This window comes from Gadus chalcogrammus, chromosome 18 (assembly GCF_026213295.1).
Source record: "Gadus chalcogrammus isolate NIFS_2021 chromosome 18, NIFS_Gcha_1.0, whole genome shotgun sequence".
Taxonomy (NCBI): domain Eukaryota; kingdom Metazoa; phylum Chordata; class Actinopteri; order Gadiformes; family Gadidae; genus Gadus; species Gadus chalcogrammus.
Window position 1 is genome coordinate 9,171,939 of NC_079429.1, and position 66,092 is coordinate 9,238,030.

Genomic DNA, 66,092 nt, shown 5'->3' on the forward strand with positions numbered 1-66,092 from the left:
AAAGGAACAAATAAATTGAGTGACAAAACGTTGTTCGTCACTCAACAGTGTATTTTCTGAGGCAAAGTCCTTCGGTAAATATCTCAATATAGCACGTTTAAGTCTCCTGTACAAGCAAAATATTAGATTTCAACCGTCAATGATTTATTTTGCCATGTCAATTTTATGAGCTGGGTAATGAAAGTGTGGAGCACATAATTTAACCGTAGAATAATGGTGAGGAGAGAGCGAGAGATTAACTATTACCATAAACGTTACAATTTTTTATGAGCCCTATTGGTTTTTGTTTTTAATCTGTTTTACAGCATTTCGCTATTCTTTGCATGATAATTTCACTTGTAAAGAAATCTCCGGATTAGTCTGCCTTCGACAGTAGGAAACAGGATGGGCGTCTGGGAATTCACTAATCAAACTTAGTGAATTCTGAAAGATTCAAACGGGCAAACCAAAACATTGGCGAGTGATGCTCTTGGCAGGTGCAACCACTCCCCTGCCAAACTGTCACCATTTAGGCTCCCGATAACGCAGGTAATTGCATTTCCAGAAGAGCAGGACCAGATGAAACATGCTGTGGACAGATACCGCTGGCACATTGGCCCCTTCTGTCGGAAAATTTCATTTTTCCACAAGGAAGCCATGAATGCTAAGGCTGAATCCAAATCCGTTTTTCCGCACTTTATCAGTGTGTGGCCCACCAAGTGGGGAGATGGAGGTAATTCATTCAACTGAGACCCACCACCCTAATCCAATTTCCAGCCTCCCCCAGCAAGAGATAATTACAAGTATTAAAGCTGTTAGGACAGGGGGGGGGGGTGCGGGAAGGCCCTCACTGTAGACCTCTGCTGCAGGCCCTGGAAGTATGGACTGAGCAGCTGAGGGGGTCGGGCGGGTAGGGGTGAGGCAGGGGGTGTGGGGGGGGGGGGGGGACCCGTCTGCAGGGAGAACTCAAGCTAAAATATTGTTCAAAACTAAGAAAGTGTGTTAACTAATGAGGCAAAGGGAATCACGAGGTATAAAAGGACCTCCACCGCCAAATGTCATCACAGGCCCCAGGACTTTTTTTTTTCTCTCTCTCTCTCTCTCTCTCTCCGTCACTTAAGAGCACATGAACAGTTGACCGTTTCATCTGTAAAGACAAGTATGGCTTCCTGCACAATCAGTATGCATATAATCCCGCTTGGAATCTCCTATGGTTTGTAACACAAACTAAAGGACGAAGGCGGCCCTCCAGACCCTCATCCCAGCAGCTCTTCTCCATGACATTGCCAGGTGTGATTTGCTAGACTCAAGTGGGATACCTATCTAATTTGCAACGCGTCATCAACTCCTAATTCCCCGTACCGCAACGGATATGGAAGAAATATAAATATATGCATTTTAAAGACGTACAATGCATCGCTTTCAGTTGTTGATTTTTCTTTTAGTGCGCAGAAAAATCAGGTTGACTACTATTAATTTGCAAACTTTCCCAACTCCTACCGTCAAATGATCAAATACGCCACCGAAACCAGGAAACAATCTACCGTTTGATGTCTTTGATGTGGAAGAGGGACAAACGAGATTGCAGAAGGAGGGTGAGGGGTGAGGGGGGGTTACCATAAGGCTTTTTGTTGTTGTCCCTTGTCAGTGTTAACTGTGACTTCCCAAGAAGCGGAAGCATGAAAGAGGGGCTTCTAATTAACGGAAGCAGAGATGCTCCTATACAGGTCCCCTTTTCAGGGCCTCACAATGGGCTGGGCCCTATGAAGCAGAACCAGGATCGGAATATGGAGGGGTTGAATGAGAACACACCCAAACAAGACACCCGACATCAACCCCTCCCCCCCCCCCCCGGTCCACTATTTAGCCCTCTCTCTTTATTGTCTATGTCCATCGAAGAGCAACCGTGGAGAAAAACAGAAGGTCCCCGGTTTGTTTTATCAATTACAGAGGATGGAAAAGCGACGCAGATTGACAAGTTTGGCCCCTGGACCAGATGAGAAGTTAAAGTGACATAAAGACACACATTCTATGGTGGAAAAAAAGAGGGTTGCTGGTGAACTCAAGTACACTCTGCCGTTTCATTGTATTTTTGTTTGATTGGTTTTGGTCCCCGTTATTTTTTTATGGGTCAACGGATGAGGAGATTTCATCGTGGGAAATCCTGAGTATAGTCGTTACAACTAAAGATATATGTTACTTTTGAGCCCCAACGGAAAATTAAATGTTTTATTTTCACAAACCCTTTTTTTTTTAAATGCCTTTCTGATATATAGGTGTGTGACTGTGTTTTCTTTATTTGTTGGTACTTTGTTCTTTTGTGCCTTGGGTTTAAAAGGAACAGGGTGTCTAACTCTTTAGAGGCCGCCTGCTGGGGCATGCATATTCATACTAGCCATTTTAGGAAAGAACTAATCCAATTTATGAGCTTCAAACTGATCCGTTTCCATTATTGTTTAGGAGCATTTAGACTCCTAGATGAGACACTTATCCCTGTTTAAATGCTGTTGTTCTTTTGGTCCTGTGGTAATTGAGGAGATAAGTTGGGATAATTTGTGCAACGGGATCCATCACAAAAGACATATGTTTTTATTTGTTTGTCTGCCTTGTTACATTGTGGGGAATGCCTGAAATGCTCAATGTTTTGCCAATAGTAAATAACATTGTTCCAAATCAAATCTAATAAATGAATTGAGGTCAGGGTTCAGTCAAAAGAAAACAGCCGATTAGGTCTTCAGATAAAACATTGAAATATCCAGTGTGATACATCGCTGTAGCTGAAGGCTTGTTACAATGATGTCAAACATTGTTTTTTTGTGATATATACGTATATATTGACATTTCGATTCTTTCGCCGGAAATGTTTTTCTATGGTTCACAGGCTTTTATATTTCCATGAAATGTGGTATACCAGTGGCACTAAAGTACCCCACAAGGAGTGGTGTGAGAAGTTTTTAATATGTCACAGGCCTAGTGCTGTTTGGGATTTCAGTGTGTTTTACTCAGCTTGCCCACCCATCCCCCCAATAATCTATTCTGTTCAGCCAGGCAGATACATTGACAAATGTTTCCAGCATTAGGTATTTACCTAGTGGATGTAATGGATGTAAAGAGTTTGAAAATGCCGACTGCACTAACAGCATGGGCAGTAGCAAGAATATCTAGACTGTGGAGAAAACACACCATTCAAGAGCAGAAATCAATGTTTGGAGGGGATTGCTGTGTGTGTGCGTGAACGTGCATTCATGCATTTGTGTTAGAGTGTACAGGATGGTGTGTGTGTGTGTGAGTATGTGTGTGTGTGTGTGTGTGTGTGTGTGTGTGTGTGTGTGTGTGTGTGTGTGTGTGTGTGTGTGTGTGTGTGTGTGTGTGTGTGTGTGTGTGTGTGTGTGTGTGTGTGTGTGCGTGTGTGGGTGTGTGTTATGTATTTTTTATGTTTGCACTGACATTTTGCAACCCGGCAGGGTCTGCTCTCAGTGTTTATCCGCGCACGTTTAATCCATCCATCCAGAATCCATAAAACAGATGAAACAGTAGGACGATAAGATGATGCGTTCTACATGTGGGTAATTCTGAAATAATGATATAGTTTTGCCACCATCTGTTACAACACATGGGGAACTAAAACAAGGGACCGAAAAAAGAAAAGCTTTGATGAAAAAAACTAAAAAAACGGAATAGAAAAAAAAAGGGTCTGGTGGGACAGTTTCAAGAGGCTGGACTCAGGGTTCGGCATGGATTCCCTTTCTTGTCCTTCTGTTCACTGTTCTCTCTCTTTTAGTAAAAGTACTTTCCAGCCTGTGAAGGCCCTACGCAGCCACGCTCTTTCATTACACGCACCATGCCTCCCAGCACACAGATGGGTCGGACACTGGCTCTCGGGTAAGCTCGTATATTTTACAAACTTCTTCTTTTTAGATGTACTGAAGATATATTATTTTATTTTCTTCAGGGTCCGCACTGTTCTAAGAAAGACCCACAACACGGTAACACTGCATAGTATTCGATTTGCAGGATGCTGGATGACTGCAACATCCATTAGTGTGATATTGATGTCAAACACATTCATTAAGTTTACTTTGAAAGAGTTTATAGAGGACCGTCATGATTAGAAATAAGCGGGGGGAAAAAACAACAAAAAACAACAACATATGGCCATAGTGTAGGCCTGCAAGCACAATGCAGATGTACCACACCGTAGGCCTATATCAATTCAAAAAATTGCACTTTTAATCCAAGCCAGCCCATAGACAGGAGGTGCGTCTACGATGCAGTCAATATATGGGTGGCACACAACCATAAAAAGCACAGCATTCTTTGCGGCGTTTGATTTACTGTCACGGGGGCACGGTCGGAGGGCATCATGAAACCCTTGTCAGATCACTAATGAGGCTGTGCACGTCTTTCAAGCACTCTTTATATCCTCCCTTTCGCCTCTTCCCCTTTCCCTCGTAGCGTCCTTCCTTGTCCCTCGTTCCAGGATATTTTTAGGAATTATATCCCCGGGCTGATGGGCGATGTTCTAGGCGCTAAAGTGGGATTGCTTTTATCTGCCGGTGTCTTTGTTTGTATTCTTTATTTTTCAATTGGATACTTGTTATGTGGAAAAGAAAAGATAATCTCTGTTAAGTTCTCTCCTTGTATAACTGAAATGAATTTTGTGTCTCTTTACAAGCTATAACTCACCAGAGAGTTGTCTATACGTTTTAAATGTTGGGCTTTATATTGACATCATAGTGAGGGCTATATTGAACATCTCAGGGATCGACTCCAGGCCAAAGTTTCCTCTCTTATTTTCTGTTTCCAGTTACAGTCTCTGTAGGCTACTAAGTCAGTGGCCCTGATTTATCATAGCTTCCATTGTGGACTGTTTGCCTCTCCACAATGATTGCATAAGACTACCTCACCTTAGGTATTTTAACTCTATGCATAGTCATCTTGTAAGCTATAATTTATGTTTTAAATGGATGAAATACGACGTTGGAAGGGCCGCTGTTCTTTCCCCCCTCACAGTGCCGTTTCATCCGTCTAAAGAGACTCACTTTATTTGACTAGCCACCATTGGCCCTCTTAAAATAATATAAGGGCAACACAGTTCTCCAAGGAAATTAAGTGCAAGTTGATAATTAAGCTATGAATCACCGGGACACTTGCTATGGGAAAGTTTTAAGGAGGACCGGGTCCGGCCAGGGTTAGCAATCATTTGCAGTGGTCACATTAAAATGTGCTGACAGCAGCGACGGGAACAAGTTCCCACTTTGATCCGATGACAGACCTCCACCTAATCTACATGTCACGTCCACTCCCTGTGCCCACCCTTATTAACTCATGAAGCTTGTAAAAACAAAAAGAGCTAAAAAGAAGGAATAAATACAAGAATGAGATTCTTTTGGAACCAAAACCCTGGCAAATATTACCTGTACATCACACGTGCAGTTGAACAATTGCACGTCTTGTCACACGTTTTAATCTCTATTTAAAATCTTAAAATTGGCGATTTTCTAATTTTGTTATCTTTTCTTTTGGTTTGTAGTTATTTGTGTAATTTATTTTCATTCATTGAAACCCATATACTGAATGTTGTTTTGAAAGCACAATATCGTGTATTTTTCTTCTGTTAGCATATTAGCATTGTTTCAGCAAATATAATTGTTTTGGACAACCGAATAAGGAAACAAAATAAATATTGAGAATAATACCAAAAACACGTTGGCTCCGCCTGTATAGCCTACTGTAATATTACGTTACCGGTCTCTGTAGGACGAATTGACCAGATTCATAACTCAAGCTGGTTGTAGACGGTGAACCGCAGGCAGATAGTCCAAGCGGTTGGTGGGTCATCGAGAGGCAACGTCCTAAGAACATCAGGCAAGGTGTTCTGCTGCCCCCCAGGGGCCTGAAAGAGAGCTCGCAGACAGGCCGTTGTGTTGGGTTCCCGCCGCCTGCCACTGGATGCATGGGACTCAAATTTACCATGGATGTGTTAGGAGTTGACACATGTAGGCCTAGGTATAATAGAAGATGATTCTTGGATTCTATTTTTTCTTTGGAAAAAATAAATAAATAATAATAATAATAATTGTAGTATCACTTCAACTGCAATTATATTTACTTTCTTTCATCTATTTAATGGATATATGGGTTGTGTACTTTTCAAAAATAGGCCTAGACTAAGGCCTATTTGTTAACAACAGTGTGAAAGCAATCCAAAAAGGAATTGTTACTCATTATTTTTGTGTCAAAGTTCTTAAGATCCAATAAATGTGTCGCGTAAAAATATGCAACTGCTACCTATTTTGGGAAAATATTAATAATTTATGGTTATGACGCATTTACAAAGTTACCAAATTATCAATTCATAAATGTAACAGTTATTGTATGAAAAACTGTCGCTAGAGCAACAGAGCATGTTGAGAATAAATCATCAAATCTCAATCATCAAATTTAGAAGCGTGAAACCCTTATCGATGTTACACAAAACAAAACTGAAGATGAATCACTGGAGTAGATTATGATGCACAAGTGAAGCACTCTCAAACATCTGTTTCCTGTGTGTGTTACAGAAAGATATTGCTTTGTAGCAAAGCGAGATGTGCCATCAGTGACTGGTGGAACAATACTTTGTGTTTCCTCCAAAACAGACACAATGTCACAGAGGCACGTGTCTACATTTTGTAGTTGCTCGGGGAAAATAATTGCCTTATCTGCAACTGTCAAAATGATGAATGCCCCAGAGAGCTCCGAGAATTGACTGATGGAATTGTGGGGTGGGTGTGTGTGTGTGTGGTGGTGGTGGTGGTGGTGGGGATGTAATCCCTGATCGGAACACTTTGTATAATACATTAACCCTCCTGGTACAATAGGCTGCACAGAAACAGATTTGTATAGACTTGTAGAAATAAATTCGACAGAGGTTGAAGGATCGATAAACAGCAGGATTTATGGGCTTGTCTGAGTAAGTCAATGCCATACAAGGAGTATTTTATAAAAATGAAAAAAAAAGCAATGCTAGATGTATTTATGATGGATCAGTAATTCTATTAAAATAAATAGACCAGTAGTATGTGACATGTATTTGGAGCTTTGTTGTAATGTGTGTATAGAATACAGGCCTACTAGTAGTATTATTAGTGCACCTTGTCTTTTATGAATTTTCAGAATCTCAAATTGGGATCTCACATTAGTTTGGATGTCTATGATATGGCTAGGATGTGCTAGTAAAACTTCATTATTTGATTATATAAATCATTTTCGTACAGAAGATAACTTGGGGGTGTGGTGCGAGGGGGGAGGGGGGTGCTGCTATGTCCCCCTTACTCCTTAAGGACCAGGGGTGCGAACCCCCTTTAAAAAGCAAAACCGTGCCAAATATGAAGGGATATCTTTCTTAATTATAGAAGACATTCATATTTGATCACGCCGTCTGAAAAACGGTACCTACCCATCTCCCTCCCGTTGGTCACACCTGGCTGGATCACGTTTTTATCCCCAATATGAGCCGGGAACACACCTGTAGCAGGTTAATGACCCCACACTTTCCACATCATTTCATTTACCAGCCCACTGCCGGGGAAGCTAAACGCTTCACTCCCAATTCACTAAATTATGAATTAGCTAAAAGGTGAGGTGATTAAAGATTCTCTTTTTTTTTGGGGGGGGGGGGGGGGTCCAACCAATAGGGCTCTTCCGGCAAGGCTAAAAGGAATGTATTCCGCCGTTAGTTAGAAAACGGCTCCCATATCAATTTCGGGGAAACATAAATATTAGAGGAGGAAGGCAAATTATGTGAAAATTACCAATCATAGGGTGCAACTAGAGAGGAGTTGCTCCTAATGGCGGAGCTGATGGCACAATGAGCATTGTGCATAGCCAAGTGTGTTATTCCGTTATCTGGGAGTGATGCCATTTTGACGCGTAGGCATACATCAAGATATCTCAGCTGAACCGGTTTATAAATGCACACTCACTCAAATCAATGATACCTTATGAAACCACAGGAGTGTGTTGTTCCATATATGAAATCAAATTGTAACACGTAGAAATACTGTTGATGTTGTTACCTGAGTTGTTATTTTTGGGATAATCATAAAATCTCGTGATGTTATAAGACACTCCCTAGATTGTACATTATGCTCCATATTCCCAATGATTCAGTAAGACATTTATTTAGCCTTAATGACAGCTTGTCCAACACACACAAAACTTCCAGCTCTGATAGTATGTACTGTTTCTGACACGTCACATGGTACAAACTGTGATATCTGAATAATGCTGCTAAATCATTATAAGTAGCATAGAGATCAGTGTCTTGCTCTTCCCCAAGGCTTAGTAGCATCTGGCTCTACATGTGTGCAGCAGCTACATGCATGTTTCGTCGTTATTAATCCCAATTAATTGTCCCTGCATTTTCCCGTTTCAATATTTGACTTTGACGTGTTGAAAGACCTTAATTAAAATTGACTTTGCACACAAGCATGTGCTCTTGTGTCTCAGCTTCAAATTGCAAATAGGTGTTACTTAACATGAACATCTTGACGTTCACATTTGGGCACAGACGGTGGCCTAATGTCGCTGGTTTCTTCCAGTCACGCACACTCATAGATAGAAGGCGTTTGTCCTCAGTAATAGGCATTAATAGGCAGACTGATGTCTCTACTCAATTCTGTAAATTGGAAAGCGTGTGAGACTAATGACTACTGTGTGTGTGTGTGTGTGTGTGTGTGTGTGTGTGTGTGTGTGTGTGTGTGTGTGTGTGTGTGTGTGTGTGTGTGTGTGTGTGTGTGTGTGTGTGTGTGTGTGTGCTTGGTGTTTGTGTGTGTTTGCGTGCGCGTGTGTGAGCGTGCGGGGTATGTCCGTTTGTTTGTGTGTGTGTGTGTGTGTGTGCATATATGTGTGTGCATGTGTGTGTATGTTTGTGTGTGAGTGTGTGTCTGTGTGTGTGCATTTGTGTGTGTGTGTGTGTGTGTGTGTGTGTGTGTGTGTGTGTGTGTGTGTGTGCATGCATGTGCGTGCTCTGTCTGCCTAGAGCCACCAGGGAGAGCTGTGTCTATTCCTTAAAATCACTACAACTCACTACACCAACTGTACCAAGGAGAGTGTAGAGACTGGCTTCATAGCAGGCTTGTTTGTTTAAGGGGCAACAAACATGACTGTACACACAAGTGAGTTTTTTCTTGTTGTTGTTGTCGTTGTTGAGGACCCTCCTCTTCGTTTGGACATAGGATGAAGGAGAACTCAATTAGTGATCCAACTATTGGTGTATTTTACCGAACCCCACATTTCATCTGTTGGGTCGGTATTTGATCTTTAACTGTAAAATATTTCATTCAAGATTCAGCTCCTTAATGGGCCCTGATGTACTTTCGCAAATTGGGCCACCGTGCGCTCTGAATTGAGAAGCCAACTCTTTGAAGAAAGTGTGTCCATAAAATGTCCAGCGCAGGATGTGAGGTTGTCGGGGTCTATTGCTTCTGCTGCCCATTAACTAGGGATTAGTCCTGGTCAGCCAGACAGGCCCTTTGAAGGGGTAATTCCACACACTCCCCCACAATAGAGAATCAGGAAGCAATCATAACACAAACCCAAGAGATGGGTTCAACTAAGGAAGTCAACTTTTCTTCTGTTGATGATTAATGCAAAGATTGTACGCTGCTGTTGTACAAAGCCGGAACATAGATAGGGACATCTGATTCTCATTGTCAGACACACTCATCCACCCCTCGTTCTTGAGAGTGTAAAGTCTGATTTTTTTTTTTTTAAACTCAAGCAGTTGTGGTGAGGAGCGGTGTGCAGCCACAGTAGGGAATCACAGAGCAGGCCCACCACGCCGAGTCCCATATATCTGTCAACACGCCGCGCACGGGTCTGCGGTGGTACCATGGTAAATAAAGTTGTTTGTGAAAGAAGAAAAGAGTTACCATTTTACACACATACACATCTTTTTCAAGAGAGGTTTGAAAAGGTATGTGTCAGACAAAAGAGTCAAACGTAGTATAATAGACTTAATTCAATTGCTGTATCTTCTAGACTGAAAGGGAGACAGGATACATTCAAAACCTCTCTTTCTACTGGACAGCTGTCTACTGAGGTGTAGTAGACTCACAGAAATCATGATTACAGTTTACTAGGTAAAACTGGTAAGGTCCCATTACAGCATGCTTACTGGTCTGCCATCATAGTGATGAGTGATAGCTGTAAGATCTCATGGACATTCGTCTGATGAAACTAGTTTTATTTATGTGTTTACTATGTGATGGCCTATTTTTATCAGCAGTTCACAGTTCGTTTATTGTACTAGTTTGACATTTTAATGACTGAGATGAGTGAGGTTTGTTTGTGGAAAAGATTTATTTTTTAACTCGGAGAAGGAACTCAATGGACCTTTAATTTTAAGGACCTGAAAAAAGACAAATTCCTGCCGTGTTGTGCTAATACAAAACATTAGCACATAAACCGAAATAGAAATTCAACCCGCTACACGCAATACTTTTTTCCCACACAAAGGACTAGTTGTTCGGCTAACTTCCAGCCCGGTCCTGAGTGCTGCCCTTGACTAGCCCAAAAAGAGTTCCGTCTGCCCAGGCAGGGGCCTTCATTCGGACTTTAATGCAAATGTCCATGGTTGCTAAAAGGGACACGAAAAGGGGGAGGGCGAGTTGAGTTGGCACGAGAAGGAGAAGGCTCGCCATGTTTCCCATGCCCACTGCCAGAAGAGAGATAAGCCTTTAGTTGGATGGATACGGTCCGAGGAACAACCGTTTATGATGCTTCCTGGTGAATTCAGTAGAAAACAGACTAATAATAATAATATAAGTTCATGAAGCAAAGATGAATTCAAGTATAGAACTGAAGTAGCCTTTGAGTACCACAGAGCTTTACCTGAATCTTAAAGAGATTTAAAAAGAATCTTTTGACGTCAATCAGCTGTCATCTACTGTTAATGATAGGTCTGGGCCTGCCACCTGTTTGGCAAATTCTTGCTCTAGTAGATGATTGCATATCTGCAAAGGCGAATAGGAAGTGTGTGCGTGTGTGTGTGTGTGTGTGTGTGTGTGTGTGTGTGTGTGTGTGTGTGTGTGTGTGTGTGTGTGTGTGTGTGTGTGTGTGTGTGTGTGTGTGTGTGTGTGTGTGTGTGTGTTTAGGTGTGTGTGTATGTGTGTATGTGTGTGTGTGTGTGTGTGTGTGTGTGTGTGTGTGTGTGTGTGTGTGTGTGTGTGTGTGTGAGTGTGTGTGTGTGTGTGTTTATGTGTCTGTGTGTGTGTTTGTATGTGTGTGTGTGTGTGTGTGTGTGTGTGTGTGTGTGTGTGTGTGTGTGTGTGTGTGTGTGTGTGTGTGTGTGTGTGTGTGTGTGTGTGTGTGCTTGAGTGGGTAGTTTCAAGGCCAGTACTGATGGTACTGTGTAGTATGTAAAGCACCACTATAGTGTGCTCTGCCTGCAAATAATCAGTGTCCTCTGTTCTTTGTTGAAAAGCACACCTGTACTCATTTGGGGTGCAAGCTCTCAGTTGGCTGCTATGCCGCCATGTACACACAGGTGCACCAGCATACGACATAAATGAGAGATTCTCCAAAAATATATTTTCAAAAGTTAGACCAATAGAACTGGTGTGTGAATTTAGTACCGTCTTACGATGTGTGCACTCAGAGGTTTCAGTTTGTGGTGCTGTTGAACTGGAGTGGGACTCATTGTCTCATTACTGTGTTCTTGTGGTGCGCTTCTGTAAGCATTGCAGCGGTAAGACAATGCTATACTTGCAAACATCACACAGACAACAAAGCACTCCATAACAACTGGGGGTGGTACTGTTCAGCAGTGGGGGATTTCTGGTACATGCTTATAAAGATCCTCAAGGTTTTTATTTTCTTCAAGGGAGCATTTTGCTATTATACCTTATCGAATGAGACGAGAAGTTACAAAATGACAGCCTTGTGAGGCAGGAATAGAGAGTCTTTGTTCACCAGAAGGAGCTGGTGTATGAAAATTGACCTTTGCTAATGCCTCCCATTTAGCTCTCAATCGCTCTCCTTTTCTCTCTCTCTATCCCTCATGTTCTCTCATTCTGTTCTCGCGCTCCCTTGCTTTTTCTCTGTCTCTGTCTTTGGCGCTCCATTTCTCTCTCTACCTTCATCTCACTCTCTCTCTTACTCCCTCGCTCATTCAACCTCTCCTGTTTCCCCCCTCCTCCTTTCTCTCTCTCTATCCCTTATGCTCTCTCATCCTGGTCTCTCGCTCTCTTACTCTCTGTCGCGCTCCATTTCTCACTCTTTCTCCCTCCTTCTCACTCTCTCACTTGCTCTCTCACTCTCCTTCTCCCGTTCCCCCTCTCTCCCTGTCTATCTCTCTCCCTATCTCTCTCTCTCTCTCTCTCTCTCTCTCTCTCTCTCTCTCTCTCTCTCTCTCTCTCTCTCTCTCTCTCTCTCTCTCTCTTACTCTACAGAGGAAACTTTCTGAGAACCTCCATTGCATATGATGATGTGTTTTGGACCATTGGCAATATTTAGGTTGTGTAAATAATAAATGATAAATGGACTGCATTTATATAGTTATTTTCTAACCAGTGGCAACTCAAAGCTCTTTACAACACTGTCTAACATTCACCCATTCATACGCATAACGACTGCAGAGTCAACCATGCAAAGCAACAGCCAGCTCGTCGGGAGCAGCCATGGTGAGGGGTCTTGCTCAGGGACACGTGGACACTCCGAGCAGCCGGGGATCAAACTAGCAACTTTACAGTTCTCAGTCAACCCACTCTACCTCCGGAGCCACATGCCTCCTCGCCCCGGCATACTGGGAGAACCCCTGCACCCTGTCCCCTCCACATTATTAACCATTTAGTTCCTCCCCCTTCCACTTTTATTCCAGGGTAGATACATAACCAGTAATTTTCAATATCATCCCACTGCAGACACAAATGGGCGTTCTCGTGTGGGGGGGTTCCCGTATACGCAGACTGGAACGCCCCCTTCTTATTCTTCGTCGCTTTTCTCGCTGAACTGTATTAAAATGTCAAAGTATACTACTTCAAAACTATTTAAATAGTGTTGTAAATGAACTTCCAAAGCTTTTCAAATCTTCTTAGGAAAATAACTTCACAAGGTGTGTCTTTTTACAATTTATTCGTTACCAGCATTCGTAGTGTTGATCAGCAGTGAAATAGTCTGCTATAAGACGTTGACGTCGCTTAGCAACCGAAGACGCTGGGGTTGACAAGTTACCGGACTACTACACATGCAAGTGAACGGAGCGTTCGATGGCATTGAGAAGACCCGTGTAATAAAGGCCTATAAAATGTCTGTTTTTATGGCATAGATTTCTCCTCAGATTAGGCCAATAAAGCAATGATAACAAAAACAAAAAAAACACAAACGCTCGAACAAAGGCCCGGCCCAGCCCGGCAGGCCGGGTCGAGTCAATCAAAACCCTCATTGTTTAACATGAATAGGCTAAACAAATGACCACTGTAGCATATTTAAACACAATTCAAATTGTGCAGAGAATTATTTCCATTGGTCATTCTCAGTGGCGGCTGGCGATCAAACATGTTGGTGGGGCACAGTAACAGACAGGGGGTCTGAGGTTCCCCCCCACCCCCATATTTTTGGTGCATTTTGGGGATGGCCACTACCTATTTACCTACTTTTCATTCAGATTCATAGCCTACATCCTGACTTGCAGGGCCTGGACAAGCTTACACTGCATATACAGACCTACTTCATGGCCATTCCACCAGCCATTGCTATTTGACCCATTGTTGTTATTCTGATATTGAGACAAATCATGATCACTGTCCTATAGCGTCCATTTTTTGTGAGTCTCATTGTCTACTTCAAATGCAGTTAGAAATATGGGACAGTTGCTTCATTTTGTTTATATGCTACAGGCCGAAAGACCAAATTAATATGCAACTTACTTGCTCCTTTTCAGTATAACTTTGCATGGGGAGTCCAATTCCTCCACTGAAAAGGGTGGAAAGTGCTTACAACTCTCTGCTAGTTAGCGATCACTGTTGTTTTTTATCGGTCGTCATGAAAAAAAACATGAGGGGTAACACTGTTGTTTTTTGTCGGTCGTCAAGAAAAAAAACATAAGGGGTAACACTGTCTTTTTTTATCGGTCGTCATGAAAAAAAACATAAGGGGTAACACTGTTGTTTTTTATCGGTCGTCATGAAAAAAAACATAAGGGGTAACACTGTTGTTTTTTATTGGTCGTCATGAAAAAAAACATAAGGGGTAACACTGTCGTTTTTTATTGGTCGTCATGAAAAAAAACATAAGGGGTAACACTGTTGTTTTTTATCGGTCGTCATGAAAAAAAACATAAGGGGTAACACTGTCGTTTTTTATCGGTCGTCATGAAAAAAAAAAAAACATAAGGGGTAACACTGTTGTTTTTTATTGGTCGTCATGAAAAAAACCATAAGGGGTAACACTGTCGTTTTTTATTGGTCGTCATGAAAAAAACCATAAGGGGTAACACTGTCATTTTTTTATTGGTCGTCGTGAAAAAAAACATAAGGGAAATAATAGAAATACACACGTAATAATAATTCTTTATTTCAGACCCAGGAGGATCCATATCAACACAGACAAAATAAACAAACATACATTTTAATGTCATGTATATCCTCTTTTTTGATGATTGATTAATATGTTTTGTCTTCGCCTCCGTGGTGCAGTGGAGTGCACTCTGCCTAACCCCCTGGAGACCGGGGTTCAAGTCCGGTTGATGTCTACTGTTGAAATCTCGAAATTCATCAAATAAAACATAGGGGCTATCACTGTTGTTATTTTATCTGTCGTCATGAAAAAAAACATAAGGGGTAACACTGTCGTTTTTTATCGGTCCTCATGAAAAAAAACATAAGGGGTAACCCTGTCCTTTTTTATTGGTCCTCATGAAAAAAAACATAAGGGGTAACACTGTTGTTTTTTATTGGTCCTCATGAAAAAAAACATAAGGGGTAACACTGTCGTTTTTTATTGGTCGTCAGGAAAAAAAACATAAGGGGTAACACTGTTGTTTTTTATCGGTCGTCATGAAAAAAAACATAAGGGGTAACACTGTCGTTTTTTATCGGTTGTCCTGAAAAAAAAAATAAGGGGTAACATTGTCGTTTTTTATCGGTCCTCATGAAAAAAAACATAAGGGGTAACACTGTCCTTTTTTATTGGTCCTCATGAAAAAAAACATAAGGGGTAACACTGTCATTTTTTAATGGTCGTCATGAAAAAAACATGAGGGGTAACACTGTCATTTTTTATTGGTCGTCATGAAAAAAAACAAAAAGGGGTAACAATGTCCTTTTTTATTGGTCGTCATGAGAAAAAACATAAGGGGTAACACTGACGTTTTTTATCGGCCGTCATAAAAAAAAACACAAGGGGTAACACTGTCGTTTTTAATCGGTCGTCATGAAAAAAAACATAAGGGGTAACACCGTTGTTTTTTATATGTCGTCATGAAAAAAAACATAAGGGGTAACACTGTTGTTTTTTATCGGTCGTCATGAGAAAAAACATAAGGGGTAACGCTGACGTTTTTTATCGGTCATCATGAAAAAATACATAAGGGGTAACACTGTCGTTTTTTATCGGTCGTCATGAAAAAAAACATGAGGGGTAACACTGTTGTTTTTTATCGGTCGTCATGAAAATAAACATAAGGGGTAGCACTGTCGTTTTTTATCGGTCCTCATGAAATAAAACATAAGGGGTAACACTGTCCTTTTGTATTGTTCCTCATGAAAAAAAACATAAGGGGTAACACTGTCATTTTTTATAGGTCCTCATGAAAAAAAAAAAAACATAAGGGGTAACACTGTTGTTTTTTATTGGTTGTCATGAAAAAAACCATAAGGGGTAACACTGTCGTTTTTTATTGGTCGTCATGAAAAAAACCATAAGGGGTAACACTGTCATTTTTAATCGGTCGTCATGAAAAAAAACATAAGGGGTAACACTGTTGTTTTTTATCGGTCGTCATGAAAAAAAAAAAAAGGGGGACCACTGTTGTTTTTTATTGGTCGTCATGAAAAAAAACATAAGGGGTAACACTGTCGTTTTTTATTGGTCGTCATGGAAAAAAACATAAGGGGTAACACCGTCCTTTTTTATTGGTCGCCATGAGAAAAAACATAAGGGGTAACACTGACGTTTTTTATCGGTCGTCAAAAAAAAAACATAAGGGGTAACACTGTCGTTTTTAATCGGTCGTCATGAAAAAAAACATAAGGGGTGACACTGTTGTTTTTTATCGGTCGTCATGAAAAAAAACATAAGGGGTAACACTGTCGTTTTTTATCGGTCCTCATGAAAAAAAACATAAGGGGTAACACTGTCCTTTTTTATTGGTCCTCATGAAAAAAAACATGAGGGGTAACACTGTCGTTTTTTATTGGTCCTCATGAAAAAAAACATAAGGGGTAACACTGTCGTTTTTTATCGGTCGTCATGAAAATAAACATAAGGGGTAACACTGTCGTTTTTTATCGGTCCTCATGAAAAAAAACATAAGGGGTAACACTGTCGTTTTTTATCGGTCCTCATGAAAAAAAACATAAGGGGTAACACTGTCCTTTTTTATCGGTCCTCATGAAAAAAAACATAAGGGGTAACACTGTCGTTTTTTATTGGTCCTCATGAAAAAAAACATAAGGGGTAACACTGTCGTTTTTTATTGGTCGTCATGGAAAAAAACATAAGGGGTAACACTGACGTTTTTTATCGGTCGTCGTGAAAAAAAACATAAGGGGTAACACTGTTGTTTTTTATCGGTCGTCATGAAAAAAAACATGAGGGGTAACACTGTTGTTTTTTGTCGGTCGTCCAGAAAAAAAACATAAGGGGTAACACTGTCATTTTTTAATGGTCGTCATGAAAAAAACATGAGGGGTAACACTGTCATTTTTTATTGGTCGTCATGAAAAAAAACATAAGGGGTAACACTGTCCTTTTTTATTGGTCGTCATGAGAAAAAACATAAGGGGTAACACTGACGTTTTTTATCGGTCGTCAAAAAAAAACACAAGGGGTAACACTGTCGTTTTTAATCGGTCGTCATGAAAAAAAACATAAGGGGTAACACCGTTGTTTTTTATCTGTCGTCATGAAAAAAAACATAAGGGGTAACGCTGACGTTTTTTATCGGTCGTCATGAAAAAATACATAAGGGGTAACACTGTCGTTTTTTATCGGTCGTCATGAAAAAAAACATGAGGGGTAACACTGTTGTTTTTTATCGGTCGTCATGAAAATAAACATAAGGGGTAGCACTGTCGTTTTTTATCGGTCCTCATGAAAAAAAACATAAGGGGTAACACTGTCCTTTTTTATTGGTCCTCATGAAAAAAAACATAAGGGGTAACACTGTTGTTTTTTATCGGTCGTCATGAAAAAAAACATGAGGGGTAACACTGTTGTTTTTTGTCGGTCGTCCAGAAAAAAAACATAAGGGGTAACACTGTCATTTTTTAATGGTCGTCATAAAAAAAACATAAGGGGTAACACTGTCCTTTTTTATTGGTCCTCATGAAAAAAAACATGAGGGGTAACACTGTCGTTTTTTATTGGTCCTCATGAAAAAAAACATAAGGGGTAACACTGTCGTTTTTTATCGGTCGTCATGAAAATAAACATAAGGGGTAACACTGTCGTTTTTTATCGGTCCTCATGAAAAAAAACATAAGGGGTAACACTGTCGTTTTTTATCGGTCCTCATGAAAAAAAACATAAGGGGTAACACTGTCCTTTTTTATCGGTCCTCATGAAAAAAAACATAAGGGGTAACACTGTCGTTTTTTATTGGTCCTCATGAAAAAAAACATAAGGGGTAACACTGTCTTTTTTTATTGGTCGTCATGGAAAAAAACATAAGGGGTAACACTGACGTTTTTTATCGGTCGTCGTGAAAAAAAACATAAGGGGTAACACTGTTGTTTTTTATCGGTCGTCATGAAAAAAAACATGAGGGGTAACACTGTTGTTTTTTGTCGGTCGTCCAGAAAAAAAACATAAGGGGTAACACTGTCATTTTTTAATGGTCGTCATGAAAAAAACATGAGGGGTAACACTGTCATTTTTTATTGGTCGTCATGAAAAAAAACATAAGGGGTAACACTGTCCTTTTTTATTGGTCGTCATGAGAAAAAACATAAGGGGTAACACTGACGTTTTTTATCGGTCGTCAAAAAAAAAACACAAGGGGTAACACTGTCGTTTTTAATCGGTCGTCATGAAAAAAAACATAAGGGGTAACACCGTTGTTTTTTATTGGTCGTCATGAAAAAAAACATAAGGGGTAACACTGTCGTTTTTTATCGGTCGTCATGAGAAAAAACATAAGGGGTAACACTGACGTTTTTTATCGGTCGTCATGAAAAAAAAAATGAGGGGTAACACTGTTGTTTTTTATCGGTCGTCATGAAAAAAAACATAAGGGGTAACACTGTCGTTTTTTATTGGTCCTCATGGAAAAAAAAAACATAAGGGGTAACACTGTTGTTTTTTATTGGTCGTCATGAAAAAAACCATAAGGGGTAACACTGTCGTTTTTTATTGGTCGTCATGAAAAAAACCATAAGGGGTAACACTGTCGTTTTTTTATTGGTCGTCATGAAAAAAAACATAAGGGAAATAATAGAAATACACACATAATAATAATTCTTTATTTCAGACCCAGGAGGATACATATCAACACAGACAAAATAAACAAACATACATTTTAATGTCATGTATATCCTCTTTAATGATGATTGATTAATATGTTTTGTCTTCGCCTCCGTGGTGCAGTGGAGTGCACTCTGCCTAACCCCCTGGAGACCGGGGTTCAAGTCCGGTTGATGGCTACTGTTGAAATGTCGAAATTCATCAAATAAAACAGAGGGGCTAACACATGTTATATTATATGTCGTCATGATAAAAAACATAAGGGGTAACACTGTCGTTTTTAATCGGTCCTCATGAAAAAAAACATAAGGGGTAACACTGTCCTTTTTTATTGGTCCTCATGAAAAAAAACATAAGGGGTAACACTGTCGTTTTTTATTGGTCCTCATGAAAAAAAACATAAGAGGTAACACTGTCGTTTTTTATCGGTCGTCATGAAAATAAACATAAGGGGTAACACTGTCGTTTTTTATCGGTCCTCATGAAAAAAAACATAAGGGGTAACACTGTCGTTTTTTATCGGTCCTCATGAAAAAAAACATAAGGGGTAACACTGTCCTTTTTTATTGGTCCTCATGAAAAAAAACATAAGGGGTAACACTGTCGTTTTTTATTGGTCCTCATGAAAAAAAACATAAGGGGTAACACTGTTGTTTTTTATTGGTCGTCATGGAAAAAAACATAAGGGGTAACACTGACGTTTTTTATCGGTCGTCGTGAAAAAAAACATAAGGGGTAACACTGTTGTTTTTTATCGGTCGTCATGAAAAAAAACATGAGGGGTAACACTGTTGTTTTTTGTTGGTCGTCAAGAAAAAAAACATAAGGGGTAACACTGTCTTTTTTTATCGGTTGTCATGAAAAAAAACATAAGGGGTAACACTGTTGTTTTTTATCGGTCGTCATGAAAAAAAACATAAGGGGTAACACTGTTTTTTTTATTGGTCGTCATGAAAAAAAACATAAGGGGTAACACTGTCGTTTTTTATCGGTCGTCATGAAAAAAAACATAAGGGGTAACACTGTCGTTTTTTATCGGTCGTCATGAAAAAAAACATAAGGGGTAACGCTGTCGTTTTTTATCGGTCGTCATGAAAAAAAACATGAGGGGTAACACTGTTGTTTTTTATCGGTCGTCATGAAAAAAAACATAAGGGGTATCACTGTCGTTTTTTATCGGTCGTCATGAAAAAAAAAAAAACATAAGGGGTAACACTGTTGTTTTTTATTGGTCGTCATGAAAAAAACCATAAGGGGTAACACTGTCGTTTTTTATTGGTCGTCGTGAAAAAAAACATAAGGGAAATAATAGAAATACACACATAATAATAATTCTTTATTTTAGACCCAGGAGGATCCATATCAACACAGACAAAATAAACAAACATACGTTTTAATGTCATGTATATCCTCTTTTTTGATGATTGATTAATATGTTTTGTCTTCGCCTCCGTGGTGCAGTGGAGTGCACTCTGCCTAACCCCCTGGAGACCGGGGTTCAAGCCCGGTTGATGTCTACTGTTGAAATCTCGAAATTCATCAAATAAAACATAGGGGCTAACACTGTTGTTATTTTATCTGTCGTCATGAAAAAAAACATAAGGGGTAACACTGTCGTTTTTTATCGGTCGTCATGAAAAAAAACATAAGGGGGAACACTGACGTTTTTTATTGGTCGTCATGGAAAAAAACATAAGGGGTAACACTGTCCTTTTTTATTGGTCGTCATGAGAAAAAACATAAGGGGTAACATTGACGTTTTTTATCGGTCGTCAAAAAAAAACCATAAGGGGTAACACTGTCGTTTTTAATCGGTCGTCATGAAAAAAAACATGAGGGGTAACACTGTTGTTTTTTATCGGTCGTCATGAAAAAAAACATAAGGGGTAACACTGTTGTTTTTTATTGGTCGTCATAAAAAAAAACATAAGGGGTAACACTGTCATTTTTTATTGGTCGTCATGAAAAAAAACATAAGGGGTAACACTGTCGTTTTTTATCGGTCGTCATGAGAAAAAACATAAGGGGTAACACTGACGTTTTTTATCGGTCGTCATGAAAAAAAAAATGAGGGGTAACACTGTTGTTTTTTATCGGTCGTCATGAAAAAAAACATAAGGGGTAACACTGTCGTTTTTTATCGGTCGTCATGAAAAAAAAAATGAGGGGTAACACTATTGTTTTTTATCGGTCGTCGTGAAAAAAAACATAAGGGGTAACACTGTCGTTTTTTATCGGTCGTCATGAAAAAAAACATAAGGGGTAACACTGTCGTTTTTTATTGGTCCTCATGAAAAAAAAAAAAACATAAGGGGTAACACTGTTGTTTTTTATTGGTCGTCATGAAAAAAAACATGAGGGGTAACACTGTTGTTTTTTATTGGTCGTCATAAAAAAAAACATAAGGGGTAACACTGTCGTTTTTTATTGGTCGTCATGAAAAAAAACATAAGGGGTAACACTGTCGTTTTTTATCGGTCGTCATGAAAAAAAACATAAGGGGTAACACTGTCCTTTTTTATTGGTCCTCATGAAAAAAAACATAAGGGGTAACACTGTCGTTTTTTATCGGTCCTCATGAAAAAAAACATAAGGGGTAACACTGTCCTTTTTTATTGGTCCTCATGAAAAAAAACATAAGGGGTAACACTGTCGTTTTTTATTGGTCCTCATGAAAAAAAACATAAGAGGTAACACTGTCGTTTTTTATCGGTCGTCATGAAAATAAACATAAGGGGTAACACTGTCGTTTTTTATCGGTCCTCATGAAAAAAAACATAAGGGGTAACACTGTCGTTTTTTATCGGTCCTCATGAAAAAAAACATAAGGGGTAACACTGTCCTTTTTATTGGTCCTCATGAAAAAAAACATAAGGGGTAACACTGTCGTTTTTTATTGGTCCTCATGAAAAAAAACATAAGGGGTAACACTGTCCTTTTTTATTGGTCCTCATGAAAAAAAACATAAGGGGTAACACTGTCGTTTTTTATTGGTCCTCATGAAAAAAAACATAAGGGGTAACACTGTTGTTTTTATTGGTCGTCATGGAAAAAAACATAAGGGGTAACACTGACGTTTTTTATCGGTCGTCGTGAAAAAAAACATAAGGGGTAACACTGTTGTTTTTTATCGGTCGTCATGAAAAAAAACATGAGGGGTAACACTGTTGTTTTTTGTTGGTCGTCAAGAAAAAAAACATAAGGGGTAACACTGTCTTTTTTTATCGGTTGTCATGAAAAAAAACATAAGGGGTAACACTGTTGTTTTTTATCGGTCGTCATGAAAAAAAACATAAGGGGTAACACTGTTTTTTTTATTGGTCGTCATGAAAAAAACATAAGGGGTAACACTGTCGTTTTTTATCGGTCGTCATGAAAAAAAACATAAGGGGTAACACTGTCGTTTTTTATCGGTCGTCATGAAAAAAAACATAAGGGGTAACGCTGTCGTTTTTTATCGGTCGTCATGAAAAAAAACATGAGGGGTAACACTGTTGTTTTTTATCGGTCGTCATGAAAAAAAACATAAGGGGTATCACTGTCGTTTTTTATCGGTCGTCATGAAAAAAAAAAAACATAAGGGGTAACACTGTTGTTTTTATTGGTCGTCATGAAAAAAACCATAAGGGGTAACACTGTCGTTTTTTATTGGTCGTCGTGAAAAAAAACATAAGGGAAATAATAGAAATACACACATAATAATAATTCTTTATTTTAGACCCAGGAGGATCCATATCAACACAGACAAAATAAACAAACATACATTTTAATGTCATGTATATCCTCTTTTTTGATGATTGATTAATATGTTTTGTCTTCGCCTCCGTGGTGCAGTGGAGTGCACTCTGCCTAACCCCCTGGAGACCGGGGTTCAAGCCCGGTTGATGTCTACTGTTGAAATCTCGAAATTCATCAAATAAAACATAGGGGCTAACACTGTTGTTATTTATCTGTCGTCATGAAAAAAACATAAGGGGTAACACTGTCGTTTTTTATCGGTCGTCATGAAAAAAAACATAAGGGGGAACACTGTTGTTTTTTATTGGTCGTCATGAAAAAAAACATAAGGGGTAACACTGTCGTTTTTTATTGGTCGTCATGGAAAAAAACATAAGGGGTAACACTGTCCTTTTTTATTGGTCGTCATGAGAAAAAACATAAGGGGTAACATTGACGTTTTTTATCGGTCGTCAAAAAAAAACCATAAGGGGTAACACTGTCGTTTTAATCGGTCGTCATGAAAAAAACATGAGGGTAACACTGTTGTTTTTTATCGGTCGTCATGAAAAAAAACATAAGGGGTAACACTGTTGTTTTATATCGGTCGTCATAAAAAAAACATAAGGGGTAACACTGTCATTTTTTATTGGTCGTCATGAAAAAAAACATAAGGGGTAACACTGTCGTTTTTTATCGGTCGTCATGAGAAAAAACATAAGGGGTAACACTGACGTTTTTTATCGGTCGTCATGAAAAAAAAAATGAGGGGTAACACTGTTGTTTTTTATCGGTCGTCATGAAAAAAAACATAAGGGGTAACACTGTCGTTTTTTATCGGTCGTCATTAAAAAAAACATAAGGGGTAACACTGTCGTTTTTTATCGGTCGTCATGAAAAAAAAAATGAGGGGTAACACTATTGTTTTTTATCGGTCGTCGTGAAAAAAAACATAAGGGGTAACACTGTCGTTTTTTATCGGTCGTCATGAAAAAAAAACATAAGGGGTAACACTGTCGTTTTTTATTGGTCCTCATGAAAAAAAAAAAACATAAGGGGTAACACTGTTGTTTTTTATTGGTCGTCATGAAAAAAAACATGAGGCGTAACACTGTTGTTTTTTATTGGTCGTCATAAAAAAAAACATAAGGGGTAACACTGTCGTTTTTTATTGGTCGTCATGAAAAAAAACATAAGGGGTAACACTGTCGTTTTTTATCGGTCGTCATGAGAAAAAACATAAGGGGTAACACTGACGTTTTTTATCGGTCGTCATGAAAAAAAAAATGAGGGGTAACACTGTCGTTTTTTATCGGTCGTCATGAAAAAAAACATAAGGGGTAACACTGTCGTTTTTTATCGGTCGTCATGGAAAAAAACATAAGGGGTAACACTGTCCTTTTTCATTGGTCGTCATGAGAAAAAACATAAGGGGTAACACTGTCGTTTTTTATCGGTCGTCATGAAAAAAAACATAAGGGGTAACACTGTCGTTTTTTATCGGTCGTCATGGAAAAAAACATAAGGGGTAACACTGTCCTTTTTCATTGGTCGTCATGAGAAAAAACATAAGGGGTAACACTGACGTTTTTTATCGGTCGTCATAAAAAAAAACACAAGGGGTAACACTGTCGTTTTTAATCGGTCGTCATGAAAAAAAACATAAGGGGTAACACTGTTGTTTTTTATCGGTCGTCATGAAAAAAAACATAAGGGGTAACACTGTTGTTTTTCATCGGTCGTCATGAGAAAAAACATAAGGGGTAACGCTGACGTTTTTTATCGGTCGTCATGAAAAAATACATAAGGGGTAACACTGTCGTTTTTTTTATCGGTCGTCATGAAAAAAAACATGAGGGGTAACACTGTTGTTTTTTATCGGTCGTCATGAAAATAAACATAACTGTCGTTTTTTATATGTCGTCATGAAAAAAAACATAAGGGGTAACACTGTTGTTTTTTATTGGTCTTCATGAAAAAAAACATAAGGGGTAACACTGTTGTTTTTTATTGGTCGTCATGAATAAAACATAAGGGGTAACACTGTTGTTTTTTATTGGTCGTCATGAAAAAAAACACAAGGGGTAACACTGTTGTATTTTATCAGTCGTCATGAAAAAAACACAAGGGGTAACACTGTTGTTTTTTATTGGTCCTCATGAAAAACCCATAAGGGGTAACACTGTCGTTTTTTAGCGGTCGTCATGAAAAAAACATAAGGGGTAACACTTTTGTTTTTTATTGGTCGTCATGAAAAAAACCATATTTGAAAAATATATTAATAATTGTCATTGTCAAATAAAATAGAAGGGGTAACACTGTTGTTTTTCATCAGTCAGCATGGGAAAAACACATAAGGGGTAACACTGTTGTTTTTCTTTGGTCGTCATGAAAAAAAACACAAGGGGTAACACTGTCGTTTTAATCAAATGAAACATGAGGGGTAACACCACTCATCGGTCATCATGAAAAAAAACATAAGGGGTAACACTGTTGTTTTTTATTGGTCGTCATGAAAAAAAACACAGGGGGTAACACCGTTGTTTTTTATCGGTCATCATGAAAAAAACATAAGGGGTAACACTGTGGTTTTTTATTGGTCATCATGGGAAAAAAACACAAGGGGTAACACTGTTTTTTTTTATCGGTCGTCATGAAAAAAACATAAGGGGTAACACTGTTGTTTTTTATTGGTCGTCATGAAAAAAAACACAAGGGGTAACACTGTTGTTTTTTATCGGTCGTCATGAAAAAAACATAAGGGGTAACACTGTTGTTTTTAATTGGTCATCATGGGAAAAAAACATAAGGGGTAACACTTTCGTTTTTATCAAATGAAACGTAAAGGATAACACTGTCCTTTTTTATCGGTCGTCATGAAAAACCCATAAGGGGTAACACTGTTGTTTTATATTGGTCGTCATGAAAAAAAACATATTTGAAAAATATAAATAATTGTCCTTGTCAAATAAAATATAAGGGGTAACACTGTTGTTTTTCATCAGTCAGCATGGGAAAAACACATAAGGGGTAACACTGTTGTTTTTCTTTGGTTGTCATGAAAAAAAACACAAGGGGTAACACTGTCGTTTTAATCAAATGAAACATGAGGGGTAACACCACTCATCGGTCATCATGAAAAAAAACATAATGGGTAACACTGTTGTTTTTTATTGGTCGTCATGAAAAAACACACAAGGGGTAACACTTCACACAACAGCTCAACAGCTGGGACGCTGCAGTGCTAAAATATAGTAGGTGTCCGGGAGTCGAGGTGGGCGGGACTTCTGTGCCCTGGCTCTTATTCGAAGGGATGCTGGCGTTTGATCTGCATGTCAAAAAGCAGACTGGCTACACTGGAAAAAGCCTTCTGTTGAACCAATTAAAAAAAACAAGGGTAATGGTTCACATCTATATTACATAACTTGAGCCAATGACAAATATATAGCTTGCCTCAAACAATATTTCCTATGTTCATAAAAACAAAATCATACAACTTGGCACCAAGTATAATTCTATTCTTTGAATGAAGTTAATACATTTAAATCGTATGTTAAATCCTAAACAAAAAAATATTGATTCACTCCAACAATTGTTTCTCATTTAAGAAATATCTATCAGAAATAATTTGTTTTATCCAATCAAAAAGATTACAATTTATTGTAATTGTTTCTCATTTAAGCATAACATATTTTTTTATACATCATCATCATCATTTTTTCCCGCTCGGCTCTCGCCGCTTCATGGCCTTGGGGCGCTTCTGCTGGAGATGTGATTCGACATCACATCACATGTGATTCGAAATCACATCGCGACATCAGTCAGGGTTAGGTGCTTTGTCAAAGACACCTCGATACTCTGCTTGGTGAAGCCGGGGATCGAACCAACAACCTTCAGGTTACCAGCCAACCCGCTCTACCACCTGAGCTACTGCCGCCACAGCACCAATAGCAGCTGAAAAAGAAGGTAGATTTGTCGCTTGTCGCTGTTTTGAAAAAAAGTCGCCAAAGGGGTCTGAAAAGTAGCTAAATATAGCGACAAAATCGCTAAGTTGGCAACACTGCGGTTTGGTCCAGTAGTCGTAAGCGTCTTTGTATTTAATGCGCATGCGCAGACTTGTACGTAACCTTGAAATTGTACATTTGTCTGAACAAATATTTCTAAATTGAGCTCCTAATCAAATATAACAGTGTTTTAGGAAGAAAACAAAAAAAAAATATTTGGATTGAATGACAAAATTATTAATCAGTTGAATACACAACCTTAAAATTTTACATTTGTCAAAATGGATATTTCTTAATTGAGCTCCTAATTAAAAATATCTATATTTCACAGTATTTTGAAATAAAAAAAAGTTATTTTAAAAATAAAACAACAAATGTTTATTTGAATTGAATTACAAAATAATAATCAGATGAAGTACGCCTTAAAACCCTTTTTCCAGTGTACCTCCAGTGGAGGATTGTACCCGGGATTATCCTACAGTATACTACAAACAGTCACCGGGCACACCTGGGTTCAAGACCAAGGGAGGGTTGTTGTTTTCGTTCTTAAGTGGAAACAGCAGCACTGTTTGTCTGTATCTATAGCTTAAGTTTGGTGAGGGTTTTAAAGGAGTTGTATTTGTGATTTAAGGGGCTTGGTGAGTGTTTTTCAATAGAACTGCTTGTGTACAGTTCAAAGTATTGTGCCTGGAAAAAGAAGGTGCAAACATTATACTTACCTCATAATTCTGAGATAATTCCCTTGTTAATTCAGAAAAAAGCATCTGTGCGACTTACTAAAGTGTGCATGCCAATTTCAGGAGAGTGTGTTTTTTAGAACATGCATCTGTTATTAATACGCTGTAATATTTAAAGGTTTGACATTTCTAAATATGTGTCAAATTAAGTATGAATTTATTCTGCTAAAGCAACTCAAAGCTAGAATTTTGATTCACAGAAAAGGATTGACCGTTCTGTAATTATACTTTAAGGCGGTGCCTTAACTAAATTATCTTCAGTTTCTGGTCAGACACACACACACACACACACACACACACACACACACACACACACACACACACACACACACACACACACACACACACACACACACACACACACACACACACACACACACACACACACACACACACACACACACACAAACACACTAGCAATCTCATACACATACACACACACACACACACACACACACACACACACACACACACACACACACACACACACACACACACACACACAATGTGTGTGTGTCTAGCACAAACAGTTCCTATGGTGGCTTCATCATTCTTCTTTAGTCACAGGGAAAGAGACAGCGGTGAAAAGAAACCAAGAGCAGTGTTTTAAACGCCTTCAGCATCTATTTTGTCCTCTGCTGGCATCCTTGGAGAAACATCTAAACATGGAATCCCACCAAGGCCTCTTATAATGGTCACTCTTTAGCGTACACGCCACTGCCCTGCTCTTAAGGATTCTCTTCTTCCCCTTCATCTGCCAGTCCTGTGGCGGGAGAGCAGACAGCGTTGCGTGGCTGTCTAAAACACACGGTTACCACCATAACATCTGTTGTGCTAACAGACCTGTCATTAGGCGGTGGAGAATAAATATTAATCTATTAGTGGTCATTGCCTCATAGCCGGTGTCCTACCGTGGGCTCCTTCCACACTGTCCCCGAATTACACCCTTAGCTCTATCTATTGGGCTACTCCATCTCAAAAGGCTTCCAAACTGTATAGCAGAGGTATTTATGGTGAGTTTTTGTTGAATGCTCGGTTTTTGGAGTGTTGCCAAAATACGGTTTATTGTGGGACCAACGGTGACCAATGGTCGCTAGTTTTACATTTTTTACCCCTTCTCTTCTCCCTGTGCTTTTTGCCCACACAAAATAAACTATTGAGATGCTCTTAGGTTAATGAAATACCGGAGCTCTGTGTTCCCAGTCAGAGCACGCTGAGGAAACACATTCATCTGTTAAAGACCCTTCCCCAACCTGAATTATCCCCCAAAGTAGTACTACTGCAAATTTAAATTTTGGTTATTCTCCAATTTCTATTCATGTTTGTATCACATCTAAATACAGGATATACTTCAGAAAATATGAAAGATGTGAGGGTATCGCTCTCCAAACTCTTAGGATATTTTAGACTTGATCACAAGTCACACCATCACATGACATATTACATTTGGGTATGTGCTTGATTAAACTCAGCCCTGTCCACTTAGTCTTCAACTGGTGCTCTTCTGTACCCTCAGGAATGTTGCTCCAAGCTTTGAATATACATCAAGTGTTTATCTTCCCTCTGAGAATCAAGAAAGGGACAGTAAATCTCACAATGGGCTTTATTCAACCAGCAAATACCTCGTTCCAGCGTTCAGCTCGGTAGGGGGGACTGAATTCCACATTCAGTTCACCTCACCGAGCTATTGTTTGACACAAAGATGGCAAGGTGAATAAGACCTATGGGATCGGTTCACTGTGAGGCACCGCCATGCTTTTTCTCCTTGTTGCATTCTGCCACCTGCTAGAGAGAGTAAGAGAGAGAGACTCTCTCTCTCCCTCTCTCTCTCTCTCTCTCTCTCTCTCTCTCTTGCTATTTTTGCTGTTATTAAAGTAGGTTCTAACATGACGGAACCTGACAATTTCAGAGCGTTGTAGATTATTACACGGCAGCACAAAAACAACCTGTTTTCATTCACACAACTTGACGTACCAGTTGAGTAGACTCAAAAACACACACTGTGTACTGTATAGGCCTATCCCGTTACCGTAACTGCTTAATTTCCCATGAGATTATCCACACATATTTGGAAGGTCTCATGTTTCAGCTATGATAGTTTGAGATAAAAAAAAAGAAAATAGGTGGGTAGATTAGGAAGCCAATGAACGCATCGGCATATGAGAAGCACTAAGGTGGAATCAGAAATATGCAACCTTTTACCCGGGGGGGAAGGAGAGCATTGGGCAGAGGAGGAGGTTGGTGTCCCAAGTGTACGTCACATCACGTGTCATCTTAGGACCAGTTTTGTGCTCTTACTCTACCAACCTTGATCCCTCTGTAGACCCACTCCATCCAAAAACAGATGGCCTGTACCACACAGCAGTGTTTAAAGTAATGGTTTACCACATGGTTGCAGGTGTGTATTTTCAATATAATTAACACAATTTTCCACAGTGACACTTTATTTCTGGTGTTGTGGGTTCTGGGTGTTGAACTGTTTTCATAAAAAACATAGTTCTCATGCAAAGGATGTCATTCAGCACCAGAAATATATATATAAACATACATATATATCTATATAACTTCCATGACCACTGCCATCATACTGATTGTTTTTTTGTGTCTTTTGCACATTCCTTGGTGGCTGTAATGGTCAGACAGCTTGCCACTATATACCCTCATCTAGAAGCCACATCCCATGTGGAGTTTTCCCTCCTTTGGCTGAATCTAAATGCAGAGCTACTGCGAGCAGTCATCGTGGTCACATGTCCTTCTGTTGGTGTGTTCATGGGCGTCATGGCTTCCCTTAATATGCCCTTTATCGTTTCAATGGCCTGATGTGCTTGATGTGATGCATTCACAAGTTTTGCAATATCACTTGGCCTAAAAAAACAACCTGGAGTAATTTTCATATTGAGCAATACGAAGTCTTGACAGGGAGATCCCTAATCTTAAGGCCTTGTTTCTGTTGTTTTAGCTTTTTTCGCTCACTTTCCTCGTTAACATATACATGCTGTAGTTTCAATTCAGTGCAACAAAACATTTTAACTAACTGACTTAAGTTTGATTTGTGTAACCGTGTCTATGTTGGCAGTTTAAAACAAAGAAGGAATAGATTGGAATTCGTAGTAACTCTGGGGTACAATTTCTGCCTGCAACAGCGTACAATTAACTTTTTTTAACAGCCAGACAGACGATGGCGTGATACTTAATCCTATGTCATAAAAAAGGCTGCTATAAAACAGGTTTTCATGCAAACATTAAAAAGATAGCCATTTAGGCTGCTAGAGGCTAAAGGGTGCTGAACACAACAGCCTAAGAAAGATTTAAGCCGAAACAGATGGATACAATACAGAAAGACAACCAGTTTGGTTTGGGCTTTGTGTGGTCGTGTTGGATCTGACAACCTTTGTCAAGGCCATGGGCATGTGGGTGCCTGTTTGTCTCTCAACTGTCACGCTTGATGTCTAGGTGTACGTGTTGGAATCAAGTTAACCTTTGATGGAGACTGTTTCTCTTTTCTGATTTCTGATTCCTAAAAAGTTAACCAATTGATGTATTAAAGTGATAGTTCTGGGTCCTTCTGTTTATAGAATAGTGATAGTTCTGGGTTGGAGGCCCGGTCAAATCCCAGATTATCAGCTCTTACTAGAAGTAACCAAATTGTGCTGAATGGTTTGCAGAGCAAGAATGTACAGAGTGATGAATGTAGCACTAACGGTGCTCAGAAAAATGTTGATAGATATTTTTTCGATTCACTGATCAAATAGAGAAGAGGGTAATCGCTAACTTTGGAGATGCTTGAATGGTGTTATTTACCCACTCTAATCAGTGGCAACCGCTTCCAATGATTTCAACTAACCCAGTAGGATGCTAATTGAACTTCAGAGAGCCCTGCCCCCATAAAGACATATGCAGAGAAGAGGTAGGGGAGACTAGTAATTAAGTAATAAAATATTACACAACGAGGAACACGTTTCTTTTTGTAGGTGAGCTTGTTCTAGCAGAGCCCGGCAATTCTCAACAGTTTTTCCACACACAGCCTTTTATGCAGTGCGATCACGACCTGTGGTGTCAATTGATTTAAGACTCTGAGACGTTCAACTGTTATAAGGGCAAAAGAGGACCCTGTGTTTTAAGTCTAGCTCTGACACGAGTGTTATGCGTATGAAGCGGTCCTACGTGCATTTACAGATTAAGGCAACCTTCTGATCTCCTGCTCAAGGCTGCCTATTTTCAACCCCCTCGCGTTTGATGTGGCTGTGCACCAAATAACTAAGGGCAGGAGGGTGGGGTTACCTAAATACCCTTATTTTATTTCAAATTGCAATGAAGGAGGAGGGGGGTTAATTCTGCATAAAGTGGTTATGCTATTCTATATTTGCCCCTTACCATATGGTGGCGGTAACTCCACCCTCCACACATGTCCCACATGAAGCGACTCCAATATAAGAGTTTATGAATGGCCCGCTTCTCTTCATTAGATTTTTCCTTGGTCACCGTGCGACGTATCTAAGACACTGCTGGCGACATGGAGATAAATAAACAGCCCTGCCTTGACCTCACCCTGCATTTAGAAATGGGCCAGTGACGAAGGAGAAATGGGGTGGCGGGGCGGGGGGAAGTCGGTGTCACTGAGGTGGAACAGGAATGTGACTTTGTTAGTAAGCTAACAAACAAACAAAGCCTAAAACCGAGCGGAGAATGGGACATAGAGTAGGTACCGTACAATGATGTGTAGATAACAAGGGGAAAGGTAGGAGAGACAAGGATAAGGGAAATGAAAAAACAGGTGCATAGAGAGAAATAAAAAGATGGACAGGGAGTTGAAAGGGAGAGAGTGGGAAACAGACAGGGAGAACGAGGTCAAAGGATACAAAGAGAGGAGAGAGAGTTGCAGAGAGAAAGGAGAGAGAGAGAGAGAGGTAGAGAGAGATGAGAGAGAGAGGAGAGAGAGAGAGAGAGAGAGAGAGAGAGAGAGAGAGAGAGAGAGAGAATATCCTCCTGGGGTTGAGGCAGGCGGGCGGGGTCAGGTGGAGGAAAATGGCTTTGACCACATTATGTGTGGTGCTGGGGTAATTGCTGGGTACAGGAACCTAAATAGATACGCGCCCCACAGTGGTAAACATACTGGAAGTTAGCCCTGCTTCCTCCGAACGGTCCCTGTGGCTCGTTCCGTCCAAGACTAACTCCCTGTGCTTGACCAGCCTGACTCACAAACATATGGTGGGAAAGGTACAGAATGGGTGGGTGGGGTCAGGTCATCCTGAACAGGCCCTACTTGGAGACTGTAACTGGGATTAGGGAGTTTGCCCATAAACCTGAATTCACTGGGTCTATTGTAAAGAGAAAAATCAAGAAATTAATATCGTCTCATCCAAACTAACTATTTATTGTTAATAATAGATCCAATGAAACACCATTCTATTCCTGACCTGACATTCATTGGGGAATATGTGCAAATCTTTTAGAGTTTATCATATCTTCAGTTTCAAAATATGGATTGGATACTGCATTTAAGTTTTGTACCATTTACTATTAAGTTGTCAAGTAAACTCTATCAACTGACAGTGAGTTCGGATTAATTCAATCAGGAGCAGGCAAAGGTTATGTCAGTTTGCTCAAGCAGGTATACTGGAAGGCAGTGGACATTTGGGTTTGAAGTTGAACCCAGAACCATTTAGCTGCGAGTCAGACACTCCAACCACTATCCTGGTCCCTGGTTGATATGAAGTAAGTAGTACAAGTTTATGTATTGGTAAAACCACACAACCCTGGTTGTAGAAGAAGAAGCATTACATGGCATGATCCTAATATAACCTACATCAGAACAAAAATAACATAACATGCAACAACTGGAAGTTGACATTTATTGTGACAAAATGCACATGAAGGAGTGTATGTTGACTTACAGCCTGACAGACCTGGAGATCAACCCCCTGTTTGAAAGACACTAGCCATGAGGCTTATGTCAACAGTGACACACACCTTCCACACAATCCTCACAGAACCCTGCAAGCCAGCTGCAGATTCAAACGTCAGCATACATTTGAGCAACCTAAACAGCTGCTCCTACAGAATGGATCCCAACAGCCTGCTTTTCTCTTCTTGTACAGCTTCCTGCAGATCGACATTAGAACGTGAAACAGAAAGTGCCTAAAGCGTGCAGAAGGAAGGAGTGATTTACATTGTGCCCACAAACCTGGAGTGCATAATGATGGTTAAACAGCAGGAAAAATAAATAAGCATAAAACAAAACCACTTATTATTAGTTTTAGGTTAACATGGTTAGGCAATGGGCTTTTCCTGCTTCAATAAAGTTTACAAGGCCACTCATTGTTGGAGCTGGGCAATGTAGTACATTTCACTACAGATCTCATTGGTATAAAAAGCAACCTCTGTTGACTGCACATTATTTGATCATAAGCGTTTCTTCAAGTGACCCCCCCCCCCCCCCCCCCCCCTACATCTACAGTACACATAGGTACAGTAATATCTCTTTCAGATTTCTTAAAAGCTATGTTTTCACATGCACAGACACTAACAGATAACCGCAATAGTTTCCTTTCATACCAACAGAAAGGAACAGTGTTGTCCCACCACAAAGACCCCACAAGAACAAACAATACGCAATATGACTGTTAAAGACAATGGTCTATTAACATTCTTTCATTTAAATAGTAAAGCACTTTAAAGAGTGTATTATCAGACAAGATCTTTTTGAGGCTAGCAGCCCCTAATAAATAATTATCTATCTTTCAAGCCCAAACACTTTCTCTTGAGGGTTCCAAGGTTTGCAAGTCCTACCTAGTTAAAAACCTTATTTTCAATCAAACTTATTGATTTGTCTGTTAACATTTCTTCACTGCTTACAAACTTGTAGCCAAACAGTTTCAACGTCGACCCACAAACCTTCTGAACGACCTGAGCTATCTTGAAAGGTATATTCGCCCGCCACTTTTCTACTTGTTCCGAAGATTTCTTCTGCGTTGAATAAATGCCACCGGTCTCCTTGGAGGCCTGTGTGTTGCTGAGAATCCAGGCCTTCACCTTTGAAGTAAACGGAATTCCAGCAAAATTGTACATCTCCAAAGCCTTCTGCAGGGGGAACCGGGCGATGTCCTCATAGCGCACCAACATGTAGCGCCGACGCAGCCACAGTGGCTGCTTCAGGCCCAGTTCGGCCGACATCCTCAGGTTGTTGCAGTTCCCTTTGAGCTTACTAACCTCCACGTCGTCGATGGGCACGTCCCCATCCTCGGCCCACTGCTTCCAGTTCTTGTATCGGTCGGCGAAGGCCACAATGCGAGACGCCAGCACGGCCCTGGGGTCCCGCACCAGCTGGATGAACCTGACGTCCAGGCCCGGTTCCTCGGCCAGCAGGCGCAGGGTTTGCAGTTGCCGCACCCTGACCAGCTTGATAGCCCTGTGCGCCTTCTGCAGGCAGGACTCCGAGGCCAGGGTGAGGTTGAGAGGGCCGCAGCGCCGGTTCTTGCAGGAGTGGTGCTCGAACACGCCTTTGACTGACGGACTGCACACAGAGTCCTCACACAGGGAGCTGCTGGAGCTCCTGCGGAAGAGGTCGGCGGTGACGTGGGCCACCGGCGCCGGCTCGATGAACCTCTCCAGCAGGGAGAAGTCACAGAGGAAGAGCCGCCGGAGGACCTCCGGGTAGGCCCAGTTGGCCGCCGTGCCGTTGACGCCGCCGGTCGCCAGGGTCAGCCTCTTCTCCACGTGCCACAGCGGCTCATACAGGTAGAACATGTTGTCGCTCTGCTGGTTGAAGAACTCGCCCATGAACGAGGAGCCCGAGCGGGTGGTGGACAGCAGGAGGATGTGCTTCCGGCCGCCCGAGCCCTCCGGCTGGTGCTGGGTGCGGTTCTCCACGCGCCGCTTCAACAGGGTGAAGGCCGGGTTGGGCTCGCGGGGGGACGCGTGGTTCAGGCTCGCTGAGCCGTTGTGTCTCAGGAGTTCACGGGAGGACAGCACGGGCTCCAGAGGGGTGCGAGGCGTCTGCCTTAAGGTGAGCTTATCGGACACCCTGAACACATGGGGAGGAGTCACAATGGCACGTTACTTGGTTAACACGAATAGTAAGCGGTCCTTGAAGTGGAACTTAGCACAGGACAAATAGACGTTTTATGTTGCTAAATGGTTAAAGAAAATGAGAGGCTGTTGAAGAAAACACAAAAGCGCTTCATTGATCACTGAAATAGGCTTACCTTGAAATTATGTTGTTTTCCTTCTCGATAATAACAAGTGCCAAGAAAAAGACAATGGATATTGTGTATTTGATCCTCATCCTTGGATGTAGATGTGGTTGGATATACTGTTACAGACTGCTTCTTAATAGGTTCTGCCAATCTCGAGAGCGTTCAGTGGACTTCTTAAAGAGCCCTCCGGTTATTTACATTCCCCATTGTGGCTGATGCTTCTTCCTGTAAATGAAATGAACAATAAACTGTCAGTCACAGTGGAGGAAATTATAGAACTTCAACTGTCCTTAAATATGCAGCGTCGGTTTTCGGTTTCTGGTTTGATGACACTATCATTTGTCAGTTGTTTTCAGCAATTGTGACGTACACAAAAATAATATTGGTAATTGTATATTAAGACCCCAATTTTACCCAATATCCATATTTACCTTAAGAATGTAGTTGCTTGAGCCCTTGCTGATGATGCTTAGTCATGCACATCAAAATACAGCTGTAAAAACTATTTTGGTACTTCCCCTATCTTGAGTTGGATATAGAGATTAAGACTTTTGAAACTGATTTTGATTATATGTATCCAAATAAAAGGGTCTTGAAAGAGAGCTTCTTTGGAAACTTATTGAGTCAGCTTGTGTGGAGGACCATGTTATCTTTAAACACACCAGGGAACTACAGAAGCATGGCCACCCACCAAGCATGACCTGCTGCACCACAACAGAGCAACGTTGACCTTTAAACCTTTGCATCTCATTGCCAAAATTTGTCGAAAGATCCTCAGCTGGCTGGCAGAATTGGCAAGGAACATTCTGTCTATACACTATCATTTTGGCTCTTCAATATAGACAACAGACCATCCACAGTCCTGTTACATCTGAGCCTCCTCAAACTGTGTTGTGTCCCTTCACCCCACCAGTGGGCACCTAAAAAACAGGCCTTTCCCAGCTGCTCCTGTCTGTCAATAGTGGGAGGAGATATTCACCCTAGAGCATGGCAGCTGATACTAAAGTCAACATAAACCTTCAACTAATATGGAAACCAAAAAAAATACTGCTTGAAGTTGGTGTTTCTGCCACAGCTGGGTTCTTTTTTTATAATAGAAGGGGCCCATAAAAGAACACCGTTGAAATTCCGGCATCAACATTGAGCCACAATGCCTGCCACTCGGATTTCAATACAAGACTGTACAAAACTGCCCCTGCAACAAAACATGCCAAATATGTAACGCAATATGTAAATGGACCATGACTTCAACAGCCGCATAAGGGGACACACGAGTATTGAGAATATCAATGGCTTACTTGTTAAAGTATCAAATAGTCAGACTAACGACCATAAGTCAACGCCATGGCAACCACACAGTAGGGGAGGCTTTTAGATTTCCCATTAAAACCAGCCTTCTGTAGGAAGGGAAAGTATCGTGATGCTTGTAACATGGCTGTAACATGGCTGTAGCATGGCTGTAACATGGTGGCAGACTGCTGTACCGTGTTCAACTCTTCTACACGTCTGGACGTCCAGTTCTCACATCCTGCTGCTGCGACCTTTAACCCGGGGACATAGTCCGGGCAACGTAGCCCCACTCCTAAAGGCCCACAAACTAAACATTGGAAATAGTTGGACACGGCCTGTGAAATTCTGTGAGATGGTATGGGAAGGTTTAGGGGTCCCGTGTAACACTGTCAATACGCAACGATGACGACGGCTTATGAAATGGTGAATGGCGGTTTGTACTGAGGGACTGTCGGGGGGATATCTCAGGCAGGTGGGCCAGGGTCTCCCATAAGGAGGGAATCTCAGATCTCTGTTGTACACCCCCACGGTGCATACGGAAAAAACACAAGGCCCTCTGACAGAGCATAGTGTCCCAAAGGCCAAAAGGCAAGGCATGAACTCAAAGAATCACTCACACGTCATGGTTATCAATGACTAAGCTAACAATATGTTGCTGGTCGTGTATGCTCGGAGACACAACATGCTCCCCGTAGACCAATTACTCTTTTATTTTGGATGGAAACGCTGACAGTGTATCTGAAGAAATAAATAAATAACCATGAACTCAGAAACCATGGATGCGCTACAATGAAGCCTTTTTTTCTAGTTTTATTTCCCCCTCATAGCTCACTGACTTTAATAAAACATTCGGGGGAATTGTGACCTGTCTATACTGATATAGGTCACCTTTGTTTGTGATTAAATAAGAAAATGACAGTCATACATATTATTAATAAACATACTCTCAATACTATGTTTGGTAAGATTTGACCATAGCTGTGGCGGAAAAAATATGCATCTTCTTCTCAAATATGTTTCAGAGATGGAAGGAAGGAATATAAAGCAATGTTCTAGTTCACCAAAGTATGTGGCTGCAGATTTCATCATTTATATGGCATGCTAGATCCTCCCAAATTACCTAAGCTTTTTTCACAAAATACTTGTCCTGTGTAAAACCACCATTAGCTGACATTTCTGAATATTCAGAAACCACTGAGGCATGAGACACATTTGATCATCTGCTCATAACGAAACCGTGAATGCACCATTTATCACCTTGTTACAAATTATATTAATAGCTGCCTGTTATTTAATGTAAATCCTTTGTGACAGGAAAATTGAACATCAGTCAGCCATACCAATTGTAATTCGGTTTCTATGGAGGGTGTAGGCTGAAGCACACTATTTCGTGCGTTAAATATAATAGGACACATTTGCTCACACGCACCCCACTGCATGTGCCATCTCACACAACTGTACATGAGGAAACAATGAAGCTGAATGTATTAAGATGCCATTTGAAATCCGTTGAGTTAAGTTATATTGCTAAACAAACATAGTTTACACACGTTTGGAGTAGACCTATAAATGATAGGAAATCGTTTTTTTGTGAAAGTGTGTTCAAACTATAAACATCTGCGAAGTATGTTAATAGACGCAAAATCATCAGGCAATACCCACCGTTCAATCTGTTCAACGCAACAAGTTGCTGCGAAAGATAGCGTGACCGCTTACATCCTCTATGAAACAGTCCCTAAAGTTAAGTTTGTCCTTCGTGGGGGACTCCAGAAAGATAAAATATCCCCATTCTGTCAAAAATCTTTTAACATTTAAATTATCGATATTGATTTAACAAGAACTAAAATTAAAAAAAAGTATTAGTTCTCGATAGTTACGTCTTGTTGCGCTCTCATTTTCCCAACCCCTCTCCAGTTTGAGATCGTTCAATAGAGTTGCAAGTCGGCAATTGCAACTCATGCAATCACAGGGGAAACTTAGGTCAGACAAAACACCAGTAGGAGGCCTACTTGCTCGATGCTGTCTACCTTCACGTAAAGTGCCTTGTCTATTGGTTTGTTCATTATGGACAAAAATGGACAATAACTTTTCATGTTTTTTTTGTTTTAATATTTTAAAATACAAATTAGAAAGTCATATTCAGGGAGTAAATACTATTACTGCGCTAATTATTTACTTAGAAATTAAGGAGGCAAATACTACCATCTAGTGTACAACATTATGTTGTGCGTTTACATTTCTGGATTATTTTGGGTATACTTATGACATACAAAAGTATGCGAATATGTAGTTTATTATATTTAAATGTAATATATTAAGTAATAAACATTTTAGTATGTTGTGTGTTTTCTGTAGGCCGATATATTACATAGCTGTTCCAAACGAACTACAATTCCCAGCATCGGTCCATTAGTAATGACGTATTCAGAGACTCTTCAGGAAGGTTGCAAATTCTGTTGCGTCAGTAGCTTGCGCACTTACATCAAGAAAGGTGAACAATTATCTAATCTGTGTTGGTAAGTAATACGAATTCAATTATTTTGACCGTCTAATAAGGTTAATGATGGGAATGGCGTATATTATGTGTCATGTTATCCTTGTACATCCTATATTTTGTTATTATGTGGTTACGCCAATGTGATTAAACATGCTCTTCTTATCTGTTGGGGTCAAAACTGTTTGGCAAACATATATTTGACTGGAATCTTGTATATACCTATTGTGTTGTCATCTGTTTATTGTTCTACGTTTGTCAACAGAGAGCAAAACAAATCACAATGTTGGTGGCGAGACTAGCCTGCCTGAGGGCTCTCCCGGTGGCGGGGCTCCGTCCCGTGTTGGCACAGGGCACTTCTGCCCTGAGAAGCCAGGCTATGCCCACATGGCAACCTTTGCTCAGGAACCATCAGGTATATTTCATTTCCATTGTTGAGGTCTGCCTTCTGTTGTATTTGTTTGATTAAGCAGTGCCATCTATCCAGGCATTTTCACTCCTCACATCTATGTGTTTTCTTAAAATATGGTCTCTACCACTTGCATCCAGCCACATGCATCCAGGGGCATGCATCCAGCCACATCTTTTTAATGTTTTCTTCATTGCTAACTAATGTGGATCGAATGGGGGGAACCTTATGATCCAGATTCCTGCCTCAGCATTAAACTTCATTGGCCAGGAATTACTCTACTTGGTTTTGGAATATGTAGTTGTAAATCTGATCATACCCTACTGATCTAAAATCAATATAGTTCACGAAGCTTCAAATGATGGTATGTTATCCTATCATTTGTATAACTTGCATTAAGAAATGGTGAATGTTTGTAATGTTTTTTTGGCATGTGTGTACTTTTTCCTTTACTAGGGTTATTCCACCAAGGCCAGGTTTGGTTTCCGTCGCAGCAAGACCACCAGAGACCAGCTCAAGGAAGCAGCCTTTGAGCCAGCATCAGAAACTGCCATGAAAAGTGAATACAGCCACTTAACCCATCAAATCCCTAACTTAGTGTGTAGACTGAAGTGTTGTCAATACAGACCGAAAAAAACACCTTCATGTCTTTCTTGGAGTTTTGGAGCCACAATCTTCTTATACCACCGTTCTTGAAGCATATTTTACTTGTATCATTAGTTAATAGTGCAGTTGAATCTGATTGTCAAAGTGGATTAAGTGAAGCACTAAACGTGTTGTTGACTTTGTCTGTAGTTGATGGCATGGGAAGGATGATCCTGGCTGGAGGAGCAGCTGTCGGTCTTGGCGCACTGTGCTATTACGGACTAGGCATGTCTAACGAAATCGGTGCAATTGAAAAAGCAGTGTAAGTCAACCTAAACAGGCACACTATTGTCAGGCGTCTTCACAGATACAAGACAAACCAGATACTGGCAAACAATACAGTCATTATGATTTATACTTTGATGATCGCATTTATGGCGCACTTGAATATACTATTTATCTAATTGACTTGCAAACCAAATCCAAAAAAAGTAGTTTGTAGTTTAATGCTGTTAAACTATCACAATTTTTATCTATCATTCAAAATGTTAGGAATAATTTGAAATATATAAAACCCTACACTAGCAAGCATTAACCTACACCACCAATATATGAAGTACATCCTAAATCATTAGGCTATTCAGGTAAGCATTGGACGTGTTTCTTTATTGATGCCACCGTCATCACCGTGGTCTTGTCTCCTCGGCAGGATCTGGCCGCAGTACGTGAAGGACAGGATCCACTCCACCTACATGTACTTTGCGGGCAGCGTTGGCTTCACAGCCCTGTCTGCCGTGTTAGTGAGCCGGACGCCCGCGCTCATGGGTCTCATGATGAGGGGTTCCTGGCTCGTAAGTCAGCCTCTTTCAATCACGCGATGTCCTGGTTGTGATCATCCACTTGTCTGCTTATCTACCTGCGCTTGTCTGCCTTAGCCTTCTCCAGACACATTTAGTTTCGGATCAGGTTCGGAGTTTCGTGTTACCGTGTTACCGTTGTAGCTTGTAATAAGTTGTATTCCAGTTCTCCTGATATATATATTTTATATGCCTTTCTTACATTTCCTACTTTGACAGGCAGTCAGCCCTGTGCTTATCTGCCAGCTATCCTTTTCTCAGGGTTTTTTCCCCACTCGTTATTAGTATTGCCTTTGTCATTTAATAACTGGATATTTCTATTCAGCATTCTAATACATTGCTTACGTTCACAGGCAATGGGAGCTACGTTCGCAGCAATGATTGGCGCTGGAATGCTGGTCAGGTCCATATCGTATGAGCAGAGCCCTATGCCCAAACACCTTGCCTGGATCCTCCATGCAAGTATGTCACTTATCAGACAGCGTATGTTGTCTTCTAGAGCGCAGTGATTTGGCTGTTAAGTTTAGATGATGTGTAACGCTAAATTTTTTTTATCCCCTGTATCTTACCGACTGAAATATTAGTCCACAAATTACTACGCATTATTGAGCAGCTTGAAACTTTAATTTAACTCTAGACAGAATCTAAACTTGAAGGCCAGACCATGAATGATTAGGCACAAATGTACATTTATTTGGGTGACTATGAAAAACCATCACTTAACTTATTCCTCATCCCTAAGGTGTGATGGGTGCAGTCATAGCCCCCATGACCCTCCTGGGAGGGCCCCTGATGTTGAGGGCCGCCTGGTACACGGCGGGCATCGTTGGAGGCCTCTCCACCGTGGCCATGTGCGCGCCCAGCGAGAAGTTCCTCAACATGGGCGGCCCTTTGGCGGTGGGCTTCGGAGTGGTGTTCGCCTCTTCCATCGGTTTGTAAAACGTCATAAGATCTTCAGTAGGGGTGGGGGAATAAATCGATTAACACAGTTAAAACAATAATGAATCACAATTCATTATTGTTTTTTTCAACTTCCAAATATTTTTATAACGCCTTTTTGTTTAAGGTTTGCCTTCTTGTGTTTACCTTAATGGATCACTTCTTCAAATACCAAAATGACAATCTTCTATACACTTAACTCTGCTTTCATGCCACTATTTGCCACAAAGCCTTTCTTTGCGCACAGCGCTTGGAAGTAGATTTTGAAATAAGTACTCCGATGTACTGAATCGATTAGGATTTGGGACTCGTAAGTACTGAATCAATGTTTAGATTCGATCAAATTGTGACCCCAAGGATCTAATTCCAATTGCATTGTGAGACATCAAAAGTTTACTGTCCTTCAGCTTCATCTTCTTTATTTAATTTTTACTACTACTGTTTTAGTTCTTTATCAACTGCTTTTAATGCGAAGCGTCACCATAACCACCTGCCTATTGACGTGGTTATTTACACTCCTCCCTCGTCTTTCGGTCCACCTCCAGGCTCCATGTTCTTGCCCCCCACCTCCATGTTCGGAGCAGGCCTGTACTCTGTGGCGGTCTACGGAGGCCTGGTCCTCTTCAGTTTGTTCCTCCTCTACGACACGCAGAAGGTCATCAAGAAGGCAGAGACATACCCGCTGTACGGTGTTCAGAAATTCGACCCCATCAACGCGTAAGTCGCTGACTGTGAATCTTGAATGTGAAGCCAATGTAAGCTTCACTGGGATTCACTCATCCTCACCACTAGACGAACATGACTTGTATTTGAATATCCACATTAATAGTTTGGATTAAAACAATGCTTTGTCAACAAGACTTTGTGGAAAGACATGACGATGTGTTATGTTATTTTCTGTAGGTGTATGGGGATCTACATGGACACGTTGAACATCTTCATGAGGCTTGTGATGATCCTCTCTGGGAATGGCAGGAAGAAGTAGAAGACCACCGCCCGCTGGTGTTTGTTTTCTGCATCAACCGTCAAATACTCAAGCTCCTTGTTCAGTCTACTAGCAGTATACCTACAACCAGCCCGCTGTTGTTTTAAAATTAAATCAAGTTTATGAACACATTGTGGAAACGCTTGCTGTGCTCTGGGGAAAAGTTCTTTTGTTCGTCTTGTCAATTCTGGTATTCCAAATAAGCGTTCAAAAGTTTTATGAAAAGAGTGAAAAATACAAATGTATTTGTTATTGCTCTCGCTCGCAGAGGAGGAGATTTGTCAGCATCTCTTGGGGTCTTGGAGATTTCTGAATTGTGTTCCAATTTTTTATGTCTATTTATTTTTACGAGGGGATCATCCTGTTTTGGCAAAGAGACAAAGGGGAAACTCATGAATATGAGATGTGGAAATGCTCAGACATGTGTTGTATTTAGCTCATTATTATACAGTACACAATCTACAAATGCTACTAGTAAGATGGGGTTAATGAGACTTCTGCCAGATCTGTATATTCATTTCGGAAATCAATAAAGATTATACAATTTTGAATTCTCTTTTTCTCTGTTTGCATTAGGAGAACATGTACTGTAAAAAAAAAAATGGGTGTTATATTCGTACACTATTGCCAAATTATTGATGTTTACTTTAAGAAACTCACTTTAACTGGACAAACTGGCCTGGCGTTAAGATTATCCTCACCAACACCTTACTCCTTGTCTAATTTGACCTGAGAGTGCTCAATGGGGGATCTAAAGATAACCTTGTTGACCTGCTCATTCATAACCAAAAGAAGCTGGACATGTTTCCTATGTGAGCTTTTCTGTTTTTGCTTAGCACAGGGATAATGACAGCCCTGTTAAGATTGACAGCGATATCAGTCAGACCATATAAAGGTCAGGAGTACGTTTTAGGAGAGCTGGCTATAATTCTGTACCATAGCTATACCATACCAACTTTGTGAGCCAAACAAGCAAGCACAACATAATGGAGATGGAAAGAAAACCACTTAACTAGAATGACGAATATGTGCATTTATTTATCACACTATATTTTATATTTTATCTGCCAATGTATGTACTTAATTACCGTATTCAGGATACCATCTCAGATTAAATGACTGGATATCTATTAGGCGACGGACACAATCGTGTCAGTGAAGTTCCTACAACGACCAGATAGTGGCAGTAATGTGCTGAAAGACAAAGAGCACAACCAAAATCTTCAGAGAACAAGAGTGTTGTTCTGTCTGGTCTGTTGTCAAATATTGTGACATATCAGGAAGTAGCTAATATACGTCCCTGCTAAAAGCATCATGATGAGACAAGTAAGTTTATGTTATGTTATATTAATACAATCTGCTATCTGGACAAAACGTGTTAATTTACCTCGTTCATAGATCAATGCGACACAATTCTCCTCAAATGTACTGACATCTGCTGTCGCCGCGTTGTGGTTCATTTTTCGTAACTTTGTAATGGTCGCTGTTCAAGCTCAATTTAAGTACAGCTCATAGCTGATTACTTTAAAAAAGGTCGGCACATTCATTTAATCCAGTATACGATGTGTTGATTTAAAAGCCAAACGACCAAAGTTAAATGCAAACAATCAGGTCACTCATCAACTGTGTTCCCCCAGGACGACAATGATGAAGACGTGTCCCTGTTCGATGCAGAGGAGGATTCTGGGCAGAAGTCAAAAAAATCGAACTTGAAGTGGGTCTTCTTACAACTCTATATTAATTTAATACTTTAAATCCTATCTACTGTCCATTACAAAACATTAAAATTGAATGCTTACATCTATTTTGTACATTTATAGGCATCCAGTAGCGTCATTCTTCCACCTTTTCTTCCGAGTTACTGCGATTTGTGCATACCTGCTCTGTGAGGTTTGGAGTAGCAGCTTCATCGCCTGTATGGTCACTATAATCCTCCTGCTGTCCTGTGACTTCTGGACTGTAAAGGTACTTCATCATGGCATGATTAGATGGCGTTACTCTGGATGATCACCAGTTGTGTATTGCTTAGTAGTTAACAAAATATCAAGTCAATCAATGTTTTTATAAGGGATATAACCAATCTAAAATTGGGCATTATCAGTTGGTATGGTATTTCAGGTACCAAGATTCTTCTTCAAATAAGTCAGCAGGCCTGCAGCAGGCCTGCAGCATGCGGCAGGCATGTAAGAAGGGGATAATGTCAACACTTTATGCAAAAAAGTGTTTACATTATGCAAACTAACAACAATCTACATCGATACTACAGACATTGAAATTGATCAGTTCTTAAATACCATATAATTGTTGTATAGAACAGTATATATATATATATGTATATATATATATATATATATATATATGTGTATATATATATATATATATATATATATATATATATATATATATGTGTATATATATATATATATATATTTGTGTGTGTGTATATATATATATATATATATATATATGTGTATATATATATATATATATATATATATATATATATATATATATATATATGTATATATACACACACATTTCTGGTGGGAGGGGCAGCAGAAGCTACAGTATTGGCTCTATTTAAAAATCTTTAAAGCAGAAACTTGAACTGCCGTGTGTGTGTGTGTGTGTGTGTGTGTGTGTGTGTGTGTGTGTGTGTGTGTGTGTGTGTGTGTGTGTGTGTGTGTGTGTGTGTGTGTGTGTGTGTGTGTGTGTGTGTGTGTGTGTGTGATTTCCTGGCAAACCCCAAATACACAAATTGCATAATCTATTCACAGAACATCACTGGCAGATTGATGGTAGGTCTGAGATGGTGGAACCAGGTGGATGACAATGGAGAGAATCATTGGGTGTTTGAGTCAAGAAAGGTGAGGTGTACATCAGCCTGCAAACTAACTATTTGTTATTGAACCCCTACTTTAACATCCCTATCCAAACATGTGAATATTCTGGTTAGCTTAATTCAGTGGGCTGCATTGTAGAGATGTCCATTGTGTGCCAGTATCTTGCAATTTACATTTGTATTTTTTTCCCACCAACCATAGGCTACAGGAAAGCAGCAGACAGGCAACTCTGAGTCTCGTATCTTCTGGCTTGGGCTGGTGGTGTGCCCTGTTCTCTGGGTTGTATTCTTCTTCAGCACCCTCTTCTCCTTTAAGATCAAGTGGCTGGTAAGTGTTGGCGTTGGACGGCTAGGTTCCTGTGAGGCTGCACACATGCAACTCTTGGAAACCTTTTTTTGTATTCTCTTGTCTCACCCACACAGGCTGTCGTGATCATGGGCGTGGTGTTACAAGGGGCCAACCTGTACGGATATGTGCGATGCAAAGCAGGGGGCAAGACCAGCCTGAAGAACATGGCTACCAACTATTTGGGCAGGCAGTTTCTCAAACAGGTGCTGTGACTTTTGGTGTTTGCCAAATTCAAGAATGTCAGCTTTGATTGTTGTTTCATGCGTTTTTTTAATGCAATATATCTTTCACCCCCGCACAGGCTGTGTCTAAAACTGAAGAGATGTGAAACTCGACGATTCTACCAAGTTTGCATACTTCTTAACACCATGGCATAGAGTTTATAAGATGTTGGATACGATGGTTGTTGGGATTGAATGTGCATCTGAATGCAAATTGAAATGAAGTTCAGATTTATTTTGTTGTTGAATACATTTTTCTTTTAACTATTACATCAAACAAACAGTATGTTGTTTGACCTCCATTGTCGTGGAGTCCGGGACTGCGATGCAACAGCTTTTTTAATCTGAAAGGGATGTGGTGTGTGTGTATGTGTTTTTTTTCTACTTCTGAGTATTGGGGCTTGGGACATTTGGTTTGAAATAATCACTCTAAATTATTTTACAACATTGCAATGACAAGACACGGGAATCCTCCCCTTTCTTTTCCATACGTCTTGTTTTTGAGTGTTTGCTTTCATTGCATCTTCCTCAATGAATGGTCATATTGTACATGTGGTATAGTAAAGATGGCTGTAACAATGTAATGTATTCAATGCATTTGTAAATAACTAATGTAAAGAGACTTGTGTGGAACATTCTTCTTTGTGAATACATTTATATAATGTTCCCAACTGTTGCCATGCTAAAAAACCTGTTAAATATAATGATAAATTGTATACATGGATATAATTGTGGTCAATTATGAACATGTATACGTGTTCAAACTATATTTTTTGCTTAAAGATTGATGACAAGGATGACATAAGTTAACAATGGTCATTAACTATTTCGTTTATAAATTATTTAATATAAATTATCGTGGTACTGTGTTATTTGAGAACAGGTTAGATTAAATGACACAATTGATGTGATAATTAAAGATATGCGATTCAAAATCGAATATACCATAGACCCGATTAAGCAGGGGCAAGCCTTATGTTTTGGTTTTATGCAATACAATTTCTTTGCCACAACAAAGATGGCGTCTTTGTTGTACCGAATGGCTACTCAAGAGGCGGAAGCGGAAGAGACCCGTTTCCTCCACAACAGCAAATTCAGGAGGTCATTGTTTTGAATATTAAAGGAGTCTACGATTATACATAACGCAGTTTGCCATCATTTAATGGGAATATTCTTCGAAGCTGAAGATGATCCCAACCGAGGATGCATCCGCAAGGAAAAAGGAGATCGAGGAGAAACTGAAACAGGTCGGAAATAAGTGCCATGGGTGTGAATCGTTAACTAGCTAGATAGCGGTCTAGATAGCATTTCAATATGCGTTATACATTGCTTTACTCATGGAAATGAAATGAAATGCCTTTGTTCTGATGCCTTGCCTGTATTTGGTTTGTCGTTCACTACAAACTGTGGAGTACAGGAGCAAGAGACGTTGTCATTCATCCGAGAAAATCTGGAGAAGAGTGATCAGCTGACTAAAGGAATGGTATGAAGTGATACACACAACTGTATCACTGTATTGAAACCGCTACATACAAACACACATACACTCACCAAAACTGACCAACAGTAATCAATACAAGAAAACATTGCTTCATAATATGGTTTCTCGATATACTCTTTTTCCTTTGTCACAGGTCTCCATTCTGTCATCATTTGAAAGCCGTCTCATGCAGTTGGAGAATTCAATCATACCGGTCCACAAGCAGACGGAGAACCTGCAACGGCTGCAGGAGAATGTGGATAAGACGTTGTCCTGCATGGACCATGTCATCAGCTACTACCATGTTGCTAAAGACACCGACAGGATCATACGAGAGGGGTGAGAGTTTTTCTGATTATGACATAGTAATATCTGTGTTATTAGGCTGTTTTTCAATTGACGGTTTAATGGAGTAAACTGGATTCCAATACAATGTAAATTTGTCCGATCCAGTCCAACGGGCAGACTGGCAGAATACCTGTCCTGTATTGCTAAGATCCAGAAGGCAGTGGAGTATTTCCAGGACAACAACCCAGACAGTCCAGAACTCAACACAGTGGTACAGTTTTATGGGTTTCAAATTGTATCACTTAAATTTCATTGTAAAGAGGAAAATGTCGGCTAGCCCCGTGTTGAACTGTATTTTTCACTCATTTATAATCTCCAGTCTTCTCTCATAAAGTCAAAACTTGGGGAAGAATAGCCTCGTGGTTAATGTGGTATCTGCTCATTAAGGAGTTGGTTCAGATGTCCTGTACTCTCTGGCTAGAGCTAGTGTCATTCTAATAGCATTATTTCTGTTGTGTATTTGCATTGAAATTCCTCAACCTCACAGAAGCCAAATTTCCCCATGACAACAGCCATCGCCATCGTTCGTTCTCCCTTGTTTGTCGTACAGAAAGCCCGCTTTGAGAAGGGCAAGGAGCTGCTGGAGGCCGAGTTCCGCAACCTGCTGACCCGCTACAGTAAGCCCGTGCCCCCGATCCTGATCCTGGATGCCCTAACCGTGGACGACGAGCTGGAGGTCCAGGAGGAGGTGATGCTGGAGCACCTACCTGAGGCAGTGCTGCAGGACATCATCTGCATCTCCGGCTGGCTGGTGGAGTACGGACGCAACCAGGGTACAGGGGATTGCGCGTGCATGCACACAATGAACACGCATACACACAATCACGTGCGAAACACACTCACAAACCCTTGCACACGCTAGCAAGCACACCCTCACAAATGTGCAAACACACACGCTCACATGTACACACACACACACACACACACACACACACACACACACACACACACACACACACACACACACACACACACACACACACACACACACACACACACACACACACGCACACACACCAAAAATGAGGGCAATTCTAGTTGAAACACATTCAATAATTTTGAGGTGTTTCATTATCACCCCGAGGAAGGCAGCAATTCCCTGTGTGAGTCTCCATTACAAAGTGTACCCCGGAGGCAGCTTTAACAAGACTCAGATGCATGCAGTTAATGTTCCCAGAGAAACCCCAAGACATCAGTAGCAGGCCTGTTAGCACGCTCATTACAATCCTGTCTATACCATACAGTCAAGTGAGTGAATGTGTTGTCAGCATCAGTTCCGAACAATGTCCTTTGAAAAATGTATATAATACTTGCATTGTTTTTCCCCAATCTCACTCTCTTCCCGTAGATTTTATGAACGTGTATTTCCAGATCCGCTCCAACCAGCTTGACCGCTCCATCAAAGGCTTGAAGGACCACTTTCGCAAGAACAGCGCCTCGTCGGGGGTGCTGTACTCGCCCGCTGTCCAGACCAAACGCAAGGACACCCCCACCAAGAAGGCTCCCAAGAGACCAGGTCAGTCCCCCCCCCCCCTTTGGGAAATAACTCCCAGGGTCCCCGTGATTTCTTCGCTCTCCCCACTGCTTTCACCACTCAGGGTCCCGGATCATTCAGGCCAAACTAAAATGATTACTTTCATTTTTACGATCGCTCACCACGCCCCATTTCACGCGTCATGCCACGCTCGGAAACCAACTCCGAAAGAGGTCAAAACCGCTCTGATTCGTGGATCCCCCTTTCATTGTTATTGTCGTGTCGCTCATGTGCCTGGCAGTTGATGAGAGTGCACGTACCACACAGCAGGAGGCGTACGTTACTTTGATCAAAAGCCGACACTGGTCCCTCTCTCCCTCCCCTGCCCCCAGCCCCCCCACTCCATCCCCATCATGGACCTTATACACCCTCCTGACCCCCTCACTAACCTTTCCTCCTCTCCTTTCCTTCTAAATCATTGTGTGGCGATGACAGTCTACATATCAGGTAAAGAGAAGGCGGCCTTGTTGTTTAATCTTTGTTAAGTGTGTGTGTCTTGTGCGGCCATTGCTCGCTAGCAGTCTGACGGATGCAGCGGTACACGTTAGTCGACAGCACCTGAAGAGATTGCTTTTTTTGCACTTTTAACGCTGTTGTAGTAGTTGTAGCGGGCATAGTGGCATCATAGCACAGATGTAAATACATTTGGTATTATAGTGGCATTATGGCATAGGTTAGTGGTATTTCCCTCCCACTTTGGCTGTTGTTTTTGAATTAAGTTGTAAGAACTGTGGGTGAATTAGCTTATTGATGCTCAGGGTTTTTGCTTGCCCTGCTGTTCGTGGAGACGCCACTAATGACATTTAAGACGCCGCTTCTTTAATATCATCTAACTGAATCCATATGGACTCACCGCATGAGTTCACTGCTTAATGCGCTTCCACACGTAATCGTCGCAGTTGCAGATTCGCTGGATGTTATTGAGGCATTTCTGGCAAATGCAATTAAATCCTTACTCGTTGACGGCAGCCATCGCCTGCTCTAATAACAATTCATTATTTTGTCCACCATAACCCTCTACATTTTTATGATTAGGTTTCATTTATTTGCTACTCCACTAACGCCATTGCATTCTTTTACTTGCAATCTTTATTGTCGTCAATTGTCTTCTCTCTTCTCTGTGCATCCCTAAACCATGTAACAAAATGTTTGTAATAATTGTCATAACAATATGTAATTAGTATTTGTAATTATAATGGCTGGTTTTGTGTTTTTTTTCCCCCCTCCCAAACCTAACCTGTTTATTGTGCCTTTTTTTAATTTTGTGTTAGGTATTGTATGTTTTTTGTACACAGACACACACATGGTAGATCTAGCTGCTCCTGTCTCTCTCTATAGCGGTGCTCTTGTCCTACTGTGGTGTATCAGGGCTGGGGGTCTTGTCCTGCCCGGTGGTGGGATGGTGTGTTTGTCCGTGTTTCAATACTCACCCCTTAGCTCTACCCCCCCCCCCCCCCTCCTTTCTTTTTTCTTCTCTTTCCCTCCTCCTCCTCCTCCTCCTCCTCCTCCTCCTCCTCCTCTCGTTTCTCCTCTTTGGCTGCTTCGGGACGCTGGTGGTTGCCATGGGGACTCTCTTGCTCCCCCCTCACTGTGTGTGTGTGGTGGACACCAGGGACCATTCGCAAGGCTCAGAACCTTCTCAAACAGTACTCACAGCATGGGCTGGATGGGAAAAAGGGGGGCTCTAACCTCACTCCTATGGAAGGTAACGCACCTATGGTGTACTCTTCGGTGTCTCTCTCTGTGTCTGTCTGGTCTTCTGTTGGTCTGTCTGTCTGTGGGACACACACACACACACACACACACACACACACACACACACACACACACACACACACACACACACACACACACACACACACACACACACACACACACACACACACACACACACACACACACACACACACACACACTAGCCGTCTCTTAGACATAATTTGAAGGCAGAATTAATGGAACGTCATTGATTCACGAGTTCCAAATTTGACCATAGATGGATGACTCCGTTTGGGAATGAAGCGGACCATTTATAGTCATCCTCCTAGTTGGTCCGTACCGAACAATGGAATCCGCTGATTCCAGTGTTCGGTACGGACCCACTTTGGGTAGGGCCTTCACAAACTACAAACAAACACACACACGGTTACACTCACACATCTCTCCGGGTGCTCTCTCAGTCCATGCCCCCCTGGGCTCCACTCTACGCAAAGCGGGTGCCCCCCCCTCTCGCCCCTAGCGCCCCCCCCCCCCACCCCCCCACCCCCCCATTTCCTCCTCTCCGTCCCTCTTCTCGGGTGCTTGGTGGTGGTCCGCAGATAGATGTTAAGTCCAGACTCTAGGGGGGTGGGGGGCGTCCCTCAGTGGACCCCCGGTGATGTTTCATTAAATCTCAGGCTAACCCCCCAACCCACCGCTACCATCCAACCCAAACCACCAGATCACGACCCGCGGGTCAAACATCACTCTGACGCCCTGAACGAGAAGCACGGGGCTGCCTCGGGTAAGCGGGCCGGCGACCAGACCCACCTCACACGCATGAAGAGAAACACTGTGGCTCCTCGTCACGGCTATCGGATAAGAGGAGTTAGTTCAGGACCATGAAATCGTTTCAAAAGAGATACACTAATTATTTAGATTGAGAAGATGATCCACGAGAAATCGTTTGTTAAGTGTTTATACAATACAAGTCGAATAATAATATTTTATAACACTGCTTATAATATGGCTTCCAACTAATCTAGGCCAGTACCAGCTTTGAGAACAGGGGAAGAAGAGGCCAATAGTTCTTATCCTTAAAATGACTGAACTGTATATTATTATAATGATAACAGGTATCCTAGCCATGACGTGAAAGTGTATCTTTAAGAAGCGAACGCGAGCACAATATCACAACATAATGTCTAAAGCATGTTCTAGTTTTTTTTAACATGAGTCATAGGCCAGTGCAGTAACGGACACACCATCATGACGTTCCTGGCCGTTTGAAATGCCGAGCGGTCTCTGAACCCCCCCCCCCCCCCGCCGTCTGCCTCCCAGGGAAGGATGACGTGCTGGACATAGAGATCGACTCGTACATTCACTGCATCAGCGCCTTCGTCAAGCTGGCCCAGAGCGAGTATGCGCTGCTGACGGAGATCATCCCCGAGCACCACCAGAAGAAGACCTTCGACTCCCTGATCCAGGTCAGCCCTGGCGCCACTGTGTCGTAAACGTGTCAATCCCTTTTAAACACACTGTTTTTCAGATAATTATTTGTTCGGTTCAAAGAGAGATGCACCACTGTAATTTTGAATTGGTGCATATTTTTGCAAATGAATTGAGTTACAAATGTAGACACACCTAGGGCATGTTGTACTTTCTCCTCATTGTGACCAAGTCACAGAACGAAGTCGGGGGCTCTTAGACTATATTTCAATGTTCTGCTACCACAAAACTAACTTTAAACTATAAGCCAAGAGTTTGGGGGAATCTCATTATTTTGTAATAAAACAAGTTTAGTTATTTTTAGCCTTATGAGAAACAAAGGATTGTTCACAATACGAGGTAGTGGCTTTGTGTGTGTGTGTTTGTATATGTGTATGTCTGTGTGTGTGTGTGTGTGTATATATATTGTACTAGATGACAATCATGTTCAAACTGCACCTTAACCGCTCTTTTGCACTCCTGTTTAGATCTCAACCACATTTCGTTGTCTCTGTCCTTGTACTCTGCACAATGACAATAAAGTTTAATCAGAATATACATATACTGTATATATATACATATACAGTATCTATATATACACACCGCTGCCTGCAATTGGTCGACAACGCCACGTCAATGACTGTGTGTGATCCCACCGTGACACACGTCATCTCACCATGACACACGTCATCTCCCCGTGACCCGCGTCATTAAACTTTCCACGGGATGCCATAGACAATATGGTATCCCGTGGAAACCGCCCCTGTTCAACAGCCTACGCACACACACGGCAATCTGGGTTTTCCCCTGGGCCTTGACGTTTTCCCCTGCGACCTTCCTCCTCCCCGCCACAGGAGGCGCTGGACAACCTGATGCTGGAGGGAGACAACATCGTGTCGGCGGCGCGCAGGGCCATCATGAGGCACGACTACTCGGCCGTCCTCACCATCTTCCCCATCCTCAAGCACCTGAAGAACTCCAAGTCTGACTTCGACAGCACCCTCCAGGTAGGCGCCGGGACGTCCCGTACACACGGTACCAGGCCGCGCTGAGCGATGGTCTGAGCGGCGGTATGAAACCAATGAGGCTACGGAAACGTGGCTGACCCCAGGGACACTCATTGGTAGACGATGCAGCGTTTGGTGGTGTTGTAGTTGTTGTTGTTGTTGTTGTTGTTGTTGGTTGTTTATGTTGGTGGTGTGAATCCAGGGGACGGCGGCTAGCACTAAGAACAAACTGCCCACTCTGATCACCTCCATGGAAAGCATAGGAGCCAAAGCTCTGGAGGAGTTTGCAGACAGCATCAAGGCAAGACCCCTTATATATATCATAGATATTAGGTTGAATATAGTAAATACAATGAATATTCCTTTTTATTTTATTGTACGTATATATTCAGCTCTCAAAACATATATTGTCTAACCCCCCTACATGTTTGTTTTTTTACCATAGAACGATCCGGATAAGGAGTACAACATGCCCAAGGATGGAACTGTCCACGAACTGACAAGCAATGTAAGCCATTGCAGTGTTGCTTCTGGTTGTGTGTTTGTGTGTATACACAGCAGTACAAACTCACAAACACCTGCCTACTAGGGTATCTCGCTCTCTCTTCTTGCTCGCTCACTCGCTCGCTGTTGTTACTTCCTCAGGCAGGGATAGAGACCCCTTAGTAACAGCTCATTGAACAGCACTACCTTAGTCAAATAGACTGAAGTGGCTCTGGTCAATGTTTTCATCATCTCTCTCTCTCTCTCTCTCTCTCTCTCTCTCTCTCTCTCTCTCTCTCTCTCTCTCTCTCTCTCTCTCTCTCTCTCTCTCTCTCTCTCTCTCTCTCTCTCTCTCTCTCTCTCTCTCTCTCTCTCTCTCTCTCTCTCTCTCTCTCTCTCTCTCTCTCTCTCTCTCTCTCTCTCTCTCTCTCTCTCTCTAATATTCACAGGCCATCCTGTTCCTGCAACAGCTGCTGGACTTCCACGAGACGGCAGGAGCCATGTTGGCCTCTCAAGGTAGAGCCAAGTCGCTTTGAGGGACGCCAGAGACACGCTTCCATCATCTTAGCCTTGAATAAGATACCATTTTATATGCATGTGAATTTTAAATAAGGATACGCAAGAATCCATGAAGAATGATCACTGCATTTGTAATTGTGGGTACTGGTTTGAAAAGATTCATTATACATAATTTCTGTAGTACTATATGTCCATACTCTCAACCTTCACCCCTCAGTCGTTCCAGGACCCAGCCATCGGTCTCTTTCCTCGGCTTGCCTTGCATGCAGTCTTTTAAGGGGCAGTGAACCCAAAATCTTTTTTCCGAGGCACGTCGACGTCAAAACAAAGGGACTCCATTAGTGGTGTGTGTGGATGTGTGGAGCTCCATCTTGATGGATATTTCTCTGAGCTTCTCGGATATTTATGATATAACGCCGTAATGTCTTGCGCATTTCATACATGCATACGTACATCGATCACTCTTAACGCTCCTACACAATGACGGTAGTCTAATAGCTTTAAATAAACCTCTCAAAGTTGGCGTGGGTCATCAGCATGGGTATAACTGGCCCCCTCCTTCCCGGAATTCATAGTTTTATCTTATTTATTTTATGTTCCCGATTTATATTTTAGAATTTGCTAAAACAGGGGGTTCACCTTCCCTTTAAAAAATGTCGTGCAATTTTCCAATCTAACCTCTGGCAAAGGTCACTGTCACTTTATTTTATAATCGATTGCAAAAACAGCATCCAGTCGAATTCCTCTTCCTTCCGCCCGTTCCCCTCGCCATCTCCTCCTGCCCATGCGTAATGTCTGCATACTTCTTCCTCCTCCTATCCCTTTCTGTTCTCCAGCAATGTGGTCTTGACCTCTCATCGCACCCTGTCCGTCTCTCTGTCTGTCTCATCCCTGTTCGCTACTTGGCTTGTTCTGTACTAACAAAATTATCTTCTAACCTATTGCACCTTTTTTTTTCTCTTCTCTCTTCTTCTCTGGCTCTTGTCTTTCTCTTTCGCCTTGCCTCTGCCCGCTTAGTACTGGGCGACACTTACAATATACCTTTAGACCCCCGAGGTAAGCAAAAGATGGCCCTGGAACAAGACCCCCTACCCCCCCCCCCCCCCCGTTTTACTCTTTTTGATGAAGTTGATATTTTCTTAGCTTTACATGTTTTTATTTCTCCTAGGGATTAATTTGTAAAGTGTATCTAATCAGTGATGATTGTGATCTTAACAATTGCTTCTCTTTAACGAAAACAAAATGAGTTTGAACAGTGGCACAGTTCTGTTTCTTTGATACACAAATGACTAGCAGTTTCTTTGTGTGGTCTGCCATGGAAACCGTTTCATTATCGTCTGGTGAATTGAAATCTGTGAGTTTGTTTCTTTAATGGAAGAGGAAACTTCCCCAATATTAAGCCAATGGAAAATAGAGCGATATCCAACAATGTTTAAAAAAATGTATAAATGCAAATGTTTGACACATCAGGTGGCCCGCTGCTCATGTTAAGTGTTATAAATGTACGTGTTGTTCCAGAGACCAGCTCCTCCGCCAGCAGCTACAGCTCAGAGTTCAGCAAAAGGCTCCTTAGCACGTATATATGTAAGTGGAATAATAGTAAAAACTAAAAACAAACCCTCACAGTCACAGCATCGGAACAACGACATGTGTCGCTCTGCTTTGTGTGGTGTTTGTGTGTGTCCAGGCAAGGTGCTGGGAAACCTACAGCTCAATCTGCTCAGCAAGTCCAAGGTGTATGAGGACTCTGCTCTGAGTGCCATCTTCCTGCACAACAACTACAACTACATCCTCAAGTCCCTGGAGAAGTATAAGCACTCGTTTTGTCATTGGGGTTTTTCCACGCAATTGCCTAATTTATTCTCACAATGTGATTATAGTGTTAATTAGAACACTGATACCATTATCAAACTTGAAAACAATTTACTATTGTTCAAAGTATTGTTTAAAGTAATCAAATACCAAAATCGAATAATTGTTTTTAATAATACTATAAAAATTATACAAAAAAGATGTTCTAATTTAATATGTTAATAATAATACAAATTTCTTGGCTCCACTATGATGCAGGGCCAGCTGTTTTTACATTACTACAGTACAGTTTCCCTTTAGTAAGGCTCTAGTCTCAAGTTGTTCATGTCCTCCCTCTGTGACCTGTGACCTCTCAGATCGGACCTGATCGCCCTGGTGAAAGTGACCCAGAAGAAGGCTGAGGTTTCCTACAGAGAGCTGATCGAGCAGCAGATCCAGATGTACCAACGCAGGTAAAAAAACAACGACACAACATCAGGAACAACGACTTGCGTGTGTGATCTAGGGTCCCGACCTGACGTCTTCTTACCCTTGTGTTCTCTCCCAGCTGGTTCAGGGTCACGGAGCATCTGACCGACCGGAACATGCCCGTCATCCAGCCTTACAACAAGGTCAGCCTACACAGATTGAGGGAACGAGGAACCAGGAATCATGCCTCGTTCTTTTGATTTAAATAGACATGAACAGATTCTCATTAAAAAAAATGGCCGAGAGGCCAAGCAAAGCAAAAGGAAAGAAATATTATACGTTCAGGAAAACAAGGTTGACGCTTTTATATGTGCTACGTTTCAGCTCAAAGACAAAGAGCGGCAAGTGATCAAAGACAAGTTCAAGGTAAGGTCCGGATGAGGGGTACACACTGCAGGGTCTCACTGCTTCTGGTCATTGTTTCAAGAAATGCTTAAAAATAGCCTCCCCATTTCCATAAACAAATCCTCACCTCCACCCCCACCACCAGGGCTTCAACGACGGCCTGGAGGAGCTGTGTAAGACCCAGAAGGGCTGGGCCATCCCGGACAAGGAGCAGCGAGACTTCATCCGCCAGGCCCAGAAGAGGGTGGTGTCTGAGGGCTACAGGGCCTTCCTGCACAGGTGACTAGCGGGGTGCTGTGTTCAGCTGGCTACGCACAGGGCTCCTAGGTTCCAGAGCAACTGCAACAGAGCAAATACAACAAACACAGGGTAGTTCTGAGCCATGAAGTTAAAAAAGTCAAGGCACTACGACTAATTAGTTGGTGTTAAGAAAATATGAAAAGCACAAATACACAGTTAGTAGTTACACATTTTTTCTTTTTTTAATGTCGAATCAAATATGTACTTCTACATATACATATCAGTCATATGTTTTGTATAAATATCATGCATTTTATTTGTCCTAGGTGGCAATTGGGTGTGTCAAATCAAAGGACAGGGTTAGGGTTACAGGACAGGAGAAATTGAATTAGTATAAAAACAATAAAACATTAAAGAGTTATTGGGCCGATGTTGCTGTGCCGAACTTTCCACACGAGAGAACCTGTAGTTTGTTTGTTGTTAAAATTACGTTACGGACGGTGCACTTTTCTAGAACAAGAGATATTGATGGACGCATGAATATATAATTCTAAAAATAAATAAAACAACTAGATATGGTAGATACAAGTTCATGTTGTTGTTGTTCTTTTGTTGCGTAGATGCGCCAACATCCAGTTCACCAAGAACCCGGAGAAGTATCACAAGTACCGGCCGGAGCAGGTGGAGGACATGATCGAACGGCTGTTTGACACCTCTGCTTAAGCGCCCCGCCCACAAATCCTCACATGGACGGCCAACCCCTCCCTTCCTCCAGCACTAAAGAAACCCCTAGTTACAGCCACCCCCCCCCCCCCTAACAACAAATAAACCTTCTCTGAAGACCCCCCCTAATGCCACGATCCTGTATGTGTCCTAATGAATGTTGGTGTGATTCTTTTTTGTACAAATATATGACAATTATGTATTTATATGTAATTTACTTGGATGACTCCAAATCGAATCAGATGAATAAAGGGAACCTGTATCACTGATTATTGTTTTCGTTTTTTGATGAATAGAGCCTGTTCTATTGCAGACAGGCAGCACATCCATACACAGATCCTTCTTGGCCTGCATTTATATCGATTTTCTATCCCGTGCTCCCTCAATAAATAAGTACAGTTAGAACCTCACATTCACCCATTCACAGTCGCAAGCCAACGGCGGTGTCCACCATACCTGCTTGGAGGAGCAGTCAGGGGAGGTGTCCAGCTCATGGACACCATGACCCTTTTAGCTGTGAGGAAGCAGGCATCGATTAAGCTCAAAGCAGCCATAAAGGTGTCATTATAAACGTAGAGAAGCCTATGTATATTTATAGTAGTTTGTCTGATTTAGTATTGGATCTTACTTTTTAAGAATGTATATATTGAGTGTAGGACATCAATGACATTATAAATGGGATGGGTGTGTGAGCATCTTGGTGTGAAGAATCACACTAGACCCACAGCCTGCCAATACATCAATCATCAGGTAATCTGTTTTGTACAGAAGGGGCTCTCCGTATAACTCCGGACACTTGGCAACTTGGCCTAGATGGAAAATTTGTTATGAAGTGTTCTGATGTGGCAGACAACACGATTTTGGTGGTTACAATTCCGTCTGAAAGAGATGTAGGCCTACAGATTGTTATGGTTACTTTTTTAATTATTGTAACTACATAGATAAAAAACAATGAGTGATTTCTGTTATTTTATTGTATTGTATTTTATACATTTATTTTGTCCCTTTAACGTTGTTTGACCCAACTAAACCAACAGCAGAAGCAAAAAATTTTTTTGTTTTTCTTACGGATAAGAACCATACCAAAAACCACATACAACTCAATATAGTCCACCACATCACATACAAATTCCAAGGTTTTGGAACATTCTAATGTTGCTTTGGATGTTAAGTCCAGTTTCGTTTTTGGCACATCCCTTTCGACAGAAGTTGCATAAACAATCTGAATTACTGTGAATTGCTCTCTGATGTAATAAAGAAACATTGCTCTCACTTCTGTTGACTCAATGCACAATTCGTTTGCTCATTCGACAGGTGTTCCTCAAGCCCCAACACAAAGCCTTCCAACTGAAAAAGTTATCAGACCTTGAATAAAAACAAAGTCAAGAATATTCCTTAATAGATGAATAAGGGATATGGACGGTTATGCAAGACACTAGTTCCTGCGCAATCATTCTGTTTCAGGTCGATGTTATTTAACCGCTAAGTGGAGCCTGCAGTTTGGCATTGATCTTTTTAGATTAAAATGTCAAAAGTGGCCTTATGTACAATAGGCTTCGAATAAATCTGTCTTCCTTAGTGATTAATGAAGGCTGGCTACTTAACCTGGCATCTGCAGCTGCCCAGCTCCAACCGCATGGTCATATGTTATCAGCCTTTCTCGACTACTGTGCGCGGATGTGTTGGTGTGTTTGTGTGTGTGTGTGTGTGTGTGTGTGTGTGTGTGTGTGTGTGTGTGTGTGTGTGTGTGTGTGTGTGTGTGTGTGTGTGTGTGTGTGTGTGTGTGTGTGTGTGTGTGTGTGCGTGTGTGTTTGTGCGTGTGTGGGTTTGACACTTGCAGTTGATTTGCTTCTGAACGGCAGGATTACGCGGAGGAGTATCAATACACATCAACGTCACAAGTTATCACTAAGGATTAGAAGGATGCAATAAAAACATAGATGGGATCTGCTATCTGAAAACACACAGTGGAAGATGACGCCTATGACAATCCTCCTTTGTGTGTGCGCCAAAGAGCAGATCCGGAGCAATAAAATCAGAGTAGTTCGGCAATTATTAGGGTTTATTATCTGGTTGTATTTCCATAAAGCACTAAAATGTAATTTGAAATATAATTATTTCGAACCCATTATGCTCTCTCTCTCTCTCTCTCTCTCTTGATGCTTTTGAGGCAGAATCTCTGTCACCGTGACTCATGCATGCTGTTATCTTTCTTAGTGTTACATCCCGCAGGGGCTTGGTGTGTTAGTTGTAAGAACGATGATGTGGTCTGAATAATCATCAAATAATCCAGTTGAAGTCCATGAGTGTGAGGGAGAGAAAATGTATAGCCTTTCTAGTTTAGCTTTTTCAGAGTGCCAGTTTTATAATACAGTAGTAATGTTGATTACTCTCCACACCATATCTTGCATTGCTGATAATGAAGATAATTTGGTTTAGAAGGCCTCTAAAATGCCTTCTAAATCCCATCCACATCATCAGCTTTCCCTGAAGCAATCCCTTTGGGATATGACTGATAGCGTAAATAAATAAGGAGGTTACTTATCATCAATGCCATACAGGATATTTACAGTATTTCAACAGCACATTGTCACCCAGTGTATTGTTGCAGGAAAATGAAGCAGCCTTATTTTTCCAAGAACCCGCATCGCATCCCGGGCGCTTGCCCCCGTTGCCTCCAGAGCTGTTTATTCTGGTAACGCCTTGTTCCCAAATAGGGAGGCTTTCTGTGTAATCGCTTGTTGAAACCATTTAACTACCCTTTCATTATGGGATGATTTCATTTCCAACCGTTGCTGTCTTCATTTAAGCATCCGCTTTACAACCCAAATGGGATTTCAAGTTGGTATTTGATGTCAACGTCAACAAAAGGTCAATGACCTTAAAAGGCAGTGTACAGCACAGGATTTTGCCATCATACAAAAAAACAAAAGGGTTCTTTCATTCCTGATCTATTGACATCAAGTTAACGCTGTCCAGAAATTAACAACATAATCTGTGACCATCTAGGCATGGATCAATACACAGCAGTATCATTAAATAATGCACATGTACACCTTGCTCAGATCACAGTAATAAAAACACAGGGACAACACATTCTTTTGCAAGAAAAGCAAGCACTTGCATTCAGCTTAAACCTCCTCTTTCTAGCAATTCCATAAGGAGGGTGTAGAAAGTAAGAGTCTCTTCATCTAGCCAGTACATAATATGAGCAATAGTAAACTTTAGCACTGCACTCATGCATCAAATTGGGAATGAAGTAGAATGTATTAATTCCTGTTTAAATGGTTTAACATTCACCCTATTCTCATCCCCTCCCTTAAAGGCCTCCGTCTATATCCCCCCAGAGTTGATTGGGAAAAGGTTGGGGGGGTGGGATTAGCATTAAATGATCTTCTTTCATCTATCAATAAAACAACTGATCCCCTCAGACCAACTGGGGGGCCAATCTCACCCAGGTCATACATCACACCTTGTTGATCAACTTAGAGGGAGTCGACCCAAAACAGAAAGTGTACCTTTCTGTTTTGTATAACGTAGAGAACAGGTGTTTTGTTATAATGTTGTTTGGGATCATTTAAACAAAGAGCAATACAGTCAGCAGCGTTAAAGACTAAGAGTCAACCAGGTAGCAGGACGGGGCAGGTTGTTCGGGTATCCTTCAAGAGCCTGCGAATAAAGGAACAAACATTTTTGCCTGGCTCCTCTGGTCAGCCCGGGACAAAGTACTCGGAAACCGCACCTAGTTCTGAAGGATCCTCCATGGCGAGCTAGCCGACCATGAGTAAACAAGAAGGACCTTCCTCTACACTACAGGAACTACACTAGAATGTGCATGCATGTTAGGGCACTTCGATGCCTCCGCGTTGGGGGGGGGGGGGGGGGGAGGGGAAACAAGGGTTCCCCGCGGGCCAGCTCCTCAGTTGGAGGTCTCCGCGCTGCTGGCCGTGTGGACGGCCTTCCTGGAGGCGGCGTGGGGCCTGTTCCCCGCCCCCTTCTTCAGCGCGCAGCAGAACAGCTTGCCGAAGCCCTTGCGGAAGTGCCTGGAGACCAGGGCGTACACCACGGGGTTGAGGCAGGAGTTCACGTAGGCCAGCAGGTGCGAGAGGATGCGCAGCGCGTAGGTGGTGTGGTTGAGCGGGAACGGGCCGAACCACATGCACAGCACCAGCAGGTGGTGGGGCAGCCAGCAGAGGCCGAAGAGCGCCGCCACCGCGACGAGCATCTTGGTGACCCGCCGCTTGGCCCGGCGGGACTCCGACACGTCGGGGGTCCGGGGGGGGTCAGCGCTGGTCCACAGGTGGCGCACGGTGCGGGCGTAGGTCACGCCCAGCACGGCGAAGGGGAGGAGGTAGCCGAAGACCAGGGTGCACATGTCCATGGCGAGGCGGGGCGCGGGCTCCCACACGGGGAGGCAGGCCCGGCCGCCGCCCAGCTCCACCTGGCGGTAGTAGCTGAGGTAGGGCCCGGAGAAGAGCAGCGCCAGCAGCCACACCAGGGAGATGGACGCCAGGGCATTCCTGGGCGTCCTCATCTGCCTGGAGTGCAGCGGGTAGCAGATGGCCTGGTACCTGCTTCCACAGGGCGGCAGCGCAGCGGTTATATTTAACTTTATATTTAATAAAGTATGGAAGGGTTTTGTTATGTTTGTTTGCGTAAGACTTTAGGCAGCTGCCAAACGGGCTGAGAATCGTCTAGATTGTCATGTGTTTAGGTCAAAAATTGGAAATCAATATACATAATTTGGATGAAAGTGTACTGATGTATATAGAATGAATTAATTGTAGTCCATATGAATCACTGCAATAAATCACTACAGCAAAACACAACGGCAATAATAATATAAGTGATTGTTAAATGTTTATAGAGCTCTAATGTTTACAGCCCATTCAGTTAAGTTGCATTGTGCCTTTGACACACCCTTTGCATTACGAATCAATGACTTGCACATCTCGGAGATTAATAAATAACGCACCTGTCCAATGACACAGCTGCCAGGGTGAAGATGCTGGCGTGCATAGTCAGAAATATAAGAAAGTGGACCACTTTGCAGAACACCGGGCCGAACACCCACTCGTCCATGGTGTAAATGGTGGCTTGAAAGGGCACACAAAAGACAATAAAAGACAGGTCTGCAATCCCCAGGTTAAAAATAAACAAACTTGTCGTCTTGGTGTTCATCTTCCCAGTGCGAAAAAGCACAGCAAGGACCAGACAGTTTCCCACCGTGCCGACCAGGAAAATCAGCGAGAACGCCAGAGAAATGAAAGCGGTCTCGAGTTTCCATGCGACCGTGGTGGAGTTACAAGAGAAAAGATCCATGTTTGCATCATTTACACCCATTGTCCAAAACCAGCGGACTGAGGAAAAAGTGTGCAGGGGGTAAGAATAGGATGCGAATGACCTCAAGAGCAGCACCGTTTGGTCATGCCAGGGTGGTAGCAGCAGCACGTTAAGAAAGACCTGCACACGGTTTACAATCCCAATCGATCAATGCAAAACATGGGTCGTCTCGTCCTTCTGCAGCCACTTCACATTTTCGAAGCAGCAACTTTTGTAGTTTGTCCTTCGTTGGCCTATTAGAATAAGCTAAAGTGTTATCGAAGCGTAATGACGCTGTTTCAATTCGCTGACAATAGCAGATAATTAGTTATACAAACGTTGTCATCTTAATTGGACTAGCCGGCGACTAGGGCACGGTGGGTAGCCTACCTGGTTGATGAGTAGACGAACACGTGTGTGTCTGAAATCTTCCAATTCTGGATTGGTAGTGTTTGGCGCCGTCAAGTGGACTCATTTTGTACAACCCGTTTGAAACTTGGCCGGTGTAAGTTCCATATTGGCTCGGCTACCAGATCGGCTCGGGGTCCGTCGTCTGCTGATTACGTCACACAATACGCTATCTACAGCAATAAGGTCTTTTATGGCTTAAATTAAAGAGCCTGTAATGATCTTTCATTTTGAACATAGACCATTCCCAACCTATCTGTATGGATAGTTTTCTTCTAAAAACAAAACATCCCTCGGAATCATCTTGGCTGTTAAGATAAGCCGTCCGTGTTGCCAGATTGGGCACATTTTCAGCCTGATTTGGCTACTTTGAATCACGTTAGGCTGGAAAAACGGGATATATGCCCAATCTGGCAACACAAACCGAAACTAGACAGACCTACTCGCGCTCACACATGTGCTCGCTGTGGTTGCTATGACGACAGCCAGAGCTACAGCACAAAACAGCCAATCACAACTGTCCCTTAGCAGCCAATCACAATGTAGCCTACGCCCATTCAAGCGTACAGCCAATGATATTGTGTAACGTAATCAGCAGACGACGGACCCCGAGCCGATCTGGTAGCCGAGCCAATATGGTACTTACACCGGTTCGTGATTCTTCAGCCCAAGCATGCTGGACATTCTACAGTCCACCAGATGTCGTCAGCGTATCTGTCTGTCCGACATGCCTGTTCGATTTATTCTGGGCGGTAAAAATAAGCCTGTTGGTCCGAGCTGATGCTGATGACTTTATGAAAAAAAGTTTTGAAAGCGATAACATTACTTTTTTTAATTCTGCAGAAAGCCCTGACTTCCAGATGTAGGGCTGATTGTATCAATAAGATTGAGTTAAATGTTACGTTTGCATTTGTATACAATTCAATTCCTTCAGTAGTTTTGTTTCGTCTTGGCACGGGAATGCTTTTTTTTTAAACAAATTAAACAAACATTAGTTAAAAAGGTCAAAACAAATGAGTAAACCATCCGCCCGATGTCTTACTTATACTGTGGTTGTAGGAACTACATTCCAACCCATGTTAAGGAAAGGAACAAAAACATCTGTTGTACTATGTATGATATGACGTGAGCCATGCAGGCTTCACTTATCCGCTGACAGGGGCCAGATCACTGTGTGTGCCGAGAGAAGCCGAGCGGCTCGCAGTACAGATGAGCATCGATGCACCTCAAACAGTTAAATATTTAGTTTGGTGAAGCTCAGCTAGTCTACCGGCACACAATTAATCTCCTCAAATGAGAGAGTTGGGTCAAACAAACCATTATTCTCTCTAGGGAGAACATGCTTGTGTGTGTAGTGGTGTTTGTGTGTGTGTGTGTGTGTGTGTGTGTGTGTGTGTGTGTGTGTGTGTGTGTGTGTGTGTGTGTGTGTGTGTGTGTGTGTGTGTGTGTGTGTGTGTGTGTTTTTGAGAGAGAGAGTGAAGTGGTGTGGTGTGCGAAAATCTTTGTGTGTGTGTGTGTGTGTGTGTGTGTGTGTGTGTGTGTGTGTGTGTGTGTGTGTGTGTGTGTGTGTGTGTGTGTGTGTGTGTGTGTGTGTGTGTGTGGGGGGGGTGTGTGTGTGGGTGTGGGGGGGGTGTGTGTGTGTGTGTGTGTGTGTGTGTGTGTGTGTGTGTGTGTGTGTGTGTGTGTGTGGGGGTGTGTGTGTGGGGGTGTGTGGGGGTGTGTGTGTGTGTGCATGTATGTGTGTGTGTGTGTGTATGTGTGTGAGGGTGTGCGAATTGCCGTTGGACGGTCTGTGTGTGTCTGTTTGTGTGCGTGTGTGTGTGTCCGTGCGAGTGTGTTTACTTCAGAATGTCATTGAGCATAGGAGTCTTCCAAGCTACAATTGGGAGTAGAGTTAAATTCCATACAAAGAAAATAAATCATTCCGGTAGTTTCTTTTTTCTCAGGA

At 41.6% G+C, this 66,092-nt stretch overlaps 5 protein-coding genes across 11 annotated transcripts; 3 read left to right on the forward strand and 2 right to left on the reverse strand.

The window, feature by feature from the left end:
* Positions 1 to 33,556: 33,556 nt before the first annotated feature.
* Positions 33,557 to 38,509, reverse strand: LOC130371365 (carbohydrate sulfotransferase 3-like). Its single transcript, XM_056577127.1, has 3 exons — positions 38,254 to 38,509; positions 35,311 to 35,526; positions 33,557 to 35,129 (listed from the first exon to the last, which is right to left on the reverse strand). Exons 2-3 carry the CDS (start codon positions 35,388 to 35,390, stop codon positions 33,896 to 33,898), a joined length of 1,314 nt encoding a protein of 437 aa, XP_056433102.1. The 5' UTR covers positions 35,391 to 35,526; positions 38,254 to 38,509; the 3' UTR covers positions 33,557 to 33,895.
* Positions 38,510 to 39,008: 499 nt separating this feature from the next.
* Positions 39,009 to 43,412, forward strand: ghitm (growth hormone inducible transmembrane protein). Of its 2 annotated transcripts, XM_056576903.1 has the most exons (9): positions 39,009 to 39,107; positions 39,351 to 39,500; positions 39,951 to 40,053; positions 40,290 to 40,401; positions 40,789 to 40,930; positions 41,290 to 41,398; positions 41,679 to 41,867; positions 42,421 to 42,592; positions 42,779 to 43,411. In XM_056576903.1, the coding sequence occupies exons 2-9, from the start codon at positions 39,369 to 39,371 to the stop codon at positions 42,858 to 42,860; spliced, it is 1,041 nt and encodes a 346-aa protein (XP_056432878.1). In that variant the 5' UTR covers positions 39,009 to 39,107; positions 39,351 to 39,368; the 3' UTR covers positions 42,861 to 43,411. The 2 variants fall into 2 exon arrangements, with proteins under 2 accessions (XP_056432878.1, XP_056432879.1); XM_056576904.1 differs by lacking the exon at positions 39,009 to 39,107 and having other exon boundaries at positions 42,779 to 43,412.
* Positions 43,413 to 44,078: 666 nt separating this feature from the next.
* On the forward strand, positions 44,079 to 47,113 carry tvp23b (trans-golgi network vesicle protein 23 homolog B (S. cerevisiae)). The gene is made up of 7 exons (XM_056577092.1): positions 44,079 to 44,186; positions 44,498 to 44,574; positions 44,681 to 44,825; positions 45,638 to 45,727; positions 45,905 to 46,030; positions 46,126 to 46,254; positions 46,353 to 47,113. Exons 1-7 carry the CDS (start codon positions 44,175 to 44,177, stop codon positions 46,377 to 46,379), a joined length of 606 nt encoding a protein of 201 aa, XP_056433067.1. The 5' UTR covers positions 44,079 to 44,174; the 3' UTR covers positions 46,380 to 47,113.
* Positions 47,114 to 47,262: 149 nt separating this feature from the next.
* Positions 47,263 to 58,699, forward strand: exoc7 (exocyst complex component 7). 6 transcript variants are annotated; one of them, XM_056577085.1, is made up of 21 exons: positions 47,263 to 47,519; positions 47,690 to 47,755; positions 47,907 to 48,091; positions 48,206 to 48,311; positions 48,651 to 48,873; positions 49,449 to 49,616; positions 50,070 to 50,081; positions 51,247 to 51,339; positions 52,072 to 52,134; positions 52,671 to 52,816; positions 53,672 to 53,824; positions 54,027 to 54,125; positions 54,270 to 54,332; positions 54,757 to 54,823; positions 56,345 to 56,410; positions 56,514 to 56,634; positions 56,995 to 57,090; positions 57,186 to 57,249; positions 57,431 to 57,472; positions 57,597 to 57,730; positions 58,312 to 58,699. In XM_056577085.1, exons 1-21 carry the CDS (start codon positions 47,460 to 47,462, stop codon positions 58,412 to 58,414), a joined length of 2,130 nt encoding a protein of 709 aa, XP_056433060.1. In that variant the 5' UTR covers positions 47,263 to 47,459; the 3' UTR covers positions 58,415 to 58,699. The 6 variants fall into 6 exon arrangements, with proteins under 6 accessions (XP_056433060.1, XP_056433062.1, XP_056433061.1 ...); XM_056577087.1 differs by lacking the exon at positions 52,072 to 52,134; XM_056577086.1 differs by lacking the exon at positions 50,070 to 50,081.
* Positions 58,700 to 62,333: 3,634 nt separating this feature from the next.
* On the reverse strand, positions 62,334 to 64,132 carry LOC130371343 (galanin receptor 2a). Its single transcript, XM_056577091.1, has 2 exons — positions 63,390 to 64,132; positions 62,334 to 62,985 (listed from the first exon to the last, which is right to left on the reverse strand). The coding sequence occupies exons 1-2, from the start codon at positions 63,755 to 63,757 to the stop codon at positions 62,334 to 62,336; spliced, it is 1,020 nt and encodes a 339-aa protein (XP_056433066.1). The 5' UTR covers positions 63,758 to 64,132.
* Positions 64,133 to 66,092: the final 1,960 nt, after the last annotated feature.

Bases quoted from the DNA above. Each gene is read 5' to 3' on its own strand.
- LOC130371365 (XM_056577127.1), bottom strand. From the start codon at position 35,390: ATGAGGATCAAATACACAATATCCATTGTCTTTTTCTTGGCACTTGTT. The intron at 35,130-35,310 runs GTAAGCCTATTT...CCATGTGTTCAG, and splicing joins GAAAACAACATAATTTCAAG to GGTGTCCGATAAGCTCACCT.
- ghitm (XM_056576903.1), top strand. From the start codon at position 39,369: ATGTTGGTGGCGAGACTAGCCTGCCTGAGGGCTCTCCCGGTGGCGGGG. The intron at 40,931-41,289 runs GTAAGTCAGCCT...TTACGTTCACAG, and splicing joins TGATGAGGGGTTCCTGGCTC to GCAATGGGAGCTACGTTCGC. The intron at 42,593-42,778 runs GTAAGTCGCTGA...TATTTTCTGTAG, and splicing joins AAATTCGACCCCATCAACGC to GTGTATGGGGATCTACATGG.
- tvp23b (XM_056577092.1), top strand. The intron at 45,728-45,904 runs GTGAGGTGTACA...CACCAACCATAG, and splicing joins GGGTGTTTGAGTCAAGAAAG to GCTACAGGAAAGCAGCAGAC. The intron at 46,255-46,352 runs GTGCTGTGACTT...ACCCCCGCACAG, and splicing joins GCAGGCAGTTTCTCAAACAG to GCTGTGTCTAAAACTGAAGA.
- exoc7 (XM_056577085.1), top strand. From the start codon at position 47,460: ATGATCCCAACCGAGGATGCATCCGCAAGGAAAAAGGAGATCGAGGAG. The intron at 48,312-48,650 runs GTACAGTTTTAT...TTTGTCGTACAG, and splicing joins GTCCAGAACTCAACACAGTG to AAAGCCCGCTTTGAGAAGGG. The intron at 54,824-56,344 runs GTAGAGCCAAGT...GTGTTGTTCCAG, and splicing joins AGCCATGTTGGCCTCTCAAG to AGACCAGCTCCTCCGCCAGC.
- LOC130371343 (XM_056577091.1), bottom strand. From the start codon at position 63,757: ATGGGTGTAAATGATGCAAACATGGATCTTTTCTCTTGTAACTCCACC. The intron at 62,986-63,389 runs GTGCGTTATTTA...CTGTGGAAGCAG, and splicing joins GCAGCTGTGTCATTGGACAG to GTACCAGGCCATCTGCTACC.